General features: G+C 35.3%; 2 protein-coding genes and 4 long non-coding RNA genes across 9 annotated transcripts in view; all 6 read left to right on the plus strand.

Annotated features, from left to right (window-relative positions):
- The window catches only part of LOC103931185 ((-)-germacrene D synthase-like), a 3,281-nt gene extending 232 nt beyond the window's left edge, over positions 1-3,049 (plus strand). The window contains exons 2-7 of one of the 2 annotated variants that reach the window (XM_048583484.1): positions 459-720; positions 820-1,195; positions 1,291-1,509; positions 1,633-1,771; positions 1,951-2,202; positions 2,559-3,049. In XM_048583484.1, coding sequence (XP_048439441.1) covers positions 459-720; positions 820-1,195; positions 1,291-1,509; positions 1,633-1,771; positions 1,951-2,202; positions 2,559-2,852 — 1,542 coding nt within the window. In that variant the 3' untranslated portion in view covers positions 2,853-3,049. The remainder of the gene's footprint in view (positions 1-458; positions 721-819; positions 1,196-1,290; positions 1,510-1,632; positions 1,772-1,950; positions 2,203-2,558) is intronic. The other variant, XM_009340607.3, reaches the window with a different exon arrangement.
- A 5,670-nt stretch (positions 3,050-8,719) lies between these two features.
- LOC103931171 lies at positions 8,720-10,089 on the plus strand. The gene is made up of 4 exons (XR_007258128.1): positions 8,720-8,883; positions 9,268-9,353; positions 9,873-9,917; positions 10,044-10,089. It is a non-coding gene; the product is annotated as an uncharacterized LOC103931171 (long non-coding RNA).
- An 8,019-nt stretch (positions 10,090-18,108) lies between these two features.
- LOC103931170 lies at positions 18,109-20,300 on the plus strand. The gene is made up of 2 exons (XR_007258081.1): positions 18,109-19,785; positions 19,873-20,300. It is a non-coding gene; the product is annotated as an uncharacterized LOC103931170 (long non-coding RNA).
- An 11,415-nt stretch (positions 20,301-31,715) lies between these two features.
- Positions 31,716-34,966, plus strand: LOC103931186 ((-)-germacrene D synthase-like). Its single transcript, XM_048582981.1, has 7 exons — positions 31,716-31,926; positions 32,418-32,679; positions 32,798-33,173; positions 33,269-33,490; positions 33,600-33,738; positions 33,933-34,178; positions 34,487-34,966. The coding sequence occupies exons 1-7, from the start codon at positions 31,795-31,797 to the stop codon at positions 34,778-34,780; spliced, it is 1,671 nt and encodes a 556-aa protein (XP_048438938.1). The 5' UTR covers positions 31,716-31,794; the 3' UTR covers positions 34,781-34,966.
- A 10,711-nt stretch (positions 34,967-45,677) lies between these two features.
- LOC103931168 lies at positions 45,678-47,597 on the plus strand. 3 transcript variants are annotated; one of them, XR_664818.3, is made up of 7 exons: positions 45,678-46,013; positions 46,407-46,567; positions 46,659-46,749; positions 46,923-46,956; positions 47,073-47,096; positions 47,379-47,424; positions 47,554-47,597. It is a non-coding gene; the product is annotated as an uncharacterized LOC103931168 (long non-coding RNA). The 3 variants fall into 3 exon arrangements; XR_664819.3 differs by lacking the exon at positions 47,073-47,096 and having other exon boundaries at positions 45,679-46,013; XR_664820.3 differs by lacking the exons at positions 46,923-46,956; positions 47,073-47,096 and having other exon boundaries at positions 45,681-46,013.
- Positions 47,596-48,598, plus strand: LOC125468086. The gene is made up of 3 exons (XR_007258210.1): positions 47,596-47,626; positions 47,702-48,398; positions 48,491-48,598. It is a non-coding gene; the product is annotated as an uncharacterized LOC125468086 (long non-coding RNA).
- The last annotated feature ends 23,491 nt before the right edge of the window (positions 48,599-72,089 follow it).

Consider the following 72,089-nt stretch of genomic DNA (forward strand, 5'->3'; position numbering starts at 1 on the left):
ACAATAAACTATTATATATTTTGAACACTATATTATTATGAAAATTAAATTTGTAATTTTAAACAAAGAGGAAAAAAACCAAAGAGTACTTTAATCATTTAAAATGCTACTGATTCGAAATCATTTTATCTAACTTTCCCTTCCTTAATGTGGCAAATATGTTGCGAATCTAACTACCAAAGTTAAATTCACACTACTTTTTTTTGTTTTTGGGAAAAACAAGTTCTTAAAATGAAAACTGTCACGCAATAACTATTTCAGGCTAGGTGCCTCTTTTCTCAATGTTTACAATTTAGAAATTGACATCATAAAGGTTATGCGTTTTCTAATGTGTTACTAGAGTTATAATCATCTTATATTAATTGTAGTCCATTGGTGCTTGGAAACCTCCTCATTCAAACATATCATAAAGGTTATGCGTTTTCTTTTTTCTTAAATCAAAATGTGATCCTATGGAGGACGTGGATGCTGAACTTGAACAACATGTACAAGAACTGAAGGAAGAAGTGAGAAGGATGCTAACGACATCACCTGAAAATGTTTCCCAAAAGTTGAACTTGATCGATGACATTCAGCGCTTAGGTGTGTCCTACCATTTTGGAAATGAAATTGAAGAAAGTTTACAGAAAATTCACAAGAGCTCTTATGATTTGGATGACCTGTACACAGCTGCTCTTCGTTTTCGATTGCTTAGACAACAAGGTTATAACATTTCATGCGGTAAGTAATCTCGGATGATGGTCTGGTCATATATTTTGTTGTTTTTTTTATCTAAATGCTTCTTGAGGTTCTGAATTTTCCATTTTGTTGGTCATGCAGACTTATTCAACAAGTTCAAGGACGGTGATGGAAAATTCAAGGAATCACTTGTTGACGATGTTGTAGGACTACTAAGCTTGTATGAAGCCACACACCTTAGGATACATGGAGAGGAGATACTAGATGAGGCACTAATCTTCACCACGACTAATCTCGAGTCGGCGACATTCCGTTTAAGCCCCCCACTTGCAAAAGCAGTAACCCATGCCTTAAATCAGCCGCTCCGAAAGGGTTTACCAAGGGTTGAAGCAAGGTATTACTTGTCAGTCTACCAGGAACTAAGAGAATCACCGAATAAAACTCTCCTAACGTTCGCCAAGTTGGATTTCAACCGACTGCAACGAGTCCATCAGAAAGAACTAAGCGAAATCACAAGGTAAATTAAGTCATTATCCATCCATATACATCACTTACTAAAGAGTTGAATTTTCCACCTCTAGCTACTAATAAATAATTATTTTTGTAACTTAGGTGGTGGAAGGACTTGGACGTGCCAAACCAGCTACCTTCTACAGGAGACAGATTGGTTGAGATCTACTTCTGCTGGGGATTGTCAGTCTACTTTCAGCCTCAATATTCCTTTGCTAGGAGGACATCATGCAAAGTTGCTGCTATAGTAGCCATTCTCGATGACATTTATGAATATGGTACAAATGAACAACTAGAGCTCTTTACTGAAGCTATTGAGAGGTATGAATATATCATTAGTTAAATTTCTCTTATATATAAAATATCTAACCTTACATTACCGTCCGATCAAAAAGGAAAAACTAACCTAATTACGCACAACTGATTTATGTATTACTTGATCAGGTGGGACGTCTCAGCCATGAATCAACTGCCAAAGTATATGAAAATCTGCTATCGGGCGTTGTTGGACGTATACAGTGAAATTCATGAAAAGCTTCCGCACGATGGGAAATTATATCGCATCCACCATGCAAGAGAAGCGGTACTATTCCTCAATATAGCCTTAGTTTCAAGCCTAAAGTTGTTACAAGGCCAGAAAAACGTGCTGCAAATACTTTACAATATGTATAGAAACAATTAATTGTTTTAGTATAATCTTTGTATATCAAGAATTAACAGTAGAAATGATAAAGAATTATTATAATCTCATGATCTGGTAAGTGTCAGATGAAAAAACAAGTTAGAGCCTACTTCGATGAAGCCAAATTGTTCCACCAGAAGCACATGCCATCGCTGGATGAATACATGTCTGTATCACTCGTGACCTGTGGCTACCAGTTGCTAATAACCACATCCTTTCTTGGAATGGAAGAAGCTACAATAGACTCCTTTGATTGGTTGTTAACTTCCCCTCCAGCAGTGAAGGCTGCAACAATAGTTTGCAGACTCATGGATGACATAGCGGAACACAAGGTACTTAATCGTTTATGTAAATAGTACTAATGAGTTACCAGACTCATGGATGACATAGCGGAACACATGGTACTTAATCGTTTATGTAAATTGTATTAATGAATATTGTCGAATGTAAAAAGTCTCACACAAAAAGCAATTAAATATAACTCATATAAGTAGTTCCACTTCTAAGTGCACCAAACGCTTTTGTGACAAAACTCTGCAAGTGGTTAAGTTAGAATAGTATTAATGCTTGACCCATTACTAGTGGACTAATGGACCCCTAATTGAAATCTTGACAAGCACAACTATTATAATTGCATTAATACTTATACTAATTAATGTTCCTTTTTATCCTACTCCTCATGCACTAGTTTGAGCAAGATAAAGAACATTTTATCGGTGTTGTGAACTGTTACATGAAGAAATATGGGACCACAGAAGAAGAAGCGATAACCGAACTTCAAAGACAAGTGAATAATGCATGGAAGGACATAAACGAAGCGTGCCTCCACCCTACCGCTGTCCCCATGGCCCTGCTAATTCGTATTCTCAATTTTGCTCGGACCATGGATGTTGTGTACAAGCGTGAAGATGGATACACTAATGCTAATGGTATGATAAAAGATCTTATAGTTTCTACACTAGTTGAACCCGTGGCCTTGTAAGCCTAAAATATCGACTTATTGTGATGTTTCTTTTGAAAGTATAATCTCCAGTACCCAAGTTGCCTACAACAAATAAGGAGCTACTATCCCTTAGGACTGTAAAAATGTAATTTGGGTTGTGCCTTAATTTGCTTCCCATATTATGATTCTATCAATAAAACAACAACTATGCAGTTGGGAATAAAATATATACTAATTATTCAGTGTTGTAATATAATATGTGGATGGTCCACATGAATAGTTTATTACTATTCATTCAAAGAAAAATCAGATAGACTATTATTCATATGAAGAAAAATGGATGGGTTACAATTCATGCACAGTATTTCACTATTAATTTGAGGAAAGTTGGTAAATTGAATATGTTACTATATTAATCTTTTGTTTATAAGATGAGAGCATACAGAGGAAGGAAGAGGTGAGAAGAAGAAGAAAGAGATGAGAGAAAAACATATAGAGGAAAAAAAAGAAGAGGAGTTATGGAGAAAAGGAAGAGAAAAAGAAAGAAGGGAGATGTGGAGGAAATTACCAGTGAGCCAGACTAGAGAGAAAAGAGAAAATAATGAGAGTTATTTTGTACTCCTATTATTTCAGATAATGAAAGAAAATACTACTGTTGCCTCGAGGACGTAGGCACACTTGCCGAACCTCGTAAATATTGCGTCTTATTTACTTTATATTCCATTGCACACATGCCCGCCGACTTTACAACACGTTATCAGCATGAGAAGCTCTTGTGTTAGTGGAAAACACACGCCATAAATCCAAATCTTTTCATTTCATCTTCATATCTCTGTATGACTAATTTTCTTAAAGTAAATATACGTTTGGTTATATAACTATTATTATTATTGGCAGAAAATCTGATAGCCATGTAAACAGCATTTGAACTCCAACTTGCTGACCTTGGATTGAGATACTTCCTTCTTGAAAGTTGTTCGTCTGCCCAGTAAATATAACGTACAAATTTTCAGAAAATTCCAACGGTGCGATTTTTGCAGATGCCTAGAACACCAACCCAGTTTCCAATTCCGCAGAAAACTAGACAACCATCTTATGAGTACCACAACTCATTTTTTCAGTAGCTCAGATCGAAATTGTTTCTTCGCAAAAGTTTTTCGGTATCCTCCTATCCATATCATACTAAAATTTGAGCCAAATCTAATGGTTTGATCTTCTTCTAAGTTGCATACACTACTTTTGACTCCAAAACTTAGGGGAACCGTTTCGACTTTTTTGAAACTCACAAGAGGAGGAACCAATGGGAACTTATTGTTACTATTACTTCCTGAGTAACTAAAAGGACTTAGAACTGTGAAATGAAAATAAAATAAAAAGGATGAAATAAAAGAAAGTGGCAGACAAAGAAAAAGAAAACAAAAAAGATGGAGACTTAATCATTGCCTTTTCTGTTTTGGCATATTTATGAAAATGATGCTGGTTTAAAGTCCTATCACAAGTTCTATTTATTTGCAGTGGGTGAAATTATTACCCTTTGCTTTAGAGCTTTGATATTTATGTGAATGGTGCTGAATCAAAGCCCTCGTCACAAGCTTTATTTACTTAAAAGCAATTTGTTTACCATGGTTGGAATTACCGCCTATTGCTTTAATTTATTTAGTATACTACATTTTATGATGAGTATATAAAACCCGAAGTTCCTTGATCAGATTAGAACCTGAAGTTTCTTGATCCACATCATATAAAATGATTGGACCTGAAGTTCCATCATTAAAAAAGATCAGACCTGAAGTTCATTGATCATCATTATATAAAAAAGATAGGACCTAAAGTTCCTTGATCAAATCAAAACCTCAAGTTTTTGAATCAACTGAGAGAACATCAGTTCCTCAATTAAAATAAAATGACGGCCATAAGCACCTTAGTCCACAAACTATCAAATGAGAGAGCCAGAAGTTCCTTGATTCGTGTAAATGAGGACCATAAGTTTCTTAATCCATGAACAAATTAAGTATAGGTATGAATTCCAAAACTATGAACATAAAGGTTCTAATGATGTCGATTTTGAAATAAATTTCGAGTATATATGAATAATGTTTTGACTTGAAGTTCAAAATATGAATAACGTTAAGAACTTGAAGTTCTAACATTTTGTGTAGACTTATGTTATATGTGTTATGAGTTAATTATCGCAATTTCCGTCATACCAGAATTTCTTCATTTTGGGAATAAGATAATGGTGAACTTAGTTTATGACCATCGGCATCTTACACAAGAGATACTTTCATGAATTCATAATGCTCGAGAACTTATGTGTAAGCATATGATATTATAAAATATCTATACTTGGCTCATTGAATCATATTCATGGAACCAGAAGTTTTCATGGGTTTCTATATATAACAAGCTAAAGTAGAAGCTTTCTGACATGTATAAAATCAAATGGGAGAAAAAAAATTTTTATACATACACATGAGTCAAAAACAAACTTTTTTTTTTTGTGTTGGGGGGGGGGGGGGAAGGGTGCTTCACAAAGGTTGCTCATGTGAAGCCTCAGTATTTGGCAGTACCCTAAAAGAAGGAGGCACTAGAGATTGATCATGTGAAGCTCTAACACTTGGGAAAACACTAGAAGGGGAATGCACCAATTGCCTTCAGAATCTAGCCAAGAATCTCTGGCGATCACTTTGAATCCAACTTTTGGATTCCTGCAGCTAGTTGAGCTTTCTTTTCATGCTCATCGAGTAAATATTTGCAATTTTGTGCAACTCTTTATTCTTGTGCATACACATAAGTTACAACTACAAAGACAAACAAATTTTTTTTTTGGAGGGGGGGTGCTTCACAAAGGTTGCATATATGAAGCCTCAGTACTTGGTAATACCCCAAAAGAATGAGGTACTAGAGATTGATCATGTGATGCCCTAACACTTGGCAAAACACCAGAAGGGGAAGGCACCAGTTGCCTTCAGAATCAAGCTAAGAATCTCTGGTGATCACTTTGAATCCAACTTTTGGATTCCTGCAGCTAGTTGAGCTTTCTTTTCATGCTCATCGAGTAAATATTTGCAAGTTTGTGCAACTCTTTATTCTTGTGCTTGAGCCCTCTAAGTTCTTGTCTAAAACTTGCTACCTTAGCCATTAATGTTTCGACTTGGTGAGTTCAAGCAAGTAGACGTTGGTCCATGTTGGATACAGAACCTGCACATTGAACATTGAAAGCCAAAGAGTCTTGAATAACCAATTCATCAGACCTCTTTAAAAGTATTCTTTTATCTCTAGGAGTGAGAAGGTTCCTAGCTACTACTGTAGCCGTTATATCATCCCTCATCACAGAGCCTCCAACTGTAAAAAAACCATTAGAAGATAAAAAAGACAAGCACCATATATTATCCTGACGCGGCTCATGTGTATCTCATCCGAGACTTAAATCTAAACAAAGGTTGGATAGGTAAGCCATTTTTAGAAATGATGAAAGAAAAAGGTTGGATAGAGTGAAATCTCAGAAATACAATAGAGACAATTTTTACAAGCGGGCAATTTTCAAAGTGTGCATGTTGGATACAATTGATACATTTATAAAAGGAGAGACAACACAACCACTTGTTCAAAAGTCAAAGAGACACCGCTCTCTGAATTTTGAAAGCCGGATTTTCCTGAATAAAGCTCGTCAACATTTCTCAAATGCAATCTCAGCCTTCTAATTTCAAGGACAACTCTGCCAAAATGTCTTTTGCAAAGTTAAAACATGTAAAGTTCACTATTCCAACTACACTACTGTTACCGACAAGCGTGGGTGACAAGGTCACAATCGCACCATTACCTGCTATTGGGAAATCCCTATATATGTCGACCTTCGTCCTCTATGGCAAAACACACCTCCCAAACACCTAACTCATCTTTCTTACCGATAATGCATCTGCAACCAAACTTCTCAACATATTTAGTCTTCTTTATCTCGGATACCTCAAGTCCCTTAAAATGCCAAACTCATTTTCTCAGCAAGAAACCCCTTTTGATCGAAAAGGTTTACATCAGTATCAAATCCTTCTACTGTTTATCTTCAAGAGTAAAAATATCTCATATCATCAGGGTCGAGAGCAAGAGTATCTCATATCATGCTCTTTCCCTGCCTTTTCCTTTGCCTTTGTTCTTACCTGCAAGACAAGGAGAAAGAAAGCAATTAATTGGAACCTGAAATCAAACTTCCCGTCAGGAACCAACTGCCTAGGACATTTTCTTGATTGCTTAACTTGCATTTTTCTCGAGTAATCATCTTCAATTGTTGTTCGAGTCGAGTCTTAAGTCACCAACAATGCAGAATAATTGGTACGCTATTGGTTCTTTTCACTGAAGCTGCCAAGCATGGATGGTTCACCAAGAAGTGATGGACCATCCAAGGGCAAAGGTTGCGCACCATTTCTACTGTGCAAGAGACTGAAGCAGAAGGATCAACGATGAGCCTATAGAAGTCTAAATGGAGAAAATTGATGGCTGACTGAGCGAATGGAAGACCAAAGTTCAATGATGGGAATCCTACTCATGGCCCCAACAAACACTACCAGTTTACATAATTCACATGATGTACAAAAAGGTAATGAAAATTTTTAATTGATTATAAGTTACAAAGATGCCATACAGATTGAAATATCAGTCAGACTATCCATAAACTTGGCACTACTAAACTGTTGTATGCTCAAAGCATGACAATTGCCGCATGGATTCAAGTTCCAAAAGGATAATCCATGGACTTGACAATTTTAATATATCTCATCCTGAAGCATAATCGATGTGTAGGTTCCAATGATTGAACTCCCTAGAAGTGAAGATTTAAAATCCTATAATGCTCTAGAAAAGGTTATGATCTAAATTCTCAAACAATTCATCTAATAAGAAATTACTATCATAGAAGAGACAATGTAAAGCCCCTTAAGAAGCAAAGATATCTAAAGTTTTAAAATGCTTATAAATGTGCATGCACATGAGAATTATGGGATCAAGAATTGGTGATTACCAATGTTAATTTTGATTTTACAGTTGCTACTAAATTCGTCAATAAGCTAGGTTGATATTGAATCAAGTTCTTTTGTTCATTGACTAAAAAGAAAAATTATTGGCCCAAATGGCCAAAATGAAGAAAGGCAATTCCATTACAATTTATTAAGAACGTGGAAAAATAGACCTATAGTACAAATCGCCAAATGATGTTGAACCCAGAAGGTAACATATAGGCATTTGTAATACAGTGACATACACTCACATAATATGACACAAGGTTTCCAATTGAAACCTGAAATTGTAATACACTCTTGGAAACATTATTTCTCATTGTGAAGCTTGTTCATTTCAGTAGAGAATTATACATATGCCCGAAGAATATCTCCGCAAGTAAATCTCCTAAGTATACATGGAAGCAAGTTGCTCTGTATAAATTCCAAAGAAGCATGTGTCATGAAGTGTAGAAAATCCCTGAAGAATTCAAATTGCTTGAAGAAAGCCTTGAAAGGGTAAAGCAAATCTCTTGCAAGAGTTGATATTAGATTGGAACTCTTGACAAGTCTAGAAAGATTATAAAGTGTTGAAGGGAATATTATCTCAAGCTGCAGATCGAACAATATGCCAACACATATCTTATCCAAAATGTTTATGGTATTCAAAAACCATATGGATTGAAGATCTTGAATACTCAAATGATTAACAATATTTATAAAGTGTTAAAAGCAAATCTCTCTGTCGTTCCGTTTCTCTTTAGTTTTCCCGTCTGTCTTTTGATTTCGGTTTCGATCCGATCTTCTCGAAGGTGTTTGGCGTTTTTTCCCCTGTTTTGCACAAACGAATAGCTCCCGTTCAGGTATGTTGATTCATGTGTTGGTTTATTTTCTGTTTGGTTAGGAAGAAAATTTTACGATTGATTGTTGTGAATTTGGGCTATTTGGCTTTTTTGCCCAGCGTTTTCTTTGTTTTCCCGCGCTCTACGTCTGGTTGTTATCTCTGATTTTGCATTTTGGTTGCAAGAAACATTTTTCTTCGAGTTTTAGGGTTTTATTCTTCCTAGCTTTTTCTGGGTCAGGTATATAATTTATCTCTTTGGTGTTATTTTTTTTTTTTTTTTTGTGCTTCGATTTTTCCCTCAAACTTAAAAAAAAAAAAAAAAAAAAAAAAAAAAAGAGGAATACTGATGATTAATTTTTGGGTTTTGCTTCGTATGTTTCGGTTTTGTACTGTGAGTGAGGAATTTTTTATTTTGGTGTTGTAATTAAGGGCTAAACATTTCCAGCAATACAAATGGATGATCATGATTAATTTTTGGGTTTAATTTAGCTGTTGATTATTGTGGATGAGTTGCGAAACTTCTTTTCGATTATGTGATCTGTGCCTGTTATGTTGTTCTTATCTTGATTATAGTTGATTGAGGTCATGATGATTTATGGGTTTTTTTTAAAATATGATCCAGGTCTGAGCATTCTGGTTAGCAGGCCCGCTTAGTTGAATCAGCTAAGTTTCATGTCTGACATCGACGTACTGCTTCCACTGCCTTTGGTATGTTTTCTGTTAATTCATAACTCATCTGAGAGATCATTTTTTTAATTGAATTCAATTGGATAAGTTTTTTAATTGAAAACCTGGGTACCTAGATGCTTTAGAGATCATTTTCAGTCATCGATACAATACTGTTGTAATTTAGTAGTTGTGCAGTTTGAGAATTGGTGTGTAGTTGTTTCTTCGGCAACCTGACTAACCTGATCTACTCAAGAAACCAAGCTAAACTGCTTATTTGGGCATTATTGACAACCTAAATGGTTTGGTTTGGCGTGGCTATAATTCATATGAATCTGAAGTCGTTAGTTCTGGTGTTAGGAACATAGTCTTTAAGATCTGATTTAACAACCTGGAGCAATATGCATATGTACTGGTGAAAATATAAGGTTGTGAGTGTGGTACTGATTCTTTCTTTGTATTAATTGAGCTTATAATATATTTTAAGGCCTCAAATATAGATTTGCTTTTCGTATCAATTCTTATCTTATCGGTGTTAATAGAACTGATTTGGTTTTGTAGATCAGAATTTTTAAACGACAAAATTAACCTGCAAATTCAGTTCAGGTATCAATGCTTGAGCTTGTTTAGATTGTTGAATTTATCTTTACCTTTACTAGATTTTATTTTTCAATGTTGTTTGATGCATTATCGTGTTACTTTATTATTAATAAAACTAATTTGGTTTTGTAGATTAAGATTTTTTAGCGAGAGAATCATGTTCAAAATTCAATTGAGGTATGAATCTTTTTGCTTATTTGGCCTGTTGAATTAATGTTTGCCTTTGCTACATTTTATTTTTTACAGTTGTTTGGTACATTATGGTATTAATTTCATTGTAATTTTATGGATTTGAAGTCGTTATTTGGATTTTGGACTGTGAGAAGGATCTGGTGGGTATAAAGCTTCACTGCTTTGTATTGCAGCTCATTTTGATAACATTTATAATGGTATATAAATCTGCTGGATTAATATTCCAGTTTAATAGTGTTGTTTATTATGTGTGACAAGTTATATTAGTACCATTTTCACTGTTATCTGTCGTAGTTAGACTTGCTGGCCATTTTTATCCTGTTTATGACATTTTTGTGCTAGGGTTTTTGAGCTTTGTTACTTACCCTTTTGTGTTTTTTTGGTTGCTTGATTTGTTTTGCAGGTTGCATTTGCAAAGGGAGAACAACATCTTAGATAGATTTTGTGCTTATGAAACATTTGAGGGTAAGATTCACATGGTTATTTAAATCTGTGGGTTTTGTTTCTTCGATTTTAAAATGGAAAAAACTTAACATTTTTTTTCCTTAGATTTTAATTAGAATGAGTTGTAAAGCTTTTTATGCATTGCTGTGGTTTATTTTAATAAGTTGGCAACTATGTATACGGAGCTATTAGTTTTGGATTTACAGAAATTAGGTGTTCAATTAGTTGAGATTATTTGGTTTCCTTTCAATTTTCTTTGTTTTCTACTTTCTCTTATTGTCATGTATTTTTGTGACTTATTCTTATTCTGCGGTTGTTGTATTATGTTAGTTTTGCAGAACATTATTATTTAGTCAGTGGTGGTTCTGTTTATGCCCAGAAAATGATTAGCTAAAGTGTACTGACACATGGTCTTTTTTATCAATGTGTTGTAATTTTTTTATATGTTGTGGTTTACTATGGTAACTTTTTTTATCATTTAAATTTTGATTGGCATTTCATCTTTATTTGATTGTCATTCCACTTGACTACAGGCTTTCTGTACAGATTTCATTTTGTGGCAAAAAAATTTCATTATATATACCTATCATTAGTCAATTCAAACTTAGCAATAAGATAACTTTTTCATTATATACCTATTAATTCTCAATTCCGTCATCAGAATTGCTCTTAATTCTCACTCTTGCTAATAGACTTTATCTTTTATGTTTAGCATAAAATAGATAACAATGCATGATAATGAATTACAAATTGTTTTCATCCTACGTATGACTCCATTTTTCCATCCATCTCAACTAATTATTATATATTATTTATTAACTGCCATACAACCTTTTTTTAACACTTTATTTTACAATTTTAAGGGGGGGAAGCTAATTCAGCAAGGGATTTACAACGTTGACAAATACATTTTCAAGCAATGAAGACACAAATATTCAAAGGTATGTAAAATTAATTAATACTTTGTTAACTTTGTTTTATTGACGTTCTACATTTAATTACAATTTTTACTATGCTTTCTCTTTAGGCAAATTAGCTATTACTAATATATATACAAACTAGCTTCTTTTCACTAGAGATAAAAGTATAAAAGTAGACATTTGCACTAGAGATATACCCTCTTCACATATTTTAATCTAGGGTAAAATACAAAAAACTACCTCAACTATTGGGGTCACGACAGTTTCATACCTTATCTTTTGAAATTGACAATGTCATACCGCATCTTATGAATTTGTGACAAAGTCATACCTCCGTCAATTTTTCTGTTAGTTTTTCTTTTTAAGTGCTGATGTGGCTTGATTCGGGACCTACTTTCTATTAAAAAATTATTAAAAACTAAAAAACAATTATTTAATATTTTTTAAAATATTAAAATAATAATAAAAAAATAGAAAAAAAAAAAAAAACCCTCATTTTGTCCCTCCCCTCCCCCCTCCTCCCTCCTCTCTCCTCTCTCCTCTCCCCATCTTCATCTTCTTCCCCCACCTGCAAATTCTAACAAACAAACAAACAAAAAAAAAAAACAAAATCCAATTTAGCTTTCCCTTCCTCCTTTTTTTCCTCTTCTTCTTCTTCCTCCTCCTCCTCCTTCTCCTTCTTGTTCTTCCACCCCGGGGGGGGGGGGGGGGTTGTTGGGTTTTCAAAATTTTTATTTTTTTTATTTTTAGGGTTTGCAGGTGAGGGGAAGAAAATGAAGATGGGGAGAGGAGGGGGGAGGGGGGAGGGGGAGGGGAGGAACGAACTGATGGTTTTATTTTTTATTTTTTTATTATTTTAATATTTAAATAATATTAAATAATTTTTTTTTAGTTTTTAATAATATATTAATGATTTTTTTAATAGAAAGTGGACCCCGAATCAAGCCACGTCAACATTTAACTGAAAAGTAAATGGTCAAGTAACGGAAGGCATAACATTGGACCAAATTCTAAAGATGAGGTATGACATTGTCAATTTTAAAAGATGAGGTATGAAAGTGTTGTGACACCAATACTTGAGGTAGTTTTTTGTACTTTACCCTTTAATCTAATATGTTCTTTCACAGATTTACAAAATATGGGTAGGATTTATCTTTAGTGGAAGGATGTCTGTTTATACTTTTGAATATTGGCCTTAAACCTTTCACTAGACAAACAAAGAATAAGTCATGTATTCACAATAAGTTAGAAGAAGAAGGTATCTATATAAATTGATAATAGTTAATTCCTCTAAAGAGAAAAGACGGAAATGATTATTCTTACTCCAGATAATCAAAACTAAGTTTACCAATTTACATAAATTTGATCCGTCTTAGAGCGCCATTTAATTTTGTTTAAAAAATTATAAAATTGGCAAATAAACTGCTATTTAATCATAGCGTGATTTGCAATACTTTTGTAACTCTTATATAACACTGTCACTAAATATATTTTATTCCATAAGACACCAATTTCCATCTTGTACTAAATTGCAACCAACTTATCTTTTCTTAGACGTTATTTAAATTCTCATTCCACGTATGTATCCAATTTCACTTAATTAATTAATTGGATACATACATGATTTGTTGCAATGGATTTGAAGTTTCCTGGGCTTGGATTCTTGGAGTATTCCCTATTGTTAGCTGCTAAACAACTGCCCTTCGTTTTCTATCTCGCATGGTGTTTACGACTTATTGCAAAACTGAGTTCTCTTGATATTTGTTGTTGTTTTAAAATGCATAATTTACTGCAACTAAATCGTTTGGTTGGTTTATATTTTAGAATCCTATTGTTTTCAGTGATTTTATGTGTTATATTATGTCTTTTACTGCAAAACTGAACTTTCTTTATTTTTTCGCTTTGTGTGCAGTTCGAGCTGACCATATGAGCACCCAAATTGTTACCCGCAACTTGGTAAACTTCCATGCTAAATCTTACTTCTTTGAAATCTTTCTTTTAGTTTTAGCCTTTTGTAATGTGGAATATTGGTGAAAATAAGAAGTGTTTTTAATGTGCACAGTTGTTATATTAATGTGCAGGCATTGATGGTAATGCCCTGTCTTGATTTCAGCCTTCTCTTCTGAATTCTTGAAAGAGTGGTATAGTTCTCTCATTCACTTCCTTCTTCTTTCAATACATACTCAGTTACAATTTCATTATTTTCGTTCAAATAAGTGATGGAGACTTTAAATAGGTTGTGCACTCTGTATTCTGCAGTTTATATTTCCCCTCCTCATTTGAGTTTTCCTTATCATAATTATTTATTTTTCGTTGTGCACTCTGTGTGAAGTGTTCTTTGTAATAGCAGTGTATCTTATGGTGGGTTTATAATAGCAAATGTGAAGTGTTGTATGTAATAGCAGTGTATCTCATTTTATGTCATAAAATAAGGAGGGGAATACAGTTTTCAATTCACATTGTATGTGAAGTGTTGTTTGTTGTTTTTTTTGTTTCTTTTTCATACAATTATCATCATTTGGTCATAGCTGCTCGAGTTTGAGTAGTTTGTGTCCAACTTTCAGTTTGTACTTTCTGCAGACAATGATCTCATTGTTTCTGATGTGGGACAAGGTTTGAAGTTGGAGAGACCAAGAACTGGGCACCCTCTACAGACTGCAGTACTACTACTCTTGCTAAAGTCTGTTTCAGTTCGTCTCTACTCTCTCAATCGTCATAACTTGCTTTTTATCTGTCTATCAATCTATCTTTCTTCACATTTATATATTAGAATAGACTTAAACCACTTACTACTTGATTATAAGGCTATTTCCACTTTAGCATTTATCTGTGGAAATGATCCATGTGGTTTCACCAATGAACTCACATCCTTGGATGGCAAGAGGACTCAATAGAGCTCACTATATAACTCAAAATCCAATAAGCTCTTGGATGTATACTACTTGAAATCAATTAAAATCTTAGGATTAAAATACTTATGGAATTACTGTGTATGATATCATTTTCCAGTTCATTGAAATCTGGCGAAGATTGTCCATGCTCATTGCTCCTCTCCTCCGTACACACGCTCCTCTTTTTTTTACTCTTACCATTTTTTCTTTTTAAATTGTAATATTTTGTATATTTCTTTTGACCCAATCCACATATTGATACGTAAATCGAGCTGAATGAGATTATATGCTTTGATTGCACTTTTTAATGGCATACAATTGCACCTTGATGTTTGTAGATTACAATTTTTTCGTTTCACAGTAGGCTTATATCTTCTACACTCTTGAGCAAGAATATCAGATTGTATATATATTTTGACTTCACATTTGTTGGTTTTATTTCAGTAGTTTTATGGGTGATACAATTACTAAAGTACTGTACGAAGTTACAGAATTTCATGCGAACTTTTAAGGTTGGACTCTTGGTCTTTCTCTCACTTTTTACTTGAATGTTGAACGGGCTTTAAGTATTGTTACTTAATTATTTTTCTCAATCAAATTTTTTCACTGAAAAATTCAGTTTATATTCATCAATAAACAAAAATAAGTTAATGTCAGTGATTTGTCTTTCTATCTGTACGTTATCTCACTTACTTTGGTGTTAACTGATAATTAGGACTTATAAGAAATTTAAAATCCCTCATAGGAAAAGTTTTTCCCGCACTAATCACTACTATAGTCTTAACGTCTGATTAGATTGGGTAATCATTCAAAAATTCAGAACAGAAGCTCATTCTCTCTCTCTCTCTCTCTCTCTCTCTCTCTCCCCCCCACCTCCCCCTCCCCTCCCCTCCCTCCCCCTCCCCTCCCCTCCCTCCCCTCCCTCCCTCCCTCCCTCCCTCCCTCCTATTGCATTTGGGTTTTCCCATGTTTCTCTTTCTGTTGATCTAATTTGGGGTGAATTTGTTGAATTTTGGTTGAATTGGAATGTGGGTTTAATTGTGTTGAGTTTTTGTTTAACTTCTGGAGTTAGTGGATTCAAAATTAAGAAATAGTAATTGGTTGTAGTTAATCATATAAAAGATGTGTATGATTTTCATGTTGCATATGAGATGTTAAAATACAGTAATTTTATTCCTAGTCTTGTTGTTAAAAGTTTGTTTCATTGGTGTATCTACACCCTTTTATGTTGTGGATCAGTGGGTCCAGCTCAAGATATAGATAAAAGAATACAAGCTCTTAAAAAAAACGTATAATTTATTAACCCTTTTGGCAGGTTAGGAATACGTACCCCAATAGAATTACAGATTTGAGTGATGAGTTTTTTCGATGGTGTTAATTTTTTTATAGAAAACTTCATTTTAATCCTTGGCAAAGATGACTTTTTGATTAAAACCATGAGTAAGATCAAAATCTAATTTTAGTCCCTTGATACATTAATAATCTCATTTATTAATTATATTTTGATGTTTTAATTATTTATCTTTTTCTTTCTAATTTTTAATGTATTAATTTTATTTCATTATAATTTTTATTTTCATTTCATTCATCATAATATATTTTGTTGTGAACATTTAGATAAACTAATTTTTGTTATACAATATATTTCGATGAACTTTATCTTCTTCATTTAGGTATATTAAATTCATTATAATACATTTCGTTGCATACATTTAGGTATACACATTTCGGTACATGCATTTCGATACAAACATTTAGGTACATTAATTCAATATAATACATTTTCGGTACTAACATTTTGATGCATACATTTCGGTACACACATTTAGGTACATTAATTTAATATTAATACATTTAGGTGCATATATTTAGGTACATACATTTCAGTACTAACATTTAAATATATTAGTTCAATATAATATATTTCGGTACTAACATTTAGGTACATTAATTGAATCTTTCAAGTTTGAAGAATGTTAAATAAAATTAATAAATTAAAAACCTCTTTTTTGGTCAAAAAATAAATTAAAATTTGTGTATTAATAAATTTAAATATTTAATGGGAGACATTCAATAAAATGCACATTAATTATTTTGAATTAAGGACACATTAGGGACTAAAATCAATGTTCAATCTAACACTAGGTTTTTTTTTTTTAATTTTAATCTTCTTGAAGGATTAAAGTTCAAAAACCCCATTTTTTAAACAATTTATGATGCTATTTGTAAATTTAGTCAGATTTTTTTATTACCAACTATTATATCGATTTTTATTCCAATTCGCAATTACTTCTTTTGTTAAATTTAAGCTTGCTTATTTTAGTAAATTTTTATTCCTTATGTCCAAATACATATACAATACTGTATATGTTTAGTTTTCATAATGTTGCTCAGCATTTTGAGTATGCATTTTTTTGTGTAGAGTGAAGAATGTACTGTTCACAAAGGCAAAACAGGGAACAACTACTACTTCATATGGGAAGAAGAGGTTAGTTTAATTGTAATTTTTTTTTATTTGGTTAAATTCGAAGTTGGTTGGCTTGCATCTAATTTGGTCGTTTGCCGGCATAGGTTTAAGTCACTGGTTTTATTAATGCTGGTGACCGAAATCAATCCAAGTTAATGTTAAAACGATATCACTATTTTTGTTATGGTGAGGACTAAGAGCTTATAACATTTTCTTTATATCTCTCATTTTTTAAATTAAGAAATTTACTTTTTTTATACCTCTTTTGTGATCATTTACTGAGAATTTGTTAATTGTTTTAATATGTACGAGGTAGGATTTCTACGTTGTCGAATAGTTTATGGATTTTTCATATCAAGTGTGTCAATATGTTGTTGTAGTAAATCAATTGATGTGATATAAGTTGATGTGTTTATACCTTTAAACATAAAAAAATTCACATAATTTATAATCCCGTAGCAACACGCTGGCAAAACTTTCTATGTATAACGATAACTGCGTTATATATGTTGTTGTAGACATAATCTAATGGATGTTACCATTAACTTTTATCCCTTAATCCTCATCAATTCATTTGATCCGACGGTCAAAAATTGAGAGGGTTTGTAAAAGATAAAAAGAGGTGTATGGTTAACACCACCCTATTTCTATTTCAAAGTCTTTTTTTTTTTTTTTTGAACAAATAATATTATCTACACTAAAGGGGAGGGGTGAGTTTAGCCTCACAATGGGCTAGCAATAATGTGGTTCAAATTCGCATTTAGCGAAAATTGAATCTAAGACCCCACTTATTAATAAATAAGAATATCACTAGACCGTAATACTAAATGTCTTCGAAGTCATATTTTAGCATAACTATTGGCAATTGCTAGTTAGAGGACCAATATGATTAGAAGTTAGAACATGAGTAATTACCACCAAAGCATCCATTTTCTGAGGACATCAACGATTTCTTTACAAGATCCATTTGTCTCCCATACAATCACATATAAGTTGAGAAACGGTAATACAGACTCATTATACAGGGGGAAACTTTAACACTCATAAATCATAAATGACTAATTAAACTCATAGGACCCCAGTAGAAATCCTCCACACACAATTGCACTTTCCCATTGTAAAACGGAAAATTATGGACGGTGAATGAAATAGTATGTTTGTGAGATAGTAAGAACGGAAGGGGAACCTGCAACAATGAACTATATCAATGATCGTGCCTTAATAAATTAGGCACGACCCAAGCTCATTTAGATAAAGCACTGCATGACATGATTAGCAATCAGTGGTCAGGTTGGTCTTAAGGTTTAGGTCCAATAGGCCGGCCCGGCAACGATTCATCATGGCCAAGCACGGCCCATGACGTGGGGCCATTATGATGACTATCCCATTAAACTAATACATAATTAAATATTAATATATTTATTCATTATTTTTCAAGTAAAACATACAGTTCGGAGCTAATAAGACTAAATAATTGTGATATTAGGTTTTAAACTAGATTCAAATAATTTTTTTCTGATAATATAAAATAACTAAAGTTTGTTGAGCCTCTTGTTTAGTGGCACGGCCCAAGAACGGCTTAGGCCCATATGCACCTTTAGGTGTTAGACCGTTTGACACCTTTAGTTTTTAGGGGTGGGCATGAGAACCATAGAATTGAGAAACCGAATTGAAACATGACAAAAAAATTAAAAAAAAAAAATCGAAAAAAGAAAATTTGTGTTTGTTGACAAAAAAAAAAAAAAAAAAAAAAAAAAAAAAAACAAAAATTAACTTTTGACAAGAATTGAATTGAGTCGATTCAGATTGGTTTCGATTTAGGTTCTCAACTTGAAAAAACTAGCATGACCGAACTGAACCAATTAATGGTAATTTAATTTTTATGTTTTTTTTCAACAAACGATATTTTCTACCTTAAGAGGAGAGGGTGAGAATTTAATTTTTATGTTTTTAAATATATTCAATAAACATAACCCATCTAATACTAATCTCTCGCAAGGCCTACCAAATTTAACTAAATCGAAGGTCCAAAGGCCCATAACCTAACTAAACCCTACTGACTCTATGTCTCTTCCTCTTCCTTTTCTTTATGCAGTCTGGCCACCAAACCAGTCTCACATTTTGTCTCTCCCCCTTTAGAGCCAATCTCTCTTTTCTTCTCTACCATTTCTTCTCTCTTCCCTTCTTCGCCCTCTCGTTTCTTCTCTACTAGTCTCACAAATCTTGCAGGTTTATGTTTTTACCTTGTACACTTCCAGTAGTTTGGCTCAAATTTGTAAGAATTTGTCGGTGAAAACATACTGTTGGACGTTGAAGCAGGACTCGAAGGAAAAATATATCTCTACAATAGAATGCCAGAAGAGTACTTTGGTGTCTCAAGCCCCTTAAACAAAAAAAATAAAACAAAAAAACAAAAAATTTAAAAAATGTACAGTTAGAACAATAAACTCAAGCGTAAGAGTGGAAAGGTTTTCAAAAAAGAAGAATAAAAAAAGGATAACGTGAGAGAAAGGATCGATCACCACGTTCAGTTTTGCAACTACATTCAGCAGTCATCCTTTCGGTTTTGCAGACTACCACACTGGTACGTGGGATAACGTTCGGTTTTGTAGACTCCGACACTCCAACACTCCAACGTGGGATAAAAGGGGTAGAAACCAACGTCCAAGTCGCCGATTCTTCTTTTTTCAATTTTTTTCTTTGAGATTTGCGGTGATTCCTCTCCCTCCCTATCCCAGGTGCTCAAATGAAATTAATCTGTGTATAAGCTTCCGTTTTGATTTGCGGTACAGAGTGTTTGCTTTTGTTTGTTTTGCTTGCTTCTGTTTTCTCTACTGATAAAATTATTTGTATTTTTAGGATGCCAAGTTTGGTAGCAAGAAAGCGCCGGAGCCACAGCAAAACGGGCAGTCCACTGATGGTGCGGTGAGTAATCGGAGTAGTTCACATGAAGAGAACAGGTAGTGGATTTGATCTTATCATGTGGTGCATTGCATGGACTTTGTAGAGTTGGACTCATTTGTTCTTCGATTTTGTCTGTTTTTCAGGCAAAAAACTCGGCAACTCCTTCAAATGGAGTCTTATCTGCAAAACGTGTTAAATTTCATTGAGGATGTCTTCTGTAAAATCCAGTGCGAGGGTTCTATGTGCTGTTGTCGTGGATGAGGAAGCGATGCAAAGGCATCTTTAAATTCATATGCCTTCTGGAAATTCCAGTGCGAGGGTTCTATGTGTTGTTCCCGTGGATGAGGAGGCGATGCAAAGCACGATTTAATTTTGAAGATAGAGTTCGTTTCTTTTTCTATTTTACTTGTCTTTTTTTCATTTATGTTTGACTGGATTTTGATAATTTGATGGTGGTCTTTCGTTTCTCATAGGTTAGAGAATTTTTGTCTTTTAAATTACTCCTCTCGGTAGAGAAGAATATATAGCTCTTCTCTGCACTGATATTAACATGCAAGTTACTGTTATTGCATATATTGTTTCCTCATGTTATCTTTTCTTTTATCAAAAAAATTATCGTGTTCTTTTTTTTTTTTTTTTTGGTTTATGTAGGAATTGAAAAAAATTTAAAGTGGATTTCAACAAATCAAGAATTGACACAAATGATAGGAGCAATAATTTAATTTTACATAATGAATAGCATTTGTGACCTATATAAATTAATTTGATTTGCTTCTGTATTTCCAGTTAATGCTTGACTTCACGCATAAAGACATTCTTGATTTCTTGGTTTATTAATTTGATACCTTTCATAATGTAGGTTACAAATTCAAAATAATTATAAGAATGTCTTTATGCGTGACCAAATGTAAAAAAGAAAAAAGAACTTCGTAAGTCGTGCGTAGCGCGTCGTGATGTAAAAAGACATTTTGCAAATGCATGAGTTCGTGCAAAAAGGTTAGAATATATAAAGCTTATTATATTAACATCCTACATATTATTGAGTACACGGTACATCACACCATTGCTTTTACAATTAAAATTTATCATAATATAGCCACGCACTTTCCCTTAATGTCCTCACACCCCACCCAACCCCGCCTGGCCCTGCCTTTTTTCTCCTCCTTCCTTCTGCACTTCCGTTTTTCATCCCATTTTCAATTAATCAGAAAGGCAAATTATACGTTGTGTAAGGTACTGTGTTGCACCGATGATACAGAACAATGCTCTTTACATGCTTCAGTGTTATAAATCTTCTACATTTGGCTTGGTTGTAGGGTATACAAGTCATCTAATATTAAATTTTAATATAGAATGCTAATAAAAAAGCTTATATATAATTCGGTTTACAATGAATAACCGGTCAAACTAAACCGAAACCTCACTGCTCGGTTTCATTAATAGATTTAAGTAAAATTGAACTAAACTTAACTGAACTGGTGTTCTTCAATTTTGGATTAAAAAATGGACCGGACTGAATTAGACCGTGCCCACCTCTAGTTGTTCGAATTCAAAATTCAAGTTCAAGCAAATGATGGGTTGGATTATTGTTCTAAATTTTCTTTCTTTATTGACTGAAATTTTTTTTTGTTAATTTTTGGGGATTGGTTACTTTCATCATCGGGCACTAGCGCCAGAGCAAACCCACAACCTCGAGCTGGAAAGACTTGCGCTGACACCTAACTGTCAGCTACCCCTGCTATGGATTTACGTAGGAATTAACATAAGTTGAACTTCGTTAAATCTCTTACTTTTTTAGTTTTAAGGGAATTTTTTTTGAAAATGTCATATGAACTTGTAGCCATTTTTTAATTTGTCATATAAACTAAAAGTTTAAGCAATTCGTCATACCAACTTTCCAAAATCATCAATTTGTCATCTCACCCTAACTATGTTAAGTTTTCCATCCAAAGTAAGTCATATGCCTTCCACATGACTTGTATTCAAAGTTATTTCTACCATTTTAACATCTCACTTCCTTCTATTATGTTGCGTTCGATTAAAACAATTCTAAAGTGTTTAGTTTAGTATATCAGGAAATCAAATTTTATATGGACTCTGTAATATAAGAAACGAGTTGATTTTTGGTGCTAGAAATGGAAATGTAGATGCATATACTCGAACACAATGATCCGCATGAATACCCTCGAACACAAAATTTAAGAGTTTTACTAAAGAAAAATAAAGAACTTGTAAAAAGATCTTAAATGGCAGAAATAACCTTGAATACAAGTCATGTGCCTCATACATGACTTATTTTTTATGGAAAACTTAACGAAGTTAGGTGAGATGACAAATTGATTTTTTTTCAGAAAGTTGGTATGATAAATTGCTTAAAATTTTAGTTTATATAACAAATTGAAAAATATGTACAAGTTCATATGACATTTTAATTTTAATTTTCTAGTTTTAATAAAGAAAATAATAAAATATCAAACCAATTCCTCACCCACACGTTGCAACTTCTTCCTTTTTTCTCTCCCGCACGTTGCAAACCTCGACCTCTCTCTCTTCCTTTCTCTTACATTTTTTCTTGTACACCATTTTTTCTTCTACGGTTATGTCATCTTCATTCTAGTATTTGGAGAAGAAATTATTAAATAATATAGTACTACATTGATAGCTAATAGTAACTCCCAACAGGTAGGTAACACGCGGCAGAAGTCAGATCCTAAAAAGACGAGTTACACACAAAAAAAATTAAAGACGTAGCTTTACGCCATAGGCCCACATGTATAAGTTTCAACCCGTCGTTTACTCGCTATTCGCACGCGGAGGCCCCCATGCCCGACAAAGACGACAATGTTGAGGCTAGCATCCTTCAAGCCCTTTTAAGTTTCCCAAGAGCATCAGGAGTCGGTCCTTAGTATAAGACACGATTTACACACAAAAAATGAAAGACGTAGCTTTATGCCATAGGCCCATATGAAAAAGGATGATATCACATGATATCATATGTTTCTATGTAAGCAATTGAATGATGATGTGTGTTAAAAGGATGATATCTCATGATATCACATGTTTCTATATAAGTTGACTGAAAAATGATGTGTGAAAAAGGATGCCATACGCCCATATAACTAAATAAGCCCCTTGAGATACCGACTCATATTTTTTGTATTTGTGTTTATTCCTTATTTTAATGGTTTATATTGGGTCCATTGGTTAAGCTAACAATTAATACAATTCAAATTCAAACTCGAACCGTTAAAATAATTGATGATACTACCTGACATATTAAGAAATTTGTTGAAGCATGAAACTTCATTTCAAAGAAGGTAGCCAAAAGTCAGTGACGAGGATTGTCATAATGAGTTTCATAAGTGAGGTATGTACAATTATTAAAAAAACCAGTTTTTGGTTGAAACTGATACATGTGGATGACACTAAATCAATCAATTAATTAACATATCACTAACGAGTCTACCCGTTTCAACCCGAACCCATTAATGCTTAACTCAAATATTTAATTTTTCGTATTGTACAGTTTTATGTTATTATCGTGTTGTTTGCAATATTGTCAAGTCTATCTTGTAGATTTCCAATAGTTTGGCTATGAATTTGTTGGTGGAAACATACGGGTTGAATGTTGAAGCGGTCAAACCGATTTGGAACCGCAGGAACTGAACTGCTCAGTTCCAACCAAACGTTTCGGTTTGGAAAGTTATTTGGACCGAATCACCGATGTTTTCTCTACGTCCACATGTCTCAGAGAATGTTTTGGCCACACTGAGCCACTCGTAAACAATGTCAGGAGAGGGTGAGTGATATAATGGAGCTGGAAGAAACGTTAGTTGACTGTTCACCTTCAATCCTCTTTTTAAATTTCACAGAAAACGTGAGCATCACGTGTTGGTCCTTATAAGACACGATTTACACACAGAGAATGAAACATGTAGGTTTGAAAGGTGACGTATTTTGAAATGGGGCTGATTGTGGGACTTTAAATAAGAAACGAGTCATATTTTTTGTGCTCGTGTTTATTTATTATTTTAATGATTTATAATTATATTGTGTATTAAGCTAACAAGTAATACAACTCAAACTTAAAGCCGACTTGTTAAAATAATTGGTGACGCTACCTTAGATGTTAAGATTTTTTTTTTTTTTTGGCGATTGAAGCTTGAAACAACAATCAGCAAGGCCCCAAAATCCAGCTATAATCTTCTAAGCATGTACTGTAGGAAATTATTTGCCTTTCCGATATCCAAAAGTTAGTTAGAATGAGTTTGATAAGGGAGTTATGTACAATAATTAAAAGAGACATGCGTTTAACGAGTTGAAATGGATACCTGTGGGCAACACTAAATTAATCAGTTAGTTAATATGTCACTAACGAATCTCAACTCAAACACATTAAAGCTCAACTCAAATATTTTTAATTTTCCGTTTTGTTATCGTTTTTTGTCATATTAACTAGTTTTGTACGATATTGTCAGGTCTACTCGTTGCTTAAAAAAACAATTGAAATCCAACCAATAGCAAATCGACAAAATGAGAGATATAAGTCTAATCTTAAATTTTCATGTTAATGTTAACTAAAAAAATTCATAAATAAAAGAAAAGAAAATCATATATAAAATTTAAAGACTCATATTTTTTTTTGCATGTAAAGTTCGTGAGCAAGCTCATATTTTTTTCATAAGACAACTCAAACTAAATTTGATTCAAAAAGTTTTCGTTGTAAAAAAAAAAATTATATTTTTTGTCACGTAATTTGCATGTGATACCCTTAAAATTTAATCCAACGGTTAAAATTATTATAATTTTTATAGAAGCCCCTTATTTATGACCGTTGAATCAAATTTAAAGAGCCCGAACATTCGGATCCCTAAGATTTGGTGGAAGAGATCCGAAGGGGATCTCTTCCAGATACAAAAGCATGAACACTTGGCTTGTGAAATCGTTGAAATATGTCTTATGTGGAGGTTCAATCATCTCAATCTTCAAACGCAAATCACACTTATGTGTTGATTTTGCTTTATTAAATTATTAAATATATTAAGCTTTTGAATCTAAACTAACATAATTTTAAGATTAATATGCATTTGATCTTCACATAATCTCAAAATAAAAACTTTAGAAGAACATGACTCTTACTTATATCCATTCAACTTTCATGCAAGATTACTTTCATTGACATAGGGGCCAATAAGGTGACTTTGCTATCATCATAAGCGACAGAATTTGCAGGCCCTCCGTTGTCTCCAATTGCGAATTCTCCATCGCTAACTCTACCGTTTTCTCCGCGTCCACATTTCTCAGAAAATGTTTTGGCCACACAATTCAAGGTGAGTGATGTAATGGAGCAGGGAGAGGCAACGTCAATTGACTGGTCACCTTCAATCCGTTTTAAACTACGCACAAAAGCAAAGACATAGATTTATGACATAGGGCCTAAGTGGATTGAAGGGTTGCCATCTAAGAGTAATTAATTTTAACCGAAGGTGAGCTGTCATTTGTCCCTTATCACTTCCATCATAGATTTACTATCTATTAGCTGTCAAGAAATAATATTTAATTCTGTTTGGGCATGTGCTTCAACTAACCCAAATCCAAAAAGCCCTTGCATGCTCGGGCTTTTAATATTTTTCAGCCCAATGTTAATTAATGGGATAACTTGATATAGATTCAATTTTGTGAGCCATTAGTAGGATTAGTCCACTTTATTGAAATAGGTCTAATAATTGAGATTCTACATATGTTTATTTGTGGTTTGTACAAATTGAAAAATATGTACAAGTTCATATGATATTTCAATTTTTATTTTCTAGTTTTAATAAAGAAAATAATAAAATATCAAACCAATTCCTCACCCACACGTTGCAACTTCTTCCTTTTTTCTCACCCGCACGTTGCAAACCTCGACCTCTCTCTCTTGCTTTCTCTTACATTTTTTCTTGTACACCATTTTTTCTTCTACGGTTACGTCATCTTCGTCCTTGCTCTGGTATTTGGAGAAGAAATTATTAAATAATATAGTACTACATTGATAGCTTATAGTACCTCCCAACAGGTAGGTAACACGCGGCATGAGTTAGATCCTAAAAAGACAAGAGTTACACACAAAAAAAATTAAAGACGTAGCTTTACGCCATAGGCCCACAGGTATAACTTTCAACCCGTCGTTTACTCACTATTCGTACGCGGAGGCCCCCATGCCCGACAAAGATGACAACGTTGAGGCTAGCACCTTCAAGCCCTTTTAAGTTTCCCAAGAGCATCAGGAGTCGGTCCTTAGTATAAGACACGAATTACGCACAAAAAATGAAAGACGTAGCTTTATGCCATAGGCCCATATGAAAAAGGATGATATCACATGATATCATATGTTTCTACGTAAGCAATTGAATGATGATGTGTGTAAAAAGGATGATATCACATGATATCATATGTTTCTACGTAAGCAATTGAATGATGATGTGTGTAAAAAGGATGATATCTCATGATATCACATGTTTCTATATAAGTCGACTGAAAAATGATGTGTGAAAAAGGATGCCATACGCCCATATAACTAAATAAGCCCCTTGAGATACCGACTCATATTTTTTTGTATTTGTGTTTATTCCTTATTTTAATGGTTTATATTGGGTTCACTGGTTAAGCTAACCATTAATACAATTCAAATTCAAATTTGAACCGTTAAAATAATTGATGACACTACTTGACATATTAAGAAATTTGTTGAAGCATGAAACTTCATTTCAAAGAAGGTTGCCAAAAGTCAGTGACGAGGATTGTCATAATGAGTTTCATAAGGGAGGTATGTACAATTATTAAAAAAGCCAATTTCTGGTTGAAACTGATACATGTGGATGACACTAAATCAATCAATTAATTAACATATCACTAACGAGTCTACCCGTTTCAACCCGAACCCATTAATGCTTAACTCAAATATTTAATTTTTCGTATTGTATAGATTTATGTTATTACCGTGTTGTTTGCAATATTGTCAAGTCTATCTTGTAGATTTCCAATAGTTTGGCTATGAATTTGTTGGTGGAAACATACGGGTTGAATGTTGAAGCGGTCAAACCGAATTGGAACCGCAGGAACTGAACTGCTCAGTTTCAACCAAACGTTTCGGTTTGGAAAGTTATTTGGACCGAATCACTGACGTTTTCTCTGCGTCCACATGTCTCAGAGAATGTTTTGGTCACACTAAGCCACTCGTAAACAATGTCAGGAGAGGGTGAGTGATATAATGGAGCTGGAAGAAACGTTAGTTGACTGTTCACCTTCAATCCTCTTTTTAAATTTCACAGAAAATGTGAGCATCACGTGTTGGTCCTTATAAGACACGATTTACACACAGAGAATGAAACATGTAGGTTTGAAAGGTGACGTATTTTGAAATGGGCTGATTGTGGGACTTTAAATTAGAAACGAGTCATATTTTTTGTGCTCGTGTTTATTTATTATTTGAATGATTTATAATTATATTGTGTCAATCGATTAAGCTAATAAGTAATACAACTCAAACTTAAGCCCGACTTGTTAAAATAATTGGTGACGCTACCTAACATGTTAAGATTTTTTTTTTTTTGGCGATTGAAGCTTGAAACAACAATTAGCAAGGCCCCAAAATCCAGCTATAATCTTCTAAGCATATACTGTAGGAAATTATTGCCTTTCCGATATCCAAAAGTTAGTTAGAATGAGTTTGATAAGGGAGTTATGTACAATAATTAAAAGAAACATGCGTTTAACGAGTTGAAATGGATACCTGTGGGCAACACTAAATTAATCAGTTAGTTAATATGTCACTAACGAATCTCAACTCAAACACATTAAAGCTCAACTCAAATATTTTTAATTTTCCGTTTTGTTATCGTTTTTTGTCGTATTAACTAGTTTTGTACGATATTGTTAGGTCTACCTCGTTGCTTAAAAAAACAATTGAAATCCAACCAATAGCAAATCGACAAAATGAGAGATATAAGTCTAATCTTAAATTTTCATGTTAATGTTAACTAAAAAAATTCATAAATAAAAGAAAAGAAAATCATATATAAAATTTAAAGACTCATATTTTTTTTTGCATGTAAAGTTCGTGAGCAAGCTCATATTTTTTTCATAAGACAACTCAAACTAAATTTGATTCAAAAAGTTTTCGTTGTAAAAAAAAAAAATTATATTTTTTTTCATGTAATTTGCATGTGATACCCTTAAAATTTAATCCAACGGTTAAAATTATTATAATTTTTATAGAAACCCCTGATTTATGACCGTTGAATCAAATTTAAAAAACCCGAACATTCGGATCCCTAAGATTTGGTGGAAGAGATCCGAAGGGGATCTCTTCCAGATACAAAAGCATGAACACTTGGCTTGTGAAATCGTTGAAATATGTCTTATGTGGAGGTTTCATCATCTCAATCTTCAAACGCAAATCACACTTATGTGGTGATTTTACTTTATTAAATTATTAAATATATTAAGCTTTTGAATCTAAACTAACATAATTTTAAGATTAATATGCATTTGATCTTCACATAATCTCAAAATAAAAACTTTAGAAGAACATGACTCTTACTTATATCCATTCAACTTTCATGACATAGGGGCCAATAAGGTGACTTTGCTATCATCATAAGCGACAGAATTTGCAGGCCCTCCGTTGTCTCCAATTGCGAATTCTCCATCGCTAACTCTACCGTTTTCTCCGCGTCCACATTTCTCAAAAAATGTTTTGGCCACACAATTCAAGGTGAGTGATGTCATGGAGCAGGGAGAGGCAACGTCAATTGACTGGTCACCTTCAATCCGTTTTAAACTACGCACAAAATCAAAGACATAGACTTATGACATAGGGCCTAAGTGGATTGAAGGGTTGCCATCTAAGAGTAATTAATTTTAACCGAAGGTGAGCTGTCATTTGTCCCTTATCATTTCCATCATAGATTTACTATCCATTAGCTGTCAAGAAATAATATTTAATTCTGTTTGGGCATGTGCTTCAACTAACCCAAATCCAAAAAGCCCTTGCATGCTCGGGCTTTTAATATTTTTCAGCCCAATGTTAATTAACGCGATAACTTGATATAGATTCAATTTTGTGAGCCATTAGTAGGATTAGTCCACTTTATTGAAATAGGTCTAATAATTGAGATTCTACATATGCTTATTTGTGGTTTGTACCATATTTACCCATTAGGCTTACGAATTGTAGTAAATACATAAAATTTCTTAATTATGGGATTATTTGTGGTTTAACTTGTCCTTTAATTGTAGGATTAGTTATAGCCATATAATCACCTCAACCCCAGTCCGTTTCCCTCCTTCTTTCCTTCTTCCACACAATTCTCTCTGTTAGATCATGGAATCAATCCTTCTCTTTTTTGTCTCTTCTTTTCATGGGTGATATTTTTGTGCTCTTCCCTCCAAATTCGTTCCTTTAATGAAGGTATATTATATTATATTTATATTTCTATGTTCCGCCATGTAGGTGCCCAGAATTTTTCTTCCAATACAATAGGTAGTTTATTTTTTTTTTTGCACGTAGATTATATCTGCTTTGTAGGTATAAAGCATCTTTCTTCCTATACAATAGGTAGTTACTAGATTATATCGGTTTTGTTTTCTTCATAAATAGTAGGTAGTTACTAGATAATATTTTAGTTTGAGAATTTAAATATTCAAAATTTAAAAACTAAATAAATGAGAAAAAAATTTAAAGAAATTAAATATTTTTATCTGAATGGGCAAAGTTGATATCAAAATATATAATTGGATAACTGGATTCAGTTCCAAAAACTATTTATGTTTTTGGACCTAGATCCAAAAGCCCCTTAATTAATTACCCAAATACAACGCTATCAACTTTTAATGATTAATCATTGTCAACGAATGTAGACAACTAATCAAAAAAATGGGGCCATTTAAAAAAAAAAATATCAAAGAAATGGGTCCACTGTAAAAAAAAAAAAAAAAAACCACCAAAGCAGATGAAAGAATAAAAATGCATATGAAATCAAACTCAACAGAAGAAACAAATGGGACCACGGTAAAAAAATCACAAAAGCATATGAAAGAATAAAACGCAGGTGAAATCAAACCCAAAAGTAGAAACGAATGGGACCATTGTAAAAAAAATTTCAAAAGCAGATGAAACTGAACCCAAAAGCAGAAGTCTTTTGATTATTACCTGTTAGACAATGAAGGGCAATCTATTGAAGAGAAGAGGAAGACAATGGTAGGGTTTCGACGGTCTGAGAGTTGAGTGTGAGTGAGTGAAAGGAAAGGGGAATCTTATCTCTACTCTGATTTTTTTTTTTTTTTTTGGGAGTTAAAAGTGATATATATCCATTAATTAAACACTCGAAACGGGACTACAAAAACACCACCATCTATTTTGATTAAAACAAACAAAAGTAACCACGGGTCGATTCAGTTAACTGATATCCAAGAATTATAGGAACCTCATCAAACCTACCTTAGTCGGTGCGCGTTGGTTTACTCACCCAAAAAAAAAAAAAAAAACCAATTGGTTGAGTGGGAAGGGAGACAAATTATTATTAATTTGTTGAGTGGGGGACCCACCAATTAAAGATCAGATTTGGGAAGAGCATAAGTTAAGAATTTATATGTAAATAATTTGTGGTTCAGTTGGTTAAAAATATTCGTTCATGTGGTTTTGTGTTCAAATTTTAATTTTTTTTTTTTTTGTAATTTAGTTAAATTTAATATAAATTATCCTATTATTTGTTAAAAAATAAAGATAAGAATTTATGTAATAAAAAAAGTTTAAAAAGCCAAGATGACCGACCGGTAAAATTTTTGTAGATATTTTTTTGGGTAAAGTACAAAAAACTACCTCAACTATTGGTGTCATGACACTTTCATACCTCATCTTTTAAAATTGACAATATCATACCTCATCTTACGAATTTGTGACAATGTCAGACCTCCGTTAGTTTTTCTATTAATTTTTCTATTAAGTGCTAATGTAGCTTGATTCGGAGCCCACTTTCTATTAAAAAATTAATAAAAAATTATTAAAAACTAAAAAAAATATTTAATATTTTTTAAAGATTAAAAAAAAAAAAAAAAAAAAAAACCTTAGTCGTCTCTTCCCCCCTCTCTCTTCCCCATCTTCATACAACCCCCTCCTGCAGAAGAAGAAGAAGAAGGAGAAAAGTAAAAAAAAAAAACCCCAACCCAATCCAATTCGGTCCCCCCCCCACCCCCCCCAACCCAATGCGCACTCATCTCTCCTCCCCCATCTTCATCTTCTTCCCCTTTTCCCTCTACCTGCAATCCAGAAACAAAATAAATAAATAAATAAATAAAATAAAATAAAATTTTGAACCCAGTTTCGGCCCAAGAAGAAGAAGAACCCTCTCTGTCTCCTCTCCATCTTCATCTTCGTCCCATTTTCCCTCTACCTCCAACCTAGAAACAAAAAAAAAAAAAACAAAAAACAAAAAGAAAAAAAAATTCATACCCAGTTTCGGCCTAAGAACAAGAAGAAGAATAAGGAGAGAGAAGAAGAACAAAAAAAAGAAAAAAAAGTGACAAATCCAGTTTCGGCCCAGGAGGAGAAGAAGGAGGAGAGAGAAGAAAAAAAAATTGAAATTGGTGCGGGTGAAGGAAAGGGGATGCCGCACCCCTAGGAATTTTTCTTTTTGTTTTTTTATTCTTAATTTTTTAATATTTAATTATTAAAAATATATTTAATTATTTTTTAATCCAGCTAGATTAGTGGGTGGTTCTCGTCTCTTGCCACGTCAGCATTTAACAGAAAAATTGATGGAGGTATGACATTGTCACAAATTCGTAAGATGCGGTATGACATTGTTAATTTTAAAAGATGAGGTATGAAATTGTCGTGATCCCAATAGTTGAGGGAGTTTTTTGTACTTTACCTTTTTTTTTTTTTTTTTTTTTTTCCAGTAGGTGTGGTAGATAGTCAGGGATACTATAAATAGCAAAGCTTATGAGCTCCTGAACTCACACCAGCACTTGATACAAAGCTATAACACTAGGCTAGTTCGCTTCAGGTTTGAAATCTTTGAAATATGTCTTCTGTGGAAGTTCCACCATCTCAATCTTCAAACCCAAATGACACTTTTGATGTTCATCAGCCTAAGCCTTCAGCCACTTTTTCTCCCAGCATTTGGGGTGACCATTTTCTGTCCTACGCTTCTTTGGTAAGACTTCTTTCTTACTACAATAAACTATTATATATTTTGAACACTATATTGTTATGAAAATTAAATTTGTAATTTTAAACAAAGAGTACAAAAACCAAAGAGTATTTTAATAATTTAAAATGCTACTGATTCGAAATCATTTTATCTAACCTTCCCTTCCTTAACTTGGCAAACATGTTGCGAATCTAACTACCAAAGTTAAATTCACACACTTTTTTTTTTTTGTTTTTTGGGAAAAACAAATTCTTAAAGTCATGAAAACTGCCATGCAATAACTATTTCAGGCTAGGTGCCTCTCTTTTCTCAATGTTTACAATTTAGATGTTGACATCATAAAGGTTATGCGTTTTCTAATGTGTTACAAGACTTATAATCATCTTATATTAATTGTAGTCTATATCTTTTGGTACTTGGAAACCTTCTCATTCAAAAATATATAAAGGTTATGCGTTTTCTGTTTTCTTAAATCAAAATGTGATCCTATGGAGGAAGTGGATGCTGAACTTGAACAACATGTACAAGAACTGAAGGAAGAAGTGAGAAGGATGCTAACGACATCACCTGAAAATATTTCCCAGAAGTTGAACTTGATCGATGACATTCAGCGTTTAGGTGTGTCCTACCATTTTGGAAATGAAATTGAAGAAATTTTACAGAAAATTCACAAGAGCTCTTACGATTTGGATGACCTGTACACAACTGCTCTTCGTTTTCGATTGCTTAGACAACAAGGTTGTAACGTTTTATGCGGTAAGTAATCTCGGATGGTGGTTTGGTCATATATATATATATATATTATTATTATTATTTTTTTTTTTATCTAAATGCTTCTTGAGGTTTTGAATTTTCCATTTTGTTGGTCATGCAGACTTATTCAACAAATTCAAGGACGGTGATGGAAAATTCAAGGAATCACTCGTTGATGATGTTGTAGGACTACTAAGCTTGTATGAAGCCACACACCTTAGGATACATGGAGAGGAGATACTAGATGAGGCACTAACCTTCACCACGACTAATCTCGAGTTGGCGACATTCCGTTTAAGCCCCCCACTTGCAAAAACAGTAACCCATGCCTTAAATCAGCAGCTCCGAAGGGGTTTACCAAGGGTTGAAGCAAGGTATTACTTGTCTGTCTACGAGGAACTAAGAGAATCACCGAATGAAACTCTCCTAACGTTCGCCAAGTTGGATTTCAACCGACTGCAACGAGTCCATCAGAAAGAACTAAGCGAAATCACAAGGTAAATTAATTCCTTATTCATCCATATACATCACTTACTAAAGAGTTGAATTCTCCACCTCTAGCTGCTAATAAATAATTATTTTTGTAACTCAGGTGGTGGAAGGACTTGGACGTGCCAAACAAGCTACCTTTCGCAAGAGATAGATTGGTTGAGGTTTACTTCTGCTGGAGTATGTCAGTCTACTTTCAGCCTCAGTATTCCTTTGCTAGGAGGACATCATGCAAAGTTACCGCTATAGCATCCATTATGGATGACATTTATGATACACATGGAAAATTTGAAGAACTAGAGCTTTTTACTGAAGCTATTGAGAGGTATGAATATATAATTAGTTAAAATTCTCTTATATAAATTATCTTCCTTACACCGATCAAAACAGAAAAACTAAATTACGCACAACTGATTTATATATTACTTGATCAGATGGGATGTCTCAGCTATAGATCAACTACCAGAGTATATGAAACTTTGCTACCGTGCGTTGTTGAATATATACAGTGAAATTCATGAAAAGCTTGCGCACGAGGGGAAATTATATCGCATCGACCATGCAAAAGAAGCGGTAATAATCCTCAATATATATATATGCGCTTAGTTTTGAGTCTAAAGTTGTTACAAGGCCAGAAAAACGTGCTGCAAATACTTCACAATATGTATAGAAACAAATAATTATTTATAATAATCTTTATATATCAATATTAATTAAAAGTAGAAACGATAAGAATTAATATAATCTCTTGATCTGGTATGTGCCAGATGAAGAACCAAGTTAGAGGCTTCTTCGATGAAGCGAAATTGTTCCGCCAGAAGCACATGCCATCATTGGATGAATACATGTCTGTATCACTCATGACCTGTGGCTACCCGTTGCTAATAACCATATCGTTTGTTGGAATGGAACAAGCTACAATAGACTCCTTTGATTGGTTGGTAACTTCCCCTCAAGCAGTGAAGGCTGCATCAACAGTTACCAGACTTATGGATGACATAGCGGACCATAAGGTACTTAATCGTATTTGTAAGTAGTATTAATGAGTATTGTAGAATGTAAACAGTCTCACACTGAAAACCAGACAGAATAAAATATAACTCATATTAATTGATTCCACTTCTAATTCATTGGACGCTTTTATACAAAAGCCTACGCCTGCTGGACTAGTAAGTGGTTAAGTTAGAATAGTATCACTGCTTGACCCATTAGTAGTGGACTGTTGAACCCCTAACTGAAATCTTGACAAGCACGGCTATTATGATTGTATTAATACTTATATTAATGGTCGTCCTTTATCTTAATCCTCATGCTTGACTAGTTTGAGCAAGAGAGAGAACATTTTGCCTCAGCTGTAAACTGTTACATGAGAGAATATGATGCCACTGAAGAAGAAGCGATAATCGAACTTCGAAGACAAGTGAATAATGCATGGAAGGACATAAATGAAGCGTGCCTCCACCCTACCGCTGTCCCCATGCCCCTGTTAATTCGTATTCTCAATTTTGCTCGGGTCATGGATGTTGTGTACAAGTGCGAAGATGGCTACAATAATGCTGATGGTGGGCTAAAAGATTTTATAGTTTCTACACTAGTGGAACCCGTGGCTTTATAAGCCTAAAATATCCACTTATTGTGATGTTTCTTTTGAAAGTATATCTCCAGCGCCCAAGTTGCCTACAAATAATAAGGAGCTAGCTACCATCCGTTAAGACTGTAAAAATGTAATTTGGGTTGTGCGTTTGTTTTTCATATTATGATCTTATGATTAATAAAAGAACTTCTATGTAGTTCGAATAAATCATATATTATTTCTTCAACTCAAATAGCACACTAGAACATGAATATATAGCTGTTAGAACATGAATGTATAGCTGTTGGTGCCAAAACTTGGACACAGATTCGACATGACATCTTGTATTATAACTGAAAGTGCACTGTTGACTGTTGTACTCAATGGCAAGGATATCGCATATTCGATATGGCGGTGCAGCAAGACGGGAGTGGAGCTGCAAGCCTTGGTGATGGGAACGATGGTTGGTGCGACATGCGACCGCAAACTTTGGGAACGATGTGTTGGACTTTTGATCAATTAGCTTTTTTATTTTTTTGAGCAGATAATATTATCTATACTACATTAGCCATTTTGATCGATTAGTAATACATTATTTACTTATTTTGTAGGTAAATTATTTTACACAAATTATTACATACATTAGCCGTTTTGATTTGTTATTATATATGCGTGTCAAAAATAATTTATCTATATTTATATGTAACGTAAAAGTAAATTAATTTTTTATAAGAATTAAATAATAGGTAAATTATAAGTACATTGTTTACTTATAAACAATAGGTAAATTATATTGTAGGTACTTATTTACTTATAAACAATAGAAAATTTTGATAAAGGCTAATTTAATCTTACTATAAAATGCATTACTTTATATATTAATATAACTTTCATGAAAGATAACTAAGTAAAAAAAAAGCCTTCATAATTAACTCCATATGGGGTGCCAATAAAACAATTATTTGCCAAAATTTTCTCTAAATTAAATATATACATCTAGTCAAGTCCAATGGGCACATGTATACTAATGAGTTACCAGACTTATAATTATCTAATCTTTTAGTACTTGGAAAACTCCTTATTCAATCACATCATAAAGGTTATACGTTTTGTTTTTTCTTAAATGAATGTGATCCTGTGTAGGAAGTGGATGCTGAACTTGAACATGTATAAGAACTGAATGAAGAAGTGAGAAGGATGCTAACGGCATCGGTTGACAATGTTTCACAAAAGCTATACTTGATTGATGACATTCAGCGCTTAGATGTGTCCTACCAATTTGGAAATGAGATTGAAGAGATTTTACAGAAAACTCACGAGAACTCTTATGATTTGGGTGACCTGTACATCGCTGGACTTCTTTTTCAATTGCTTAGACAACAAGGTTATAACGTTACATTGCTGTAAGTACTCTCGGATGGTGGTCATATAGTTTTTTATTTTCTATTTTTACCCAAATGCTTCTTGAGGCTCTGTATTTTCCATTTTGTTGGTCATACAAATTTATTCAACAATTCAAGGACGGTGATGGAAAATTCAACGAATCACTCCGTTCATGATGTTGTAGGACTATTAAGCTTGTATGAAGCCACACATGGCCTCCTCCAACCCTAGGCTAAATGCCAAATTACCCCATCTATTCCCCTCTAAACACCACCCAACCCAAGCTAAAACATTGGGCTAAAAGTGTCACGCCCCGGACCTGGAGTCGGTGGAAAAATTCAAACCCGAGTCCGAAACGCGAATTAAAAACTAAATAAATAAAATTAAAACTGAAATGGGGTGGAAAATAAAATTCTTCTTATTTAAAATAACTTAATAATTCTTTACAAGGCTAAATAAATAAATACAAATTCTAGCCTCACATCTATTTCATCTCATCTGGTCTACCATTTTGACAGTTTGGTTAGTAAACCTGCATAAAAATTGAGGGTGAGCTTCAACAGCTCAGCAGAGACATAACCTTACCACAGTAAATTGACAATACTAAATTATGTGTTATAATCATGTAATCAAGTACCAAATCATTATCAATAACAATGCATGAGTGCAATGCAATACTTTTCATCGTTCCCTGTTAATTCATATAATAAAACATGCGGATCTGCACGTCCCATACCGTGCATTTTACCTTTGCAGTGATGGTTCGAATGTTCTAATATACAAATTAACCCCCTGTAACTCAATCATCCCAATTTCCCCTTTTGTTAGTCATCTTGCCAAAACCCTTCGTCACCAATCCCGAATTACCCAAAAGAAACTGTGCACTGTAAGCTCGCTTGAGACTTGGTACCTACTAAGAGTTTGGCTCAACTACATAAAAGATCATTTCCAACTACCCTCATTTCCAATTCCTTCTCACCACTGAAACTCCAACCACACGACCAATTATGAATGATTCACATATACCACAGTATATTCTCAACCAATAGCATTTCATCAATAATTCCATAACCAATAACAAGTAAACACGCAAGGGCAATATTTATCCAATTAGCAAGCCAGATCACATTAATCAACCAAGAAGATCAATAATAATAATATAATGCTACACGAAATTTAATAAAGCCAATCTCCGTAAAGGTTTGCCGTATTTTCCCTACCTGGAGTCCAAAACAAGCAAATAATCTCCCTTACCAACACCTCGATTAAACACAACTGTCGCGGTAACTGGAGTCCCTGATCCAACAAATAAACTATATCACTATATAATCCCTATATCTAGCAACCAATATAAACTTCTTTATTTTAGAATTCCGATATTAGGCTTAACATCACCTTATCTCAGTTGGACCCTTAAAAACATTTTTCTTTCTTATTTGGGTCCTCAAAAGTTTCTCAATTATATACATGCTGCCTTGCTGGAAAAACAGTAAGCATCTGCCTCCAAAACAATTCTAAAATCACAGTTTTGTCCCAAGCCTTCGGGTAATAACAAAATTCTATCCTCACACTTAATCCGATCTCATCCCGTCTACCCTCTTAGACTGTTTAGCTTGTAAACCTGCATAACAAGAAAGGGGTGAGCTTCAACAGCTCAGTAGGGACATAACCTTATCACAGTAATTGACAATATTAAATTAAGTGTCATGAATTCATATAGCCAAATATCAAATCATTATGGCTAATAATGCATGAATGCAATGCAACCTCTTCAATTACCCTCGTTAATTTATTTAATAAAACACGCGAACCTGCACTGCAGAGGTAAAATGCACGGGACGTGCAGGTCCGCATGTTTTATTATATGAATTAACATGTAGAGATGAAGAGTATTGCATTGCACTCATGCATTGTTATTGATAATGATTACATGATTATAACACGTAATATAGTATTGTCAATTTACTATGGTAAGGTTATGTCTCTATTGAGCTGTTGAAGCTCACCCTCAATTTTTATGCAGGTTTACTAACCAAATTGTCAAATGGGTAGGCCAGATGAGATGAAATAGATGTGAGGCTAGAATTTGTATTTATTTATTTAGCCTTGTAAAGAATTATTGAGTTATTTTAAATAACAAGAATTTTATTTTCCACCCCGTTTCAGTTTTAATTTTATTTATTTAGTTTTTAGTTCGCGTTTTGGACTCGGGATAGAATTCTCCACCTACCCCGGGTCTGGGGCGTGACAAAAAGCTAAATGCTAAAGCTAGGCCAAATACCCCCCCCCCCCCCCCCCCAAACAAAATCTCCCCTTCCCCAAACGCGTGGACTCGCCTGCATTTGGGCCACTCTCGGCCCACCCACACGCTGACGCACCCCATGTGGCCCACATCAATTTAGCTCCCGACAGCACGGGGGGCCATTGTCAGGGCCCCTGTCGGCCACTTCCCCGAGCCCAACGACTCTTTTTCGCATCGAACGGCCACAATTAAGGACCGTTGGTTGATCCAACGATCCAAATTCAAATTTTATTTTTTAAAAATATGTTATTTTAAAATACATTTAATCCAATGGCTAAGATCGAATATAATCAAATCTAAAGGTAAAAAAAAAATAAAAAATCTAACGACCCAAATTGAAATCCAACAGCTAAAATAATAAAAAAAATTTATTTAACTCAAAATTCACCCAAAAACTCTATAAATACCTATGTATTTGTTCAAACATCCATACAAAACTCAATTTTCTCCTACAATTCTTCCAATTTATCTTTCTACCATTTCTTTCCATTTCCAAATTGTTCAACATGGCAAAAGAGCATATTAGATGTCGTAATTGGACATGTGAGGAAGATATTGCTTTATGCTTGGCATGGGTTTCTGTTAGTGAAGATGGTGCAGTTGGCACAAATCAAAATAAAAAGGTTTTGTGAGATAAAATCATTGCAAAGTTTCAAGAAAACTGCAATGGCAGCAGGCGGGATGGTGGTGGTGTTTATGATCAGTGGAAGACTATCAACAAATCATGCACTTTATGGAAGGGAAGCTTGGAGAGAGCCGTGGTTGGCATGACTAGTGAAAGGAGCGCCATAGAAATTGTATTTTTTTTCTCGATATTTTATTTGTCATGTACATAATATTATTTTGCAACTAATTATTTTTTATGTATTTTTTGCATAGGGTAATATAGTCGTGGTTGGCATGGCTAGTTCAAGATGCTTCAAAAAGCTCTTTACTCATCTGAAACTGCCTCCGAAAATCAAGAGTAGGAAATTTCGGACGCTCGATGAAATAATATTTCATCAGTCGGTCATGACACTCTTCTCTATCATGCTGTACAAATGAACACCTTGTGACAGAACAACGATGGCTAGATTCACTATGGTGCTCATAATGCATAAGTGAGTTTACAAGTTCAGCTTCGGCGTTGATCAATTCTGCATGCTCAATGTCAAGCCTTACTTGGCATTGTGTCATCTGCATTGCCCTGTTACGCCTTCTTCTATCACCAATTGTTGAGATATTGAGGATTTTTGGGACACAAAAACTCTTTCAAAGTTGAAAGATTGGTGAATATAGAGAATGATTGAAGGTTGAAAGATTGTCTGATCAACTAATATTGGACCTGTGTTTATATAGATGATGATTGATGAAAGTTGAACGATTGGTGAAAGCTGAAAGTTTGGTGTTGAACAGTAGGTGAAAGTTGAAAGATTGATGAAAGTTGAAGACTTGCTTTGTGGAAAATTTAGTGATTTTTCAATATTTATCAGAATTTAAATATTTTTAAATTAAAATGTTCATAAAATTAATTTACGATAGTCTGCATATTTATTTTTTTTTTAAATTTAATTTAAGAAAAAAATTAGTCTAAGTTCATTCTTTAATAATCTCAGGCAAAAATTTTAAACCAGAAGGGTTGGAGCAGAAATGTCACATCCCGGCCCGGGGCGGATCACTTTCCGGGCCCGCTTCCACTACCGTAGCACGATATTGTCCGCTTTGGGCTTACCATTCCCTCACGGTTTTGTTTTTGGGAACTCACGAGCAACTTCCCAGAAGGGTCACCCATCATGGGATTGCTCTAGCCCTTTTCTCGCTTAACTTCGGAGTTCCTACGGAACCCGAAGCCAGTGAGCTCCCAAAAGGCCTCGTGCTAGGTAGGAATGGGAATATACATTTAAGGATCATTGCCCTGGGCGATGTGGGATGTCACAATCCACCCCCCTTAGGGGCCCGACGTCCTCGTCGGCACACCACGGCCAGGGTTAGGCTCTGATACCAATGTCACATCCCGGCCCGGGTGGGACCACTTCCCGGGCCCGCTTCCACTACCGTAGCACGATATTGTCCGCTTTGGGCTTACCATTCCCTCACGGTTTTGTTTTTGGGAACTCACGAGCAACTTCCCAGAGGGTCACCCATCCTGGGAGTACTCTAGCCCTCTTCTCGCTTAACTTCGGAGTTCCTACGGAACCCGAAGCCAGTGAGCTCCCAAAAGGCCTCATGCTAGGTAGAGATGAAATATACATATAAGGATCAGTCCCTGGTCCAGGGCAAATCACTTCCCGAGCCCGATCCACCACCGTAGCACGATATTGTCCGCTTTGGGCTTACCATTCCCTCACGGTTTTGTTTTTGGGAACTCACACGAGAACTTCCCGATGGGTCACCCATCCTGGGAATGCTCTCGCGCGCTACTCGCTTAACTTCGGAGTTCCCATGGAACCCGAAGCCAGTGAGCTCCCAAAATGCCTCGTGCTAGGTAGGAATGGGAATATACATTTAAGGATCATTGCCCTGGGCGATGTGGGATGTCACAATCCACCCCCTTAGGGGCCCGACGTCCTCGTCGGCACACCACGGCCAGGGTTAGGCTCTGATACCAATGTCACATCCCGGCCCGGGTGGGACCACTTCCCGGGCCCGCTCCACCACCGTAGCACGATATTGTCCGCTTTGGGCTTACCATTCCCTCACGGTTTTGTTTTTGGGAACTCACGAGCAACTTCCCAGTGGGTCACCCATCCTGGGAGTGCTCTAGCCCTCTTCTCGCTTAACTTCGGAGTTCCTACGGAACCCGAAGCCAGTGAGCTCCCAAAAGGCCTCGTGCTAGGTAGGGATGAAAATATACATTTATGGATCACCCCCTGGGCGATGTGGGATGTCACAAGAAAAACTATTTCTGGACTAAAAGTTAAATTTTTCGGGTTAAAAAATTTGACTTTTAAACCAAAAGTTGGAGATGGTCTAAGGGTACATGAAGATGAGATACTAGATGAGGCACTAACCTTCGCCACCACTCATCTTGAATAGGCTACCTACCGTTTAAGCCCCCCACTTGCAAAAATAGTAACCCACGCCTTATGAGCAACTCCAGCGTTGAAGCCTTTCCCCCAGGCTATTCACTATTCAATCCACCTTATGAACAGTAATAGCCCTGGCAATAGCCTTTGCATCTCCACCGTTACACTTCAATAGCCCTGGTAATAGGCAATAAAATATTAGTATTTTTTTTATTTATAAAATAATACAAAATAATTTTAATTGTAATTTCGGATAAGATTTTTAATCGTTCTCGTTGCGTCACGTGTCATTATCCGAAATATTATTAAATAATACAAAATAATTTTATTTGTAATTTCGGATAAGATTTTTAATCGTTGTCGTTGTGCTACTTGTCATAAAATCTGAAAAGACAATTATTGGAGATGGATTTCCGATAAATTTTTAATCGTACTCGTTATGCCACGTGTCATTATCCGAAAATACAATTATTAGTGATGGATTTCTGATAAGGTTATTATCCAATCACGTCGCGCCACGTGTCATAATCTGTTTACAATCTTTGAGGATAGATTTCCATCAGATTTTTAATGAATGACAGCATGCCACGTGACATTATGTACAACCTAATCCTTTCTGAATCCTCCATATAATCCACTATCCATCCTCACAAATCTCACACCAATTTTCTAGAGATCTCTATCATTATTCATAGTTTCTGTTTCTTTCTTACAATGTCTTCTTCTTTCTCAAGGATGATGTGGGAACTCGATCAGGAAGAGGAAGAATTGTTTAACCAATCAGAATGAATGTTCAATCACCAAGGGGCAAAAAATGAGATGGAAGAGGATGAGGAGCGTAGAATGAGAGATGACGAAGTAAGAATGGGCAGAGCCTCACATTCCCGTCGAGTCATCCAAGCTGTGGCTCAGATCTGCAGGCCCAGCTGTTCCGGAAACCTTGATAGAAGCAGACAACGACAAGGTATGGAACTCTTGGACGATTATTTTGTCTCTAATAGTCTATTTCCTGATATGTACTTTAGACGTTGTTTCAATTTTTTTTTTTGAATTTTTTACAATTTTTTTTTAATTTTTATTCAACTAATTAATCTCTGCCGTTGGATATAAAAAAATTTAAATTCCAACACTCAAATTGTGTCACATCCCCGCCCGGGTGGGACCACTTCCCGAGCCCGCTCCACCACCGTAGCACGATATTGTCCGCTTTGGGCTTACCATTCCCTCACGGTTTTGTTTTTGGGAACTCACAAGCAACTTCCTAGAGGGTCACCCATCCTGGGAGTGCTCTAGCCCTCTTCTCGCTTAACTTCGAAGTTCCTACGGAACCCGAAGCCAGTGAGCTCCCAAAAGGATTCGTGCTAGGTAGGAATGAGAATATACATTTAAGGATCATTGCCCTGGGCGATGTGGGATGTCACAATCCACCCCCCTTAGGGGCCCGACGTCCTCGTCGGCACACCACAGCCAGGGTTAGGCTCTGATACCAAATTGTCACATCCCGGCCCGGGTGGGACGACTTCCCGGGCCCGATCCACCACTGTAGCACGATATTGTTCGCTTTGGGCTTACCATTCCCTCACGGTTTTGTTTTTGGGAACTCACGAGCAACTTCCCAGTGGGTCACCCATCCTGGGAGTGCTCTATCCCTCTTCTCGCTTAACTTCGGAGTTCCTACGGAACCCGAAGCCAGTGAGCTCCCAAAAGGCATCGTGCTAGGTAGGGATGAGAATATACATTTATGGATCACCCCCCTGGGCGATGTGGGATGTCACAATCCACCCCCTTTAGGGGTCCGACGTCCTCGTTGGCACACACGCGACCAGGGTTAGGCTCTGATACCAAATTCACATCCCAGCCCGGGTGGGACCACTTCCCGGGCCCGCTCCACCACCGTAGCACGATATTGTCCGCTTTGGGCTTACCATTCCCTCACGGTTTTGTTTTTGGGAACTCACGAGCAACTTCCCAGAGGGTCACCCATCCTGGGAGTGCTCTAGCCCTCTTCTCACTTAACTTCGGAGTTCCTACGGAACCCGAAGCCAGTGAGCTCCCAAAAGGCCTCATGCTAGGTAGGAATGGGAATATACATTTAAGGATCATTGCCCTGGGCGATGTGGGATGTCACAGATTGTGCCACGTGTTACAACGGTAACTTTTCTTAATTTTAAAACTATTTTTTCTTTTATTTTTTTATTTATAAAGCATATTAATATCCACCGTTGATCTTAGATCGAACGGTGGATATTAAATAAGACTTTTTTTTTTTACCGTTGAGATCAAACGGTCCAAATTAAAGATCCGTTGAGATCGAACGAACCGTGGGAAGCCACGTGGCTTCCCAACGGTAACTGAAAAATCACTGTTTTTTTTTTTTTTTTTTTTTCTGATTTTGTGTCGGCGACGTGCCCCCGCTCGTGAGGGGTGCACGCGCCTGACAGAAAAAAAATTAAAAATGGCCTGGCACCAGGCTGACGTCAGCGCTAGCGTCACATCCACTCGGGCTGGCAATTCTCCACGAACCCGGAGCTCAGGCCTCCACCTCCACTCGGGCTCTCCAACGCTGGAGCCGGGTCCATAGGGCCTCGGGCCCTTTTTCTCTGGCCTGTCCCCCGAGCACCCAGCAACGCTGGAGTTGCTATAAATTAGCAGCTCCGAAAGGGTTTACCAAGGGTTGAAGCAAGGCATTACTTGTCTGTCTACCAGGAATTAAGACAACCACCTAATGAAACTCTCCTAACGATCGCTAAGCTGGATTTCAACCGACTGCAACAAGTCCATCAGAATGAACTAAGCGAAATCACGAGGTTAATTAATGACTTATATCATTTATATATACTTAAACACAAACCAAAAACTATTGTTCATTAACAGTGGAGTGACGAAAATGCCCCTGATTTGCTGCCCAATTCTCTGCCTTCTTCCTTTGTTGCATAGTGAAATTCCTATTTTCCCCCAGCTGTTGCTCTGCCCCTCTCTCTGTTCTCTCCACTCCACATCAGCTTTTCTGCTATGCTTCTGCCTTCATTCCTAAAGCCACTCATATGGCATACAAAAATGAGCTGAATACAAAAAAGACGACCTTTTCTTTTTTTCAAAAAACATCATCATGAGTTGGCATATTTGGAAGTCCCGGTGTGATTTTGTTTTCAACCAAATGCCTATTAATGCAACAAAAGCTCTTATGGCTATCTCTAACTCGATGGAGGTATTCTCGAAGGCTAGGAGGGACCTTGGGGCCATTAGGATTTTTGGTTCGGGTAGGAATGGGCAAGTAACCTATTGGACTACTCCTACTGCCCCCTTCTACAAAGTCAACGTTGATGCAAGTTGGTCCATGGTGTCCAAAGCTGGGTTTGTCGGGGTAATGGTGCGTGCAGCCGCTGGGGATTTCATTGCAGCGGCGAGATATGCCATTATGGCTCGAAATGTCGCATAGGCGGAGGCCTTTGCGTTGCTTCGGGGTTGTGAGGTGAGCTCCTCTTTAGGTCTTACATCTGTTGTCCTCGAGCCTGATTCCTTGGAATCTGTTTCGTGCTTATCGAACTCGTTAGAGGATGGTTGTTGGGAGGCCTTTCCGATCTTGGTGAGAGTTAATGAGGTGGGAAAGTCTTTTCAGAACTGTTGCTGATCTTGGGTTCCAAGATCAGCCAATGTAGTGGTGGATTCTCTTGTGTCGGCAAACAATCTAGAGATGTGTGATGTTATTTGGGTCGATAGACCCCCATCTTCGTTGGTGCATATGCTCAACAATGACGGCTTACCTTGTCCACATTAATTTTGCTTTGGGTAGGGGGTGACGTTTGCATGGTTGCAACGTCTTTCTTAATGTTCCCCTCTTCATTGTTTTTTCTAGTGCTTTGTTAGCCTTTGCTTGCCTCGTAGTAGGCTTTCCTTGTACTTTTGGCATCTTTGTCCTGAAATATTATTCTCATTTTACCGAAAAATTCAAAAAAAAAAAAAAAAAAAAAAATCATCATGATGTCCACCAAACTTTTCTGTACTTATTTTAGTGACGAAAATGCCCCTCATTTGCCGCCCAATTATCTGCCGTCTTCCTATGTTGCACAGTGAAATTTATATTTTCCCCCATTGTACGAGTGTTGGTCAACGTGGGAAGGAAATTATTTATATACTAAAACTCCGTGGAATCTTTCAAACAAAAAAAAACACGATGGAAAATGACTGTTCACGAGCAATGTAATGGCTAAAATGTCCCTTGATATCTTCTTTGTTGCCAATTGTCTTGCCTGCTTGGAACAGCGATATGACGCTTTTACCGATCTTGACCACGCGTCGGTCATCGTCCAACCAGTTTACATCTTCTCGACTTTTCCTTCAGTTTCCTTCTCTCTCACAAATTTGTTCTTCTGTCTACATTCAACTCGCTCTCTCTCGCTCTCCATCTTCATTGAAACCCTGATTCCTCAACGCTTTCTCAGAACGTGCCAAATTCGGTTTCAACCGTTCTATCCCGATCTCACAATGTTCGGCGCAAAACCTTGAGAATATTGGCCTCTGCTCCGTCTCCGTCCCCAGAGTTGGGATCGGTCTCGAAGAGCTTTCTGCATCCATCCTTCCGAAGGTACGGCCTTCACCAATCCCATGTTTTAGTTTGTTCTTATTCTTTTTTTTTAGTTTTGGATTTGTAATTTTTTGTTTCGTACCTGAGAATATGTGATCTCATGTTTGAGTTTTGGTGTTTTTGTGATTTCGGATTCGTAAGTTTTGTTTGGTGGCTGAGAAAATGTAATTCCTAATGTTTTGATTGAGTCAAATAATAAAAAAATAAAAGACAAGTAGAGAATTATCGTCGAGAGGAGTGGGTGCAAAAAGGGAAGAAAAAAAGCATGAATCTGGAGAATGGAGCAAATGGGTTTTCTGTTCAAATCCCTCACCCAAATTAAATATATAAATTAATTTTTTAATTTCCTTTTAATGGTTTGTAAATCAAGCCTTTTATTGTGTGCATTTTCAGTGTTATTTCTTCCCGAGTTGGAAAGTAGAAGCTTCAACTTTTAGCTCAGACCTTAAAGCCTCAAAATTTTCACTTTATCAATCCAGTTATTCCGGGCAAGCATAACCTTTATCAACATCCTGTTTATAGAAGAATAAAAGTCATCTCCTGGCCCTTCTCTGGTAAGTGGATTATTGAATATCAGAATTTAACTTCTGTATTAGTGCATTTCATTGATGATAATCGAAATTTTTTAATCCTTTTGTGTTTCAGGAATACAGTGTTAATTCTCCGGACTATCGACCTCTGCCGTCTGATTCTCCTCAATGGTGCTTGCACCATTTGAACCAGAGGGAATCTTAAGGTTGATTTCTGCATTTGTCTAACTCTTAACTCTATTTCCATCTGTCTCTCACACGCAAACACACTATGTCAATGTTAAAACATCATCATTCCTGATTATTCAAAATTGGTCTTTGGTTCATTTTATTAGTAAATTTTCAATTCTCTGATGGCTACTGTTACATGTTTTGTCAGATTGCATTATAGGCACATACTTTTGCATTTTAAGGTATCAAGCTTCTTCTTGCTGATAATACTACCTATTTGCACTCTAAAAAATTCTTCATTTGATTCAATAGGGTTTTTAATTTCACTTTTTTTTGTCGCTGTGAAATGTTTTTCCAGGCTAAATCATTGGATTGCAATTGTGTATGTTTGCTTTCATCCACTTAGTTCTCTTCAAGTGAAATGTGTTTTTGTCGCTGCGAAATGCTTTCTTTGACTTAATGTCAATTAGTTGACGTTTATCATAGTGTGGATGTGCAGATGCTTTTTATTTTTTCAATTGATGCTTTAGCAGTTTCTATTATCTACCTTTTAGGGTATAAATCGTATCTATAATTTCAAAATACATGTTCTTCATGACAATCTATGGTATTTATGAAATAATTCATGTTAAGAGTAATTTTTTTTCCTTTCCCTTCACTGCAGTCCCAGTGAAAAGCACTTGCAGTCTTGCAACAGATGCACTATGCATGTAAGTAAAACATTTTACTATCATATCTTTCCTGGCTATAGGTATACTACAAATTACCACACTTTTCTACCAAGGGCATTGCTTCTTTCTTTTTCTTTTTTATTATTAATTTTCTCTATTTGAATGTAGGCAAGTACAAAAATTGACATATGCTGATGGATGTTATTTGCTGACATGCCAAATTGTTTTGAGTGCTTGCAAGGTATGTCATTTTCTCAAGCTCAAAGAGAGACAATGCATCATGTTGCTTTGTCCTAATTTATTTATGTTTCTGCAGATGAAGCTAAGTCTGGGTTGGAATGGCTTCATCAATGTGCAGAAAATGAGCTACAAGTTGACCTCAATGATAAGGACATCAAAAGATTTCATTGAGTTTTTCACAAAACTTGCTGGATTGACTAGGTTATGTTCCACTAAAGATATTACACTATTTTTCTGATTGGATAAGTTGATTCGGGTTACAATGATATAGCTTTTTAGATTATTCATACTAAGAATTAGTTTTGCTAAGTGGGAATGCTGTGATTGAAATTTTATAGAAATGATGAACGGGCCAATCTGAAATACCAAATTTCAACTGATGAACTCACTCTTATATGACTATTACTGCATATACTCATCTTTTATTTCGTTGAGTTTTATTTTTATTTCATTATTTTGGGTTTCGCAAAGAACTGAATTTTATCTTATTTATAGCTCTATACGCATGTAGTTTTTCTCTTTTTTGGTTTCAAGTATTTCGTTGGTTTTATTTAACAATCTTTTGGAGTATAGAGAATCATTGCACCAATGTTTTATTCTTGGATTTCCTGATGATTTGGCATTGAGATGTAAAGCAAAGGTGTCTCATGGGAACCATAGATTGCTCGAAACTATCTCAAAGAAGTGGAGAGATTTGTTACGTAGCTTCAGACTATGCCAACTATGAAGCTCTAGAAAAATGGTGCGGAAATTGGCTGTTTGTCATTGACGAGGTATAATCCAATAGCTAATAAGTATGCTCCTATATTCGACACTTCAAATACGTCTAGAGCTGATGTTGTTATTACTACTTTCATTTTTACAGAAGGAAAGGTTTTTCGTTCTTCATTTCTTGCTATATCATCTTGGGTTGTGCAAACTATTCATTATAGGGGATTCCTTCATATATATATATAGTTAATTCTTGCTAAGATTTCTGCAAACTATTTTTGTTATGTCCAAGTTGAAATCTTTTTTTTGTGGTTGTAAATAGATTTCACATGTAAATAGTATATATATACACATTTTAACTTTCTACATATTTTACATAATTTTAAAACCCACAGCACCGCACAGGCTCTTTTACTAGTCACTTACTAAACAGTTGAATTCTCCACCTCTTGCTACTAAATGAATGATAAATTCACAATTCATGATTCTGTACTTTCAGAAAAAGAAAATGTCCTTGGTGAGACACATGTACCTGAAGAAATAGAGGAACATGAAAGCAAAGAAATCTTCATAAATTATGCTTATACTAATGAATTGTGGGATCGGAATGAAATAATTATTGATGACATGTTCGTATTCGCAATAGCCACCGAAGTCATATTAAGTGATGATATTGAGCCCTCTCTGTTGATAAATGCAAACAAAGACAAGATTGGCTTAAGTGGAAAGATGCAATCCAGGAAGAATTAAATTTCTTGGAAAGGCGAAATGTTTTTGGACCGATAATCCAAACCCTGCTTGGTATAAACCCAGTGGGTTACAAATAGGTATTCATAAGAAAGCAAAATGAGAAAAACGAGATTACAAGATATAAAGCACGACACAAGGCTTTTTGAAAAACTTGGAATTAATTATGAGGAGACATACTTTTCTGTAATGGATGCAATCACGTTCCGTTACTTAATAAGTTTAGTGGTTTTAGAAAAACTTGACATGCAACTTATGGATGCCATCACCGCATATCTATATGGAGAATTAGATACAGACAAATATATGAAAGTTCCAGGACTTAAGTTGCTTGAAACAACTCACAAATCACGAGGTATGCTTTCAATCAAACTAAGGCGATCATTGTATGGGTTGTAACAATGTGGATGAATGGTATCATCGTTTCGGTGAGTATTTGATCAAAGAAGGGTATCTCAACAATCATTTGCCCTTGTATGTTCATTACGAAATCTAACTCTGAATGGCCATATATGTCGATGATATGAACCTAGTTGGAACTCTTGAAGAGCTCAATAAAGCTGTTGAATATCTGAAAAGCGAATTTGAAATGAAAGACCTTGGAAAAACAAAATATTTTCTCGACCTGCAGATTGAGCATTGTGCTAGTGGAATATTGGTCCACCAATCAACTTGCATTGAAAAAATCTTGAAGCGATTTGGCATGGACAAGATTTATCCCCTCAGCACGCCAATGAATCTTAGTTCTCTGGACATTAAGAAAGATCCATTCCGTCTAAATGAAGATGATGAAGTGGTCCTTGATCTAAAAGTACTATATCTGAGTGCAATAGGTGCTTTATTATATTTAGCACAATGTACTAGACCTAGATATAGCTTTTTCAATCAACTTGTTAGTAATGTATAGATCTGCTCCAACAATTCGTCATTGGAAGGGAATCAAAGATGTATTGCGATACCTTCGTGGGACAACAAATATGAGTCTCTTCTACTATAAGAAATCCACAAATGACCAGGTCTTTGTTGGATATGCAAATGCTGGTTTTCTCTCTGATCCGCATAAAGCTCATTCACAAATTGGATATGTGTTCAATAATGAGATACATCAATCTCATGGTGCTCAACAAAACAAACATTAGTTGCTGTATCTTCAAATCAGTCAGAAATACTTGCTTTACATGAAGCAAGTCGTGGATTTTCTTGGTTAAGATCAATGATCCATCATATCTAGAATTCATGTGGTGTAACTTTGAAGACAGACAATCCAACTGTTATCTATGAAGATAATGCATCCTGTATTGCCCAGATGAAGAAGGATTCATCAAGGGCGATAAGACTAAACACATATCTCTAAAGTTTTTCAGTGTACATGAGCTTCAGAAGGTTAAAGTTATTGAAGTCAGACAAATCCGTTCCAATGAAAATCTGGCAAACCTGTTCACCAAATCTCGACCAAAGTGCACGTTTCAGAATTTAGTGTTAAGTATCGGATTATGTCGACTTACCAATCAGATAAATTTGGAAAATGCAGAATCAGGAGGAGATACATATTAGGGAGAACATCCATGATACATGTATGTTGTACTCTTTTTCCTTCCATTAACTTCCCCTCCAGCAGTGAAGGATGCGTCAACAATTGTCAGATTCATGGATGACATAGTGGACCACAAGGTACTTAATCGTATATGTAAATAGTATTAGTGAGTATTGTTGAATGTAAAAGTCTCATTGAAAACCTGACACAATAAAATATAACTTATATTATGCGGTCTAATTCTAATTACAGAGAATATTTTTATGACAAAATTTTACATCGAATGAGCTGGCCAGTGGTTAAATTAGAATAGTATTACTACTTGACCCAATAGTAGTGGATTGGCTTCCCCCCTCCCAAAGCCCAAACTGAAATCTTGACAAGCACGAGTATTATGATTGCACTGATACTTCTACTAATAGTCCTTTTATTTTATTTTATAAAATCCTGATCCTGATTAGTTTGAGCAAGAGCGAGAACATTTTATCTCAGCTGTGAACTGTTACAAGAAGAAATATGAGACCACAGAAGAAGAAGCGATAATCAAACTTCAAAGACAAGTGGATAATGCATGGAAGGACATAAATGAAGCGTGCCTCCACCCTACCGTTGTCCCCATGCCCCTGCTAATCCGCATTCTCAATTTAACTAGGGTCATTGATGTTGTGTACAAGTGTGAAGATGGCTACGCCAATAACCCAAAGGTGTGCTAAAAGATTTTATAGTTTCTACTCTAGTGGAACCTGTGGCTTTATAAGACTAAATATCGACTTACTATCATGGGCAAATCCATATAGGGACCTGGGAGGTCCTAGGATCCTCCAGAAGTCCAAAGAAATACTTGCGATTGACATTCAAGACCCTCAACAATTTGGCAGGTGCAGTGGAGAGGCTTGTTGCCTCCGTGGATGTGCATGCAACAATGCTTATAACGAAGAAGAGGTTTCTAATATTTTTATTTTATTTAAAGACCTAGCCGAAATGACAACGTTTTTTAGCCAGGTAATTATAAAAGATTTAAAAACTAAAATATCTTTGTTTTTTATACAGAGCCGGAGAACCCCGGTCCTTTCGAGTATCCCCAAATTATATTTAAGAACTCCCAACCCCAAATCGCCACAACCTCCCAACTTTAAACTCATGTTACCCTCATCCCCCAACACCATTTGCCGTTCCACCACCTCTAGCTGCCTAATTTTATTTCTTCCAAATTCATTTAAGTTTTTTAATCCTAGACTCTAGTCTCAACTCCCAATTGTAATATATATGTTACATTAACAAATTTCATCTTTGTAGAGTCATTAATTGATGCGTTACGTTTAGGGATGGGCAACGGTTATGACAGGCGGGTAACCGCGATTATTTACCCATAACTGTTTACCCGTTGGGTAATTGCCTGAACGGTTATACCCATATCCATAATCGTTTATAAATGGTTAACCATACTCATAACCGCGTAACCGTTTAATACCCGTTTATCCATTTATCCTTTTTAACCTATTTATCTTTTTTATTTTAATTTATTTTATTTTTACCATTAACCCTTTTTCATCCCGTCATGTTTTTTAACAACATGAAAATTAAAAAAAAATTTGTCATACTTTTTATTTTTTATTTTTGACAATTAAACACCGTTATAGGTGCATTCATCATCATACATTTCCATATTTTAATTTTTTAAGTCCTTATACCATTCCAATAATTGAAATAATAGTTTACGGATGATATTTGTAATTGTTACCAATGAAGCTAGTATAATATTTTCTAAGTATTATTGGGTTACGAAAATTGTTTCGAAGACATTTCAATCAATTTCACGATTACCCACAAGGAATTTAAATTAATTTGGCGAATTCCTTGCGGATGAGAATCATCATTCCTGCAGCAGTGTTATTGAGAGACGGACGAATGAATTCCTTTCTAATTTATTGGGTGCTAAGTATTATTAGATCGAGAACATGGTTTGTGTTAATTTTACATATATAAAATAAATAGGTAAACAGTTAATACCCATAACCACCCATTTAAATTTCACGGGTAAACGGTTATACTCATAACCGTTTATTTATCTAAACAGTTACTCATAACCGTAGTTGTGAAGTTTAAATGGGCAGGTAATTGCGGGTATTTTGCCCATCCCTAGTTATGTTGCTGAGGAGAATTCGTTGGTTTTATTACCTTTGAAATTAATATTGATTTTTTTTTTTTTAAAAGTTGGACAATTAGTGGTAAGCCATGGTTATTCATCATTTCTAGGGTCCTGAAGACTCACAGAGGCATTTCAGCTTTCTCCTGCCCACAGTCAAGCAGACTCACCAGCTTGGAGCCTCAAATCTGGGACCCCCCTGTTTTTTGTATTTTGAGAGCCGAAATTCGCGCCCTTACCACTGGGTCACTTGATGTGATTGATTAATTTTGATTATTCAATGAACCAAATTCAATAAAAAATAGTGGTATGGAATCAAACTAGTTTAATATATATATATATATATATATATATTTTTTTTTTTTTTTTTGAACTTTTATCTTGGGATCTCCCAATCTTGAAATCCTGGATCCACCACTGTTACTGTGATGTTTCTTTCAAACTATAGTCTAGCCCCCAAGTTGCCTACCAAGTATGGAGCTCATCCCTTAATAAGACTGTAATAATGCAATTTGGGTTGTGAATAAATCCATATTATGATTTTGTGATTAATAAAAGAACTTCTATGCAGTTGGGAATAAATTATATATTAATTATTCAGCTCAAAAAGCACACTAGGGCATGCATGTATAGCTGTTGGTGCCAAAACTCAGACGGAGCTAGGGCGCGGGGTTTAACACGTATTTGTCTGAAGTGTTGCCCTTGATCTTAGTGCCACCATATGGCTTGAGAGAAAAGAGAACAGACATGTCACTATTGGAGGCTGCCAATTGATAGTGTTTGTGTTTGAGCATGTGTACGTTGCACGTTAATATGACTTCTAAACCAAATGACTGTGCACTGAATGGGACACTATTGCAGTTAAGTTCTTTTTTGTGCCTTGAGTGAACGAGGATTTAACATTCAGTGTAACTTCGCATATGCTTACCTAAAAAAATACATGAGAGCGAAATAGAAAATGAAATGGGAAATAAAATGTAATAATTTCATGAGTGAGTCAAGATTACAAACTTTTTCAAAAGTAAAATCTAGGGCGATGGCTGAACTACTTAACTTGACATGTAAATTGACTGGAAATGTAAAGAAAGCCGTAAAAATCTAGCAATATTGGCCATGAAAGGCAAGATATTGCTAAAGAACTTCACTGAGATTAGTGGTGCCTGGTGTCGGATTGAACTTAGTACAAAACATGCACCTCAATTAGGAAATCATGCTGTTTGGAATTGCACATGACCGAATCATACACATGGTGGCAGAGATGTAATTTTTTTAGATATCAGGGATCCTAGGCAGTTTTTATTTTGAAGGAAGGCTTTGAAATTGTAATTCAAGAGCTAAGAGTGTCTTGCTAAAGCGCAATTGGGTTTTTACTGAAAAGCAGTTGGGTTAATTGAAGAATCACTCAAGGTTTTGTTTAATTTCACGAAGGTCCGAGCCCTTCAGACTTTCACATCTCTAAAATTGTTTTGTTTATGTAGTTTTGTGTAGGAGCTCTCAAGTAAGTTTCGTGTAGGAGCTCTCCGAGCCTTCGAGTTTCAGAATTGATGACCAAACAAAATATTGGTTTGAGGAAAATAAACCAATACATCTTTAAATCAAAATTTAATCAATGTTCCCAAATAAAAGTTATTAGAATTGAGAATTTGCATAAAATAAGGACACATTGGAACAATAAACTTGCCTAATAATCGGTACCAATAAATGTGCAAAAATCAGTGAAAACAATATTTCAAAACACAACCAGTTGTTTGAAGTCCCAAAATTCAACAGTACTAACTTATTTTGCAATTCACTAAAATCTTGATTCTTGTTAGGTTGTCATGAAAATTTTCAAGTATGAACTAGGCATATATGGATACTATTTCACACAATTTCATGATTTTTAAATTATAAATGAGTAAAAATTGAATTTGAAAAGAGATGTGCTGCATAAATTGCAGAAAATGTATAGTATAGACCTGAGATTAAAAATTCACTAAATATTCACTTTTCACTTAATGTGCATAAACATTTTCATACATAAACTAGACATACAAAACTACTATTTCCCAAAAGTTCAATTTTTTTTTTTGAGATTTTACAAGTCTACCAAAAGTAAATTCTAAATAGGATGTGCTGTAGAAACTACAGAAATTATGTGGTGCATACCCGAGAGTAAAGAATTCACTAAAAATTTATTTTTACTCCAATGTGCATGAAAATTTCTAGAAATGAATTAGATATAAATTTACTGTCACCCAAAATTCCATAATTTTTTTGATTTTACAAGTAGGCTAAAAATAAAATCAAAATGAAATGTTCTGTAGAAATCGCATAAATTGTGCAGTATAGTCTAGAGATTAAAAAACTCACCAATAATTCATTTTCAAACCAATGCTCGTGAAAATTTCCAGATTTGAAATAAACATCTCAATGTATGTCATACTAAAATTTCATGAATTTTTGAGTTACATAGATATATCAAAATAATATCACAAACAACTATTCTACAGAAGTCTGTAGAATTCTAGCAACATGGTATCACACTTAAAAGTTTACCATAAATTTATTTCTTGTCCAAAAAAAGTGGAAAAATACCAACGTCTATAATCTATTTAATATTACGACATGGCCGAATTTCATCAAATTTGAAATTAGGGAAGTCTATCAAAAGATAGAAAGTCTATCAGATGCAGGTTAGTGACGACATGAATGGTTTTCCTTTTGTTATCTGTTTCTTCTTTTCAGATCTTTTGCTAACTCTCCCCAGTTTTCTTTCCCGATCTATCCAAAATTTCTCTCCTCTCAATTCGATATGCAGTCAGTTTTCATCGCAATTTGGTGCAACCATTTGAGAGAGCTTCGACGGGTTCATCGGCTCGGGTGCTCAAAATTTCTAAAGGATGGGTTATTCCATAATAATAAGCGGATTCTCAGTTTAAACAAATATATATATTTTTTTGAGAAAATAAATTGAAAAGAAAAACACAAGCACAAGGTTTGAATAAAACACTCATCGCCCATATTCAACAACCCTTTTTCCTAGTTTTTATTTTTTTTATTTTTTTTTTTTTATTTTAAATTTTGGCATTAGATAGATAATCAATTGGAACCAAAAGCTTTTGTAATAGGGAGCAGGTGTCAACACCATTCGTGAGGGTGTTCTGGAAAAGAAGACAACCCTATATACTCAAGAAAACTCCAGAATCCACCGAAAAGAAGAAAAAAAGACAATTAGCCGATGACTAACTACAAACTCCAATTCAACATGTAATTAAATTATTTCCCCTTTTTTTTTTTCCATGCCCAATTTCAATTTATTTGGACCTAAATCCCTAAAACAAAATTGCAGACTCAAGTGATACAAAATTGTAGAAGCATCTTTATAAAGTCTCATAGGATCGATTAATCAAAATAGCCAACCAAACGATAAACACAAATTATGCTTCAATTGTGTCAATCATGTAATGACCTGTCCCAAAAAATTATAGTTTTTATAATTTTAAAACATGAATTTACTAAAATGCCCTTCTAGGCAAATGCGTTGACTTTGTTTGATCACCTTGTCGTGTCATGTGAGATCTATTTTCTTGGTGTATCCTCATACTACTCATCGCTACGAAAGAGTGAGTGCAAATGGAACGTAATTTGGAGCTATAACGAAGGAGTTATCAATGTTTAAAGTCGAGGGCATTTTAGTAAATTAAGCCTTCGTTTCTAGAAGGCTCTAGCAAAATCTGGAGCAGTGAGGAAGCCACGTGTGTGGCCCAGATTAAAGGAAAGGAGAGATGGTCGGTGGAGATGGAAAATAAAGGAGGAAGAGGTGAGGACCAATCGGGAGAAGGGAGAGGGTGAGTAATTAATTAGATAGGAGAGAAAGGAGGGGAAAGGATAGAGAGGAGGAGCACCGGATCACCCTTGATCTGGTTCTTCCCCGCTGACCCGATGCAATTTCTACACAACTCAGTGGTGGTTCGTGTGATTTCCTAGCAAATTGACCGTCACCACCACCTAGAATCAACCCCATAACCTCCCTTCTTCACGTTTCACCTAAAAATTGAGGGAATTAGGCCTTAATTCGTGAGGATCGAAGGCACGGCTTCGAGAGCACCCATGGCGGCGAATTCGCCATTCCTGCAATTATTTCCTTCGATTGCCACCACCAATGTACTTCCCTTGAGCCCATGAACAATGCCCAATCATTGGTTTGAGTGTCGGAGTCGATTTGAGGACGAATCAAGAAACAACCCTTTTTAGGGTTTCCGACGGGTTCTAGTGAAATTGGGGCTTTTCCCGGCCAAACCAGTCTTAGTTGCAGGTATGAAAGTTGTTCTTCTCATTGACATCTTCATTCTTATAAAATTTAGGAATTTTTGGAGTTGTTGGATTTTTCGAAGAGTCGGGGTGGCCAGCCGCCACGAGTGGCGGAAAACACTGAGGTCCCTCCTTAGGTTTTTTGACGTTCCGAATCTGAATCCGCCATCCATTTTCCCAAATTCTAATGTTTTAATAGAGTTTTACTAAAAGGATCCTAATTGTGTTTAGGCGAGTTGGCGGGAAGTGATCACATTCTTAATAGTTCGAGTGGCTTTCGGGCAATGGAAAACTAGTGAGTGGACCCCTTCTAAACTTATGTATTTTTATAAAATATATAGCCTAGCATGCATTTCATATTTCATGCATTTCATATTTTGTGCATTTAATACATTTTATATTATGTTTTCGGATTTCTATAATTATAGTTTATATAGAATTCATGATTTAATTGTTTTACGGAATATTTATAATTTATCAAATTTAGGTTTAATAACGGTTATGAATGATTGGAATTGCATATATGAAACTCCTTAAATTTACGAATATGTTTTATATACGATTTATGATATGAGATTTCGAACCCTTGAGTTTTGGTGATTTGGCTTGAGATTTCGAGATATGTTTTGGTACTTACCTAGTGGGTTATCATACGATACATCATCCGCACACCACGGGTATTATGCATGTGGCCATAGGACACAAATGATGGAGGAGTGAGTTGTGATATATATATATATATATATATATATATATATATATATATTATACCCCCAGCTTCACCGCCGAAAACAGTGTCTGGCAGCTTTACTAACTATGGTCAATAAGGATGTTATGCTATTTGATTCAGCTTCACCTACGGGTGATGGACATGTTATTTAGCTTCACTTTTGGATGATGAACAAGTTATTCAGCTTCACTTTCGGGTGATGGACAGGTACTGCTTTTCGGACGACTATGAAACCCCTAGTTGAGTACTTCAGTGATGAGATTTACGGATTTACCTTTGGGCGACGTTTTCAGCATTATTGAGCATGGTTTTACACGTACATGTTTTACAAAGGTTTTGCATGGCATGCTAGGGTTTTTATAAAACCTATATGTAGTATTATATATGTTTTCAAAACAGGGGGTTAGTATGTTCATAAAGAAAATGGTTTTCCTATTACTAGTATTATTATTATAATCTTTGGTCCACTCACCTTTTCTATTTTACGCCCCCTCAAGGAGTTAGGATCGAGGCACACGATCTTGGCTTCAGGGCACTTTGGTTTAGGTATCCTCGAGTCTTCTCAGTATAGGTATCATTTCCTGGTTCGTATCATTTTATTAATGATTCTTTCATATTATTCTTAGTTAGTGTATGCTCTGAACACGATCCTACTTTGGCTTAATCTTGCTAATTACATATCTTTTATTCGGAAGCATGTTCAAAATGGCTTCGTCACCCTCGGGTGTCGGCCAACACGTGCCTGCCTACCCTGGTATGTGGGAATATCGGGGTTGGGGCGTGTCAAATCATCTATAGAACTTATGAATCGAACCCTAATTAAGCTTGTTGTGTGGCTTTAATACCACATGTAAGATATTAATCTAAAATCATAAAAGCAGCAACGAGACATTAGGATCATAAATGCAATAGCCAAATCGACATGAAAATGAAATAAACTTTTTTGTAGAAGAGGAAAACATGATGCTAAGGTTTCAGGAAAGTCTTCTCCACTCAAGCAATCGTAAGTCCTTTTGCTAGTGAATAGGGTTTAGCACAAAACAAGGATGATTACTGTGAGTGCTAGGACCTCCTAATATACTGATCGTTATCCCTATAATCCAGCCTATTAACTAATTACATGGGATATTCCATATCAATTAGGATATCATAATATTCCTAAATGGTAACCAATTCATTGTCCACTAATTAAGGTTTTCATAATTAATTGCACTCAATAAGGACTCCTAAACCTAACCAAATAAGGTTCCATAATTTCCTCAACTATTAACTTGGATTGACCAAATTACTTGTATATCAAGAAATGGCAATCACATGTTCTTTAACACTCGTAACTTACAGTTTTTGGTAATGCTCAGTATGACGGTTGAAGCTAAAGCGATAAGGCAAGATTGACGGATGGAATATGTAGAGAAGGACTTCTTATAAGAAATATCTTGTATATTTCTTCACAAGTGAATAATGATTACAACTGAGATTATATACACTTTTATAATAATGATTAGTAACAAAACAAGTCTAACTAATCAAACTAATATTAAAATTAGTTACACATCTGTTGTAATAGAAACTACAGCTGTACAAAATGACTAGACTATGACTTGGACTCTAGGTGGCACTGCTGACTTTGACTTGAATACACCCTTTCAAGTTGCATGGAAGGGAACTAAGAGAAAGTTTGGACTGAAGATGTTGAAATCTGGCCTTAGACATAGACTTAGTATGAATATTAGCAATTTGATGCTGGCTGTTGACATAATGCATTTTGAGAAGATGAGCAAGGACTAGTTCTCTGATATAATGGTAATCAACTTCCACATGCTTTGTCAGAGCATGAAACACTGGATTTGAGGCTAGAGAAATGGTAGAAACATTGTCACACTAAAGTGTAGGAACTTGAGACAGAGGAAAACCAACATCTCAAAAAATTCTACAGACTCATGTAATATCTGCAACAATATGGAGAAGAGATATATACTCTGTCTCTGTCGAAGAGTAAGCAACTGTGTGTTGTTTCTTTGCACTCTAACTAATAGGATTACTCCACAAATATACACAGTAACCACTTGTAGATCTTCTGCCCAACTGTGTGTTGATACAAAAAACACTAATTAACACTTGGCTAGTTCGCTTAAGGTTTGCAATCTTTGAAATATGTCTGTCGAAGTTCCACTATCTCAGTCTTCAAACCCAAATGACAATTTAAATGTTCATCGGTCTCGGCCTTCAGCCACTTTTTCTTCCAGCATTTGGGGCAACCATATTTGTCATATGCTTCTTTGGTAAGACATGTTTCTTCGAATTTGGTTATAGTGGCATCACTCAGTGTTACAGAAGTTTGATTTGATGAGACTTGTTTCTTTCTAATTTCTTTCTTACTACAATAAACTATTAATTTGATCCCTACATTATTATTCGAGTGAAAATAAAATTTTAATTTTTTTGTAGAAAAAAAAAGAGTCCTAAAAGAGTAATTTAATCTCTACTATAATGCATGACTTTATCGATTCATACAACTGTCATGAAAGATAACTAAGTGTATAATAATAATTTAAAAAAAAAAAAAAAAAGGCTGATGATTAACTCCATGTGGGGTGTGGGGTGCCTATGAAACAATTATTTGCCAAAATTTTCTCTAAATTATTTGCCAACGGGCGCATACTAAGAGTTACTGTTAGGAAATAGAGTGGATGGATGATGTGGATTGATACACTTGTCATTGATAAGCATAAGAGTTAGTATTTTTAGATCTGTTAGAGCATTTCCATCCTTAAAAGGTTCACCGGACAATAGCCAATTCAATCCCCGTAAGTGAAAAGTAAATGTCTTTAATGAATAGTAACTATCCAATTGCATATCCATCCCAAAACTCAATAGCGCAAACAATTTGTATTAAAATATTTCTAAATTTTTTATAAAATAATAAAAGATAATTTTACTTTTAATTTTAGATGATAATAAAAGATTGGTTGATAGTGTTTGAAAATATTGAAATGTGGGGTAGGATGGAAGAACATGGTTAGGTATTTATAGAAAAAAAAGTATTATTTTTCTAAATTTTTGTATTTCTAATTACTTTTTTTAATTATTTTTTATTAATTTTTTAATTATCGCTAACGTCAACTTGTCAACTTTCGTCACATGACCTAGGGGGCTAGGTTAGCTGATTTAGCCTAGGTGAGCAACTAGGCTCCCACAGAGCCCAGTGGATTGGAATGCGGTGGTGGAGTTTGGAATGCGGTGATACAATTGTAGAGATTAGTTGTACAAATCACCTTTATATATTACCAAAAAATAAATAAATAAACAAACACCTTTATATTAGTGAATCGTTGTAGTATCTTTCCGATCAAGAAATATAGAATTCTCTTCTTCTCTCTGTGCTCTCGCTCTCTAAAACCTTCAGATACGTTTCAATGGTTGTTGTATTTCTTCGTATTAACATGGTATCAAGAGCCAAAGAAGCTTAGTCGCAAAATTTCTTTATCCATATTTCTTTGCTTCCGCTATCCAATTCTTTCGTCTACGTTCTCTCTGTAATTTCCTCAAGCACTCTGGACTCTTCTGCACCTGTCTTGGGGTCTTTGCCGAAATGAACTCTCTTATGGCCACCCAAATCTGGTGTTGATTTTGAGTATCAAGATTTCTTCTCGATTTTTTTTTGGGCATTTCGGGTTATTTGTGCGATCTTCAGTCTACATATTCTTGCACATAAGGTATTGGTGCTTGTGTCTTCTCTGTTTTGTGGGCATCTCCGATTGCCCATATCTGTATTCTACTTTCTACAAAGTTTGGCACACTAGGTGTTTGATCTTTTACCTCAGTCAAAATTTCTCTGCCAATTCTCAAAATGGTTACTGCAAATCTTGCAATCGCCAATTACTGGCTTGATTTTTTCGGTTCCTGTCAAGTTGGATGAGACCAGCTACCTTCAATGGTACTTTCTGTTGCAGTTGATGCTTAAGGGCCATGGCATTATGGGATTCGTTGACGGATAAAATTTGTGTCCTCCTCAGTATGCAACAACCTCTGCATATTCAGTACTCCAAAATGGTTCATCTGTTATCCCTGAATCAAATGAGTTTAAAGCATGGAAAACACATGATTATGCTTTCATTACAATATTGGTAAACCTATAAGTCTTTTCCTCAATTTTCACCTGGAATTCTTGGCTCCCCGCCACCTGATTTTCCTACACATCAAAATTTGTTCACAGAAGGATCATTTTGATGCTGATTATTATCCCCTACATAATGCTCTATCTTCAATTTCAACCCTTGAATCATGTCAAAGCACATTGGGTCGACAATTCAAACTAGCTTGTCCAGTCATCCTGCAAAAACATGAAACACCTTTACAAAGCAATTCTGATGTTGAAATTTATACAGATTATGATTGCAAGTCTGGTTCTCTCGCTGACTTCATTGTTTCGGAATAAAAAATGTTTTTAGATGATGCCAAGGACCAAGTTGTGGAATGTATTGACAAGGAAGGAGCAGAATCTCAGTTGATTTCAGTGGGTTTACAACTGTGTATTCAAGTGATATTTCTAGTTCTTAACTCTGACAATAAGACGGAAATTAGTGTTCCTGCTCAAACTGTTGCACATGAGTTCAGAGGATTTTATGTATTTCGGCTATGCAATGGTGGAAGTATATTTGATATTCAGTTAGGCTATCATATGAGAACTTGTGATAAAGGTGGGGGCACCAGGTCTACGTTGATTTGGGTATCATGGTACACACGGTATAGTGGTAAAATACAAGTTCCAGATGCTAGGAAGATTTTCTTATTGCAGAGTCTTTTATGCAGAAGTGACCTGATTCTTACTTTCCAAAAAGATTTTAGATTTCAGATTTTGACATAACTAGCAAGAAACTGTTAGTTCAATTTGTTTCATCTTTTGAGCAGTTTGCAGACTTCCTTACAAAGGGACTCAGCTCTCCACTCTTTCATACTCATTGTTGCAATCTCATGCTTGGACCTTCCAACCATGAGTTTGAGGGGGCATGTTAGGGAATAGAGTGTATGGATGGTGTGAATTGATACACTTGTCACTTGATAAGCATAAGAGTTAGTTAGTATTGTTAGAATCTATTAAGTGATAGGGTTGTAGAGATTAGTTGTACAAATCACCTTTATATTGGTGAATCGTTGTAGTATCTTTCCAACCAAGAAATATAGAATTCTCTTCTTCTCTCTATGCTCTCTCTTTCTCTCTCTCTCTCTCTCTCTCTCTCTCTCTCTCTCTCTCTCTTTAAAACCTTCAATTCTGTTTCAATGGCTGCTATATTTCTTCATATTAATAGTTATCAGACTTATAATTATCTTATAATGTAGTATATATTTTGATACAAGGAAAATTCCTCATTCAAACACATCATAAAGGTTTTCCGTTTTCTTCTTTCTTCAATGAACGTGATCCTGTGGAGGAAGTGGATGCAGAATTTGAACAACATGTACAAGAACTAAAGGAAGAAGTGAGAAGGATGCTAATGACATCAGTTGAAAATGTTTCACAAAAGTGGAATTTGATTGATGACATTCAGCGCTTAGGTGTATCCTTACCATTTTGGAAATGAGATTGAAGAAATTTTACAAAAAATTCACGAGAACTCTTATGATTTGGATGACCTGCACATTGCTGCTCTTCGTTTTCGATTGCTTAGACAACAAGGTTATAACATTTCATGCGGTAAGTACCCTCGGATGGTGGTATGGTCATATAGTTTTTTTTTTTTTTTTTTTTTTTTTTTAAATCTAAATGCTTCTTGAGGTTTTGTATTTTCCATTTCGTTGGTCATGCAGATATAAAAGATAGATGGTTTAGATTGTTAAAATACATTGTGAAGACAACCCTAAATATCTCAAAAAGGGTGCTTGTATAATCCATCATCATCATTACTGTAGGAAATATAGGCAATAATATATATAGAATTCGTTTAGATTATACCTAGTGGAATTGACGAATTTCGAACCAACGTCTCTTTCTTACGAGCTTTCATTGTAGGCGAGCACAAACGCCGCCATTTGTGTAACTCGGTTGCATCTAGCCCAACTAGATTGCCTACATACCCTATACTCTAGCATTAGGATCCAACCTACATAATTCTCTCCCTACACCTTGCTATATGGAGCACGTAGGGAGAGATTTACATTAGGGGTGTGAGTGAGAAATTCCTCTAGGAATTTCGGCTATGGAGACTATGGAGTGGCTGCTGTGTTTCTCTAGCAATAACCCTCTCCTTATGGCCTCTATTTATAGTGGTCATGTAAGGCTTAGGGTGTAGAAGAATATGCTTGCTCACCAAACCAAATGCCACCATTCTTGGAGTATTTCCCAGGAGATATTATTCCAATCCTTCCCACTAATATGGGAGGATATTTATTTAATTAATATTGAATAAATCTAACATCTCCCACTCACCCAAATAGGATGCTATCCTCACATTCACATACACTATCATCATCCTCTCGTTCTCGCATTCGCAAGGGCGTATTGTGGCGCGACCCATCGAAAACATGTACAGCACAAGAACGGAAATCATCAAATTATTATTGTAGTTATTGAAGACATTCACTCAAAAATGTTTCGCTTATACCCCAGACGGTTTTTCACAAAACACCGACAAGTCATTCTTAATTCCTCATGAAAGCAAAGTCTTTGCCCCTGAAGTGTTATATGTATTCATGTTATCGTCTGGTACATGAACGTTGGTCAGTTAATGTGCTACATTAAACATGATGTAATGTCAATGTCTTCCCTAAGCACTCATGCTATTCCAACAAGACCCCAGACATACCCTTTTAGACGGTAATAATTGTTGATCGCTGTTGGTAACTATGCTAAAGTAACAGTCGTCAAGTATTTTCTTTCTGACACAGCAAAGACAAACTTAAAAAAAAATGTCTTTAAAGTCACCCAATATAGGAAGACATGTTTCACCACTTGAGGAAATCATTTCTTAAACCCCTAAAACTAGAGATGTATCTTACCAACTGAGGATATCAATCTGTGTGACGTCCTTTTTGGGAACATTGTGTTAATTTCTCTTAAGCGTAAGTTTCTAAGCACCCTGATGAGTCTCATGGAATGTCCACTCAAGGGACGTTATTGCGAGCTCTTAGGAATCGACTTTTTACTTTCGTAATAATTAACAAGACCACTTTACCAGTTTGGAGAGGAAAATGGCAGATTTGAGACAATTGCAGGATAAACTGAGACAAGGCGTAAAAAAAGGACACAGAGACATAAGTTTAAATTAAATACAGCCGAAAAAAATAGACAGCAAGGTAAGGAAAATGAGAAGAAGGTTGGGGAAAAAGAGAGAAGGGGGCTGAGAATTGGAGGATTGGCTGCCACCGACCCCAGCCAAAGGAGGAGTCGGCGGCTGAGAAGAAAATTTTTGAGGCTTGCCGACAAAAACCTCCATCTCAAAACCGAGTTCCTATCTGCTGGCCTTGTCAAAAGCAGTAGCTTAACTCCGTTAAATCTCTTGCTTTTTCATTTGTAATAAAAATAATAATAAAATGACAACCCTATAATCGACAAACTGGCTATTTATAATATTGTAGAGGGCAATCGATTAAAGTTAAATTTAGAGGAAAAATTAGTTAATTATAAAAATTTATGAAAAATAATTGGCTACAAACAAAGGTTAGATAAAAATTGACACCTTTATATAATTCAGAAGCAAATCGACAAATATCTTATTTCTTTCTCCTAAACCCTGATGATGAAGTAGTTAGGCCATCTCCAACCGAAGGAGGGCCAGATGGCTCCCTTTAACCCTATAACCCTCCAAGAAATTAATATTTTAATGAATAGTATCATGCCATATTTCTTATCATCTCCAACTGAAGGGACCAAAAGGCCATAGGCCAAACATAATTTATTATTTTAATTGAGTTAATATGGTTACTTAAATTAAACTACCTCAATAATTTTTCGAGATGTAATCTCAATAATTTTTGGATAGGATTTTGAGCGACACGTGTCGCTAAAGTGAGTAACTCTCCAGATTTCTTATTGATATGTAATCTCAATAATTTTTCAAATAAGATTTCAAGTGACACATGTCGCTAAAGTGAGTAACTCTCTAGATTTCTTGTCAAGATGTAATCTCAATAAATTTTCGAATAGGATTTCGAGTGACACGTGTTGCTTAAGTTTCATGTTGTTTAAGTTTGAATAACTCGCCCAAGTAGAACTAGGGTGGAGATTATGTTGTTTAAGTTTAATGGCTTAGGTAGTTACTATTTAAAAAAAAAAAAAAAAAATCAAATGCAGCAGTAACCTGGCGTCAGCATGACGTCAGCTAACCGTTGGAGTTTGAAACTTGGGCTGGCTAGATCCTTTGGGCTAACCGATTGGCTCCTTTGGGCCAGCCGGTTGGCCTGATTTTCCATTTTTGGCCCAATAGGGCTCACGAGCCCTTTGGCCTAGCCCTCGGTTGGAGACGAATTTCGTGTCATTTCAAGCTATTTTTAGCCTTATAACTCTTTGACTGGGTCGGTTAGAGATGGCCTTATGTGCAAGAGAAGGCTGATGGGTGAAATTAAATAGGAATCTCCTGGAATTGGATCCTTTAGGGTTATGGTCGTTGTCCAAGATGGGATGCTCGGTATGATTAGAGAGATGGGATGCTGGGTATGATTTGAGAGAGATGAGATTTTGCAGGTGGCAAGGAGGAGAAAGGTTGCAGCCGCCGGCATGATGTGGTTGACGGAAAGGGGTTGGAAGAGAGTTGGTGTGGTTGCTGGTTAGATTTTTATATTTTCCTTTAAATTTTTCATTCTTCCCGACAGACGATGTTGAGGCTATCATCACTATGGAAGGATCTCCGGGCCCTCCGTCGTCCCCAACTGCGAATTCTCCATCACAAACGTTTTCTTTGCGTCCACCTTTCTCAACAAATGTTTTGGGCTGTTGGAATATGATCATGATGATGTTGGCTTTACTATGTGGTAGTAGCAAGGATGAAATAGCATACCAAAGGGAAGAAGAAAATATGTTTTACATTTGATAATTTGTCTAGAGGAATGAATCCTTATTTTATAGACTTCATCATACCCTTTCCATAGAGTTGTGAGACTTCTCTAAATGATCTTATCGTTTCATGACAAGACACATTATTTATAAAAGGGTATAACTCTTATAATAAGTCATACTTCTTATCACACCCTTTGTTTAAGTGTATATCAGTACTCCAATCTTATGATGCACCTCCAACATCAAATACACACATAATAAAGCCAACATCATTGTGATTATATTTCAACATCTCCCATCATGATCATATTCCAACATTGGCCACATGAATGTGTTGGTGATATAATGGAGAGTGGAGAGCACCAGGCCACGAATTTCACACAAAAAATGGATTGAAGGGTGACGTATTTTGAAATTGGGCTGATTGTGGGACTTTACACGCGCAGGAAAAGAGTGAATCACATGTTTTTTTTTTTTGGAAACTAGAGTGAATCGCATGTTTATATTAAAAAATGATTGCTCAACAAACTACTTGAGAAACTAGTTTTGTTTTTTGTGTTCATGTTTATTCATTATCTTAGTGGTTTGTGCTGTGTCAACTCATTAAGCTAGTAAGTAATACAATTCAAACTTAAACTTGAACAAGGCTAAAATATCCAGCTATAAGCATGTACTGTAAAAAGTTATTTAAAAGAGCCATGTTTTCAACAGGTTGAAACGGATATATGTGGGTAATACTAAATCAGTTTGTTAGTTCATGTCACTAACAACTCCACTCATTTCAACCTGAACCCAATGAACCTCAATCTAAATATTTAATTTTTCGTATCGTATTATTTTGTGTCCTATTTAATGGGTTGTGTGCGATATTGTCAGGACTACCCTGCGTCAAAAAACAATTGAAATCCATTCACATAAGATAGCAAATCGTCTAAATAAGAGACATAGATTTAATATTACATTTTCATGTTAATATGACCTTGACAGAAAATTAACTCAAAAAAAGTTCATACGTAAAAGAAAACAAAAAAAAAAAACACAAAAACGAACACTATCAAGGCCCGAAAAACGTGCTGCAAATACTTCACAATATGAATAGAAGCAAATAATTATTTATTTATAGTATTTAGATATCAATATGAATTTACAGTAGAAATGATTAAGAATTATTATAAACTCATGATCTGGTACGTGTCAGATGAAAAAACTAGTTAGAGGCTAATTCAATGAAGCCAAATTGTTCCGCCAGAAGCACATACCATCACTGGATGAGTACATGCCTGTATCACTCGTGAACACCGCCTAGCTGTTGCTAATAACCACATCCTTTGTTGGAATGGAAGAAGCTACAATAGACTCCCTTGATTGGTTGTTAACTTCCCCTCAAGCAGTAAAGGCTGCATCAACAATTGGCAGACTCATGAATGACATAGTGAACCACAAGGTACTTAATCGTATATGTAAATAGGATTAATGAGTATTGTCGAATGTAAAAGGTCTCACACTAAAAACCTGACAGAATAAAATATAACTCATAGTAAGTGGTTTCATTTCTAAATTGCACCAAACTCTTTTGTGACAAAACCTACACATGCAGGGCTAACAAGCACAACTATTATGATTGCATTAATACTTATATTAATGGTCCTTTTTTAACTTAATCCTCATGCCTGACTAGTTTGAGCAAAAGAAAGAACATTTTGTCTCAGCTTTGAACTATTACATGAAGAAATATGGTGCCACAGAAGAAGAAGCGATAATCGAACTTCAAAGACAAGTTAATAATGCATGGATGGACATAAACGAAGTGTGAAGATGGCTACACTAATCCTGAGGGTGTGCTAAAAGATTTTATAGTTTCTACACTAGTGGAACCCGTGGCTATATAAGCCTAAAATATCGACTTATTGTGATGTTTCTTTCAAAGTATAGTCTCCAGCCCCCAAGTTGCCTACAAAAAATAAGGAACTACCATCCGTTAAGACTGTAAAAACGTAATTTGGGTTGTTCGTTTGCTTTCCATTTGATTTTATTGTCAATAAAAGAACTTCGATGCAGTTGGGAATAAATCATATACTAATTATTCTTAAATAGCACGCTAGAACATGCATGTACATATGTTGGTGCTAAAACTTGGACAGAGCTTGGGCACGGAGTTCAACATGTATTTTCCCCCCTTTTGTTTTGTGTTTTTTTTTTTTTTCCTCAGTGTCACGAGATGGCTCCAGAGAAAGTGATAATAAGTGTGCTACTGTTGGAGGTTGTCAATAAACAATGTTTGTGCTTGAACATGTGTGTAAGTTGTGCGTTAATTTGACTTCTGAATTAAATGATTGTGCACCAAGTAGGACACTGGTTTAGTTAAGTTCTTTTTTTGTGCCTCAACCTAATGAGGTCTTAATATTCAGTTTAAGTTCGTGTATACTTGCCTAAAAGGTAAATAAAAGCGAAATAGAAACTAAAACAGAAACAAAATGTTATCATTTCATAATGAATTACAAATGTTCACAAAACTAAAATCTAGGCCCATGGGCTAAACTGAATAATTTGAAATGTAAATTGACTGGAAATGTAAAGAAAGCAGTAAAACTCTTGCAAGATTCAAGCCATGAAGGGTAAGATAATGCTAAAGAACTCCACCTAGATCACTGGTATCAGATTGGACTTGGTACAAAACATGCTCCTCAAAGAGGAAATTAGGTTCATTGGAATTGTACACCAACCGAATCATACAATAGGGTGGCAAAGCTGTAAATGTTTTAGATATCAAGGATTGTAGGCAATGTTTGTTTGAAGAAAGGTTTCGAAATTGTAGTTGAAGAGTTAAGAGGGTTTTGCTAAAGAGCAATTGGGTTTTTGCTAAAAAGCAATTGGGTTGATTGAAGAGACTCAAAGTTTTGTTTAAACGTAGAGATTGAATTTGACAAAGGTCCAAGCCCTTTGAACCTTCACATCTCCAAAGTCATTGTGTTTATGTGGTTTTATGTATGAGCTTCGAGCCATTGGGCTTCACATCTCCAAAGTCGTTTTGCTTATGTAATTTTTGTGTAATACACGTAAATCTTCCCCTTCCACACAATGGTGTAGTCAAGATTTTCAAATAATGGGATCGTAATATCAACCAAAAAAGCTTCATTAGGCCATTTCGTTGAGCAATTAGTAGGCACCTGTCAATTCCTGTCAACATGTGTTGAAAGTTTATTTCAACATATATCAACAACTACTATTATTTGTAGAGGCTTGTCGAGGGTGGATGCATGATATTATGGAGTAATGTTGAAGACTGCCAAGGCTTTTCAACTAAAATATTTTATCGAGCAAATGATGTGCACAATAGAGTCGCACACAAGAATGGAAAAAAGGAAGACAAATATGATAGAAAAAATAAAAGTAGGAGAATGAGGTTATAATTTAGTTTGCCTTAGTTGTTTATAAGAGTAAAAAACAATACACAAACAAATATACATGGGGTTTTGAAGTAGTTGGAATCAAAGACAACTAATGACCCTATTATGGCTTTGTCATTGCTTACACATAGCTAAACATCGCTGCACATTTTATATGTTTGTGTTCCTTCTGCTGCAAATATTTCCCATATCCATCAAAACTGAATTGGTCTTTCTTTCTTTTAAGTGTGTTTGTTTGGCCTCTGGGACTGACTAGACTGTACTTATCAATGTAGTCCTATGTTTGGCCTATGTTGGGACTAACCTAAATGAGACTAAAGAGGACTCGTGTGGAATAGAGAGCTCGCTAGAAGTTCTTTAGCAAGACTTTCCACAAACCACGCGACCATCTCCAACTGAGGGCTGGCCAGAGGGTTAAAACTTCCACAAACCACGCGACCATCTCCAACAGAGGGTTGGCCAGAGGGCTCGTTTTAGTCCTCTGGCCCTCCAAAATATTAATATTTTAATGAACAGTACACCATATTTGCCTCCATCTCCAACTGAGGGCCAAAGGGCCAGAGGGCTCATTTTAGCCTTGTCACAAAAAACCGTCTCCAACCAAGAGCCAAAGGACCATTAGGCCAAACATAATTTATTATTTAAATTTAAAACCTACTACAACTTAAATTCAAATTTTGTGTAGGAACTGTATCGATCAAATTTTGTATAGGAACTGTACCATTTTCAATCTAAAAAGTGTAAATCTTCTTGGACACAAGCTTTTTACTTTTCTGTCTATATATTTTGTCTTGCATTTTTATTGGTTTTAAAACTAACTCTGAGCACTTTCAAATAATATAGTTTAATATATAATACTCTTAGACACTTTTTTACTAATATTTGTTAACATTCAATAATTCACAGGTCATGTTATTCGGAGAGTGGTTCAAAGAATTACAAGAGCTTCATTCACTCAATTTATGTTTTTCATGTAAAAATTCTTTCAAAAAGTTCAAACATCATTTAGTTTAAATACCATTAATGTTTTATAACAAGTTCTTATAGCCTTGAAACATATTTTTTTCATACGGTTTCTAATCTCGTAGGAAAGCGCAGGCCATATTTCTAGTTATATATACTATAACTCAGTTTGCTAATACTATTCATTAACAGGGAACTCCCCAGAATGCCCCAAAATTGATCTTGCTTGTCCGGGTTTTCCACTTTTTGGCCAGTGAAATGGTGGCATTGCCCTCGGTGGCCACGCGTCTATCATCATTGATCCTTCTCCATTGATTTCTTTGTTGCTTTTTCTTTCCGTTCGCTTCTCTCTCTCCATCCTCAGCTTCTGCAAATTGTTGAACGTTTTCTCTTGCACGCCGGTGTTGTTCTTAGTGTCCACCCTTTGCAACTTTCTCCGTCTCATTATTCACCTTCGTTTTTCTTCCGGAAAATTGCTCGATTTGTGAACGATGGAGGGGTTACAGATTTCTACCTTTTTCAATTTGATTGAAATTCGTTTTTTGTTTGCGTAGTCTAATGTGTTCGGGTGATTTTTGCATTTTTTTAGCGTACGTGATTTCGTTTTTTAGGTGGTTCTCAATTGGATTCGACAGTAAAACCCAGAAACTTAGAGATATGAAAATTTCACTTTTTTTGGATTTTTAATTTATTTTTAGTGTTAATTTCTGATTTATTTTCAGTATTAATTCCTGAATAAATTATTATATTCGATACACTAAAACCCAAACACTGGTTACTGTTCATTAACAGTAAAGTGCCGAAATTGCCCTCCAATTGCTCTTTGGTGTTCTATTTTTTCCGTTTCTATACAGCGAAGTGGCAGATTTACCCTTGCTGGCCACCCATCTCTCATCGCTTCGCCTTCTGTTTCTCGACTCGTCTACTTCATTCCACTCTCG

Source organism: the organism of the source record quoted next, unplaced genomic scaffold, assembly GCF_019419815.1.
Source record: "Pyrus x bretschneideri cultivar Hongxiangsu unplaced genomic scaffold, Pyrus_bretschneideri_v1 Contig2, whole genome shotgun sequence".
Classification (NCBI taxonomy): Eukaryota; Viridiplantae; Streptophyta; class Magnoliopsida; order Rosales; family Rosaceae; genus Pyrus; species Pyrus x bretschneideri.

Excerpts from the sequence above, each read along its gene's own strand:
- LOC103931186 (XM_048582981.1), top strand. The coding sequence starts at position 31,795 with ATGTCTTCTGTGGAAGTTCCACCATCTCAATCTTCAAACCCAAATGAC. Across the intron at positions 33,739-33,932 it reads TCGACCATGCAAAAGAAGCG|ATGAAGAACCAAGTTAGAGG; the intron begins GTAATAATCCTC and ends GGTATGTGCCAG. Across the intron at positions 34,179-34,486 it reads ATGACATAGCGGACCATAAG|TTTGAGCAAGAGAGAGAACA; the intron begins GTACTTAATCGT and ends ATGCTTGACTAG.